This window comes from Parasteatoda tepidariorum, chromosome 11 (genome assembly GCF_982258835.1).
Source record: "Parasteatoda tepidariorum strain Cologne lab strain chromosome 11, Ptep-v5.0, whole genome shotgun sequence".
Lineage (NCBI taxonomy): Eukaryota > Metazoa > Arthropoda > Arachnida > Araneae > Theridiidae > Parasteatoda > Parasteatoda tepidariorum.
This window is the reverse complement of record NC_141765.1, coordinates 30,124,096-30,196,184: the sequence shown is the minus strand read 5'-3', so window position 1 is coordinate 30,196,184 and position 72,089 is coordinate 30,124,096. Positions and strand designations below refer to the sequence as shown.

Genomic DNA, 72,089 nt, shown 5'->3' with positions numbered 1-72,089 from the left:
TTCGAGTTCCAGTATTGACAGCACAATATTTCCTCTGTTCCTTTGAACAGATGACGAATTTCCTGTATTCTGCACTCGCCAATTTGTGACCCTGGGCTATTAAAAAACGATACTCTCATTCACACATAGATGGCATCACCATAAGGCTGATGAATTATCTTTAATGTCCAATTTCTTTTTTAAGGCTTTGAAACAATACTAGTCGTAAATGGTTAAAAAAACCGCATAATTTTGCATTCATGATTTATGAACCATACTAATTGTTAACGGTTTCAAAACCGTAAGGGTAAAAAATTATTTTTTACCGTAAGCTACACGGTTAATTGGATGGACAGACTGCTGCAGATCATTTTACCATATTTGTAGAAGGAAAATTCTACAGTGCATTTCCATTTTAAAATAATTCCTACTTATTTCTCACAACTATTTTCATTTTTTATAAATATTTCATTTTTGCTCCAATAAAAATTACATTTTGCAACTTTAACCTTGAACTAGAAAGCCGTGATTTAAAAATGATAAAAATTATTTCAGCTATGACAATTTTTATGCTATAACAAGCACGTGCTTTCAAAATTAAAATTGTTAAATAATAATACATACTTCAGCAATACGTATCTATACAATGCATACCTACTTCAACAATACATTAAAATACATACCTAAATGCATACTTCAGATTGTCTTCTCAGGTTTTCAAACTATTTGTTCAATACGAGCGGAAACATAACATGCAGTCCCATTAACCCTTAAGATATTTTTAATGGAATAATAAAATATTAAAACTAAAGATGGATTATTCTTTTCATATTTAAGGAATTGATTAAACAAACCATTTTTACTACCCTACAAAAATGGAAAATAAATGACTTGGTTAACCTATTTATTTTCCATTTTTTAACTTATATATTGTGGAAACTGAGGAAAACTTATCCATGATTTATAAATCCCTCTGGTATTTGCTCACCGGGAAATATTTTTTATGTGTTAATAAAACATTTATCCTTCTTAACTTTTCTAAGCCAAAAGATTTTTTTCTCACAGTTTCATCGGTTCACACACTGTTGGAATGTTTCGGAAAAAATGGTTAAATATCAATTCTTTTTAAGTATTATTTTACCTTATTAAAAAAACAGTCAAATAGTCATAAATAAGATGGTATTCAAACTGTTAACAGTGAGAAAAACCGTTTATTAACTGCTTTCACCAAATACGGTTATGCAACCAGAATTTTATCACACCAACTAGAAGAAACCACTTACTTTCTAGCAGTTGATTACATATAATAGCCGAGAGGACTAATGTGTAATCTCATTACTGGTAGAACGGAGTTCGAGACCCAGCGCTGACACCATAATATTTCCTCCATTCTCTTCAGCACATGAAGAATTTCCAGTGTTCTGCACTCCCCAATGTGTGACCTTGGACCATCAATGAGTGAATGCGATTATCAGACACACATCGATGGCAGCGCCATGAAGCTGCGAAGCTGCTAAACACAAAAAAGGCTAGTATTTCCCATCTCCAGTATTTCCATTATTTTGAAACTATGCTAGCTGAAAATGGTTGAAAAAAGGTTTTGCGAAATAGTTTTGTATTTATGGTTTTTAGACAAAACTAGTTGTAAATGGTTTCAGAAAATTTTCTTTACTATAAACTTAACGGTTAATTGAATGAAAAGACTACTGCCGGTTATTTTACCTTAATTTTAGAATTAAAATTCTAACAGTGCGCAACACAGGAAAATTCAAACACTGCTACGATGATGCTTTTTGTATTTTATTATAAAATTTCGCAATTACAAATCAAACCATTTACAAATAAATAATACAATTTAAAATTACAATCTCTGTCTTTAAAAATGCAGAGGAAGTTTCATAGAGATATAGAGAGAATAATTTATTTTATTTTATATTACAACCGTGTTTGAACAGTCGCCCCAATTTTGGGTTTACGACTAGTAATGTTCAACTCCGTAGCCTTGTAATTTTGAACCCAATACAGAAGACAAGGGAACTCCTCGATCGAGTATTGGGAGTAATTTGCCTTCGTGGAGGACTTTTTGATGGAGCTAACCTGCATTTGCGTTACATGGAGAGGAAGATCACGAGAACCTCCCACGGTTAGCCTGACGGCAAGGAGGCTCTAACCCTTGATCCATCGACCACTGAAAACATTTCACGTCAGCACTGTGGTCGGTGCAAACCGAATGCGGAATTCGTATCAACTGGGATTCGATCCCGGTTCGCCTTATTGGAAGGCGAACGCTCTATCCCCTGAGCCATCACGGATCTGAAAAAAAGGTATGATCGAAATTACCAAAATATGGTAAAATTTACCATTCTTCTGATTCTATTAGAACACGAAAAGGTTGAGCAATTTTTACCGAATTAAAAATAAGATATGGTATTATAAAAATTGAAGAAGTGAATGTGGTAAAATTTGGTAATTTATCATGATACCTTAGAGAAGAGCATAAAAACTATTTATGTGGTTTATTTATTCTTATTTACTCTAGTATTTTTTTACTAAATGTGTGTTAATAAGAGCTATTATTTTGAAAACCAGAATTTCCAGTAAATCGTTTTCCTACGAAGGGGAAAATTATCAAATGAATGGTTTAAATACCATATATTTTTGTCTTGTTAACCGTAATTATGTTTTTTTTTACCAGAAATGTCATTACAGTGCAGTAATTATACCGGATTTTTTTTTCTCTGAGTGGACTATAACCCTCTACTTTTTATAAAGTTTCTAGTGCCCTTATCACTAATATATTAAAAAAATAGTTGAATTCTTTATGAACTAAGGTTAATATGCAACGAACTGGTATTCATATTGTTTTGTTGAAACTTTTTATTTTTTTATTTTCATTTTAATGTATTTTTTTATAAATGGTTATTACGGAAGCTTAGATTCAATTCACAAAATCAAAGTTTTAGGCAGACAAAGAGAAAATTTGCACAGAATAAAAAATTACATAATATTAAGAACAAAAGGCAAAAAGCTAAATTGTCTTCAAATAGTTCAGTTTACCGATATAAATTAAATTTATTTAACACTTTCAGTTTAGATATGTCATTTTTATCAGAAAATAAATATTTGACATAATTATGGCATATAACATTTTTGTTTCGTTGCAGAATTTTTGATAACTCATTATTCAAATCTCTTTCACAGTGGATCAAAACACAGTGAGTTTTAGAGAAAATTAAAACAAAAGAACATGCACATTAGCGGTCAAGAATTAATATTTAAGCGAAGAAAAGATGAAAATGCTATCAAAGTCTGACTAACTACCTCAGAGGAAGGAGAAATTAGTAAAGATAAAAAAAAATTTAATTCATGGTTAACGTGAAGTTGTTTTCAATAACCTAACCCCTCTTTAACCCTTTTAACCTCTCTATGTTTCCTCCTGCAATCAAACGCATCTTATTGTTTATAATATCAACTCTCCTCTACTGTGATTTATCAAATTCTGATAGCATTTCGCTTTCCCTAACTTACATATTAATTTGCAGCCACCATTATTGTGTTTTTTGTTTCATTTTTCTGCAAATACATATTAAGGGTGATCTCTACGGAATATTCTGTATAGATTATATCGAAATATATAGTTTTCATACATCTATGAAAAATTTTAATTTCATTTTCCTAATAAAACTCATTGCAATTATGTAAATCAGTTATTTAAAAAAAAAACTTCTAAAAATAGTTCAAATTTAAAGGATAAACCATGGATTTCAAAAATGCTAATCAAGCAGTTTGACTCAAAACGGTTCTATTCCATTAAGTTTTATTTTTTATAAACGTTTCGATCCATTTTCATGATGATTTTATTTAACCTTTTAACCAACCATTCAAATATGAAAAAGATTTTTTTCCTATATTTTCAAGTACAGTTCAGAGGAAAATGTATATAAGGTAAGAATTACGAAACATTACCAAAATACATAGTTGGCCTTTTATATTAAAATTAAATTTTTCTAAACAGGATTACTTAAAGTTAAGAATCTCAAAGAAAGGGGTTAGAATGTTTACTTGATTAAGCATATGATGAAGCACCTGGCTTTGGAAAGGTGCTTTTGGATCTACGCTTCTCTGAGCTTCATTATTAATTCATCTGACAGCAGAATATTTCGGGATTAAATTATATCAAACTTTATCGCTTTAAAGAGCTGAAGGTAATCAGCTTAGAAAAGATACATATTTTTACATCGTCATGGTAAAAATTAATAAGGAAGTTTCTCATAAAACATTTTAACTTTGCCAGTTAAGGGGATTTGAATAATTTCCCTTTTTCCTCTTAGAAATTATTCATTCTTTCACTGTAGTTTGAATTAATTTAACGTGGAGACTTCTAACATTTAGAATTGTAATACTGATTTTACTTTAAAGTGCAATTCTTTTCAAGCATTTTTTTCATGCACAGGAAAGATTCATTGCAAAATAGTGAGAATCCTTTTTTTTAAATTACAAGGAGATAGTTTAAAAAGAAATAAGTTAACCAGGCATTTTGTTGTATTTTCTAAATAAAACTACACTGAGAAAGAAAGTACGGTCAAAACTACCAGAACATGGTAAAAATTACCGTGTTTTGTGGCACTATGGGAACACTAAAAACCACGATAATTTTTATCGAAGCCCTTTCATAATGATTTTGGTAAAATTAACTATTACATATACTGTTATAATATGTGATAAAATTAGGTAAATATCGAAAAATTTGCTACTTTTATCATGATACTTTAGAGCATGGCATGAAAAGCCATTTATTTGACGAAAATTGTGTCTCACTTTTGATTCTTTTACTAAATGCTTGGTAATAAGAACTGTAATTTTTAATTTTAAAAAATTTAATTTTCGTTTAACCGTTATCATGTAAATAACTTATAAACAATCACAAATGCTGCTAATATTTTCAAAGATAAAATAAGCAAAGAAATTAGTTTAACAAAATCAGGCAGGTATTTAAATTTTTAATTAAATTTTCATCCTTTTTCTTGTAAGAAAACTGATTTAAATTATCTTTCTGAAATTAAATAAGGATCTTTAAACATTGAACTTCATTAAGTCGCATTTCTTGAATGAAATTAAACTTTCTCAGTTGAAAACTCTTCATTAGATACCTCACGATAGTTACTCAGAAGTGTCTTCATTTCACTTTTAATGCGTACCTAATTATTAATGCATGAAATCTTAAATTTAATTGTGTCGATGAAAACATCAGATAGCGCAAATTTACTGAAATTCAATAGCTGTATCAAAGGCTGATTATTGCATCTGCTTTCGATTTCCCGAGATAATTAAGAGAGAACAGAAGTACAGATACGACGCGCAAATCATAGCAAGTTTGAAAGTTAGAGTCTAAAAAGGAAATTGCATTTTTTGTCTGCTTCAATAAAAAATTTAATGATGATGCATATTCAAATAAATATTATTATATTTTATTAAGTTATTTGAGCTGATGAGCTGATCTTTTTACGAACAGACATGCTTGGATAGGAGGGTATTTTTGATTTTGTTGAAATTTTTAGGATATATTCTATAGGTTAACTATGAGTTACGTGTTATCTTTTTAAATTTTTCCTATAGTACATTAGTTATACATTTATGGTATATCATTTACAGATTTAGTAGCATTTTTCCTATAGTGTATAGTAATTATCATAGTATATTAGTAGTAGTATATAGTATATTAGTAAGATTTTCCCATAGGGGTCAAGAAAAGGTCGTCTGGTATTTTAAGAAAAACACATCAATTTACAACTAATGATATTTTTGTGTCAAGAATTAACCATGGTATTAACAGTTATGTGAACTACGACCTTCACACTAGCTATTCGTGTATACACTGAAGAGCCATTACACTATGACCACCCTCCATCTATAACAATGGGCTCGCCCAGGTTTTCATGGTTTCTCACCTAGGAACAATGTTTTCATGGGGCACATTAAGTCCCATAATCCACATAGAACAATCCCTGACGTCTGTAAACTACTTGAACATAGTTGCAGACCAGGTTCACCCATTCATGGCAACAGTTTTTCCTGCGGGGGATGGTGTTTACCAACAGGATAATGCACCATGTCATAAAGATCGAATCGTCGAGAAACATTCCAGTGACTTTCAAGTCATGTTTTGGCCCCCAAATTCATCTGACCTTAATCCAATAGAGCATTTGTAGTCCTACTTGGAAAACCAAATTCGTGCTGCCACGCTACCCCCTCGCAATGTGAGGGAATTGCAGGACCAGTTGGTGAGCGCTTGGTACCGGATACCTCAGACTACCTATCAGCACCTTGTGGAATCAATGCCACGGCGGGTGCTAGCAGTTTTGAGGGCTAAAGGTTGTCCTACATGTTATTAGCAGGGTGGTCATAATGTAATGGCTCTTCGGTGTATATATATATATATATATATAAAGTTAAGAATAAGAAAGATTTTTAAATATGAAAGATTTGAAACCACCTATAAAAGTTTAGATTGATCTTCTAAATACTGCATTATTTCCATATCAAGACCTAAAATTAACTAAATATTTAATTAGTTTAGAAAAAATTAGAGGCGAGAGTATTAAATGTAGCAGTATCAAAGATTTCAAACCATTTATGATATTTAAGTTCTGAATTAGTTTTCACTTCATTTCATTTTTAGCAAAAAGTATTGAAAATTTTTTTATAATGCCTTCAAAACTATTGTCACATTATGAACATAAAATGGATAAAGAATGTAGTTAGGAAGCAAGAATGATTTTATACTTTCGTAACATTTAACTCTTTAATTCTATATTTTTTTTTTAAATTTAATCAACTTACTCTGATTGCTAAATTTGTTGTTTTTATTATAGTTTTTCGTTCTATGCTCTTTATTGAATAATCTCAAATAAATACATCTTTTTTCCATAAATATGTTATAATGTTTTCACGTTTGACATTTTATACCTAACTTGTTTTAAATTATTATTATGTTAGGTGTCGTATTTTAATCTTTTCACGATTGTACGGAAATTTTCTGTTCCTTAAAAAAAAGACATTTTTACTAGAATTAGAATAATCACCTATTATCCTTTGATATGTTCCACGTCATAAATTTAAAATCATTATCTACAAAATAAGCTCATATTCATGTTTCTGTAACTGTCTGATTTTATAGTGGAAAAAGTAAAAAATTTTTGAAGAACAAAAATCTCGATTTTCTTCAAAATTTGAAGATGAGGACAGGGGTCTAAATGTTAATTTATTAAGCTGAATCTTTCCAAATATTAGTTTTATAACAACTGGCACTTCTTTATAGGATGCCTTCAGAAACATTCTAACTTTCGGTTCTTATAACCACTCTTATAATACATACCGTTAAAAAGGGTGATTTGGCGTTACACACGTTTTGAGAAGCTCATGCATCTGCGATTGCCAGAATAAATCAAGTAGTTTGAAAAGCTTTTGCCCATCTAGGGCACTTACAGATTAAGAGTCATCTGTCATTTTTGTGATTACTGATCATTATTGATCAGCAAAAGTTGTAATCAGATTAGTTTTCTTTTGCTGCTTGCGCTGGACTTTCGCATCTCATCTGGGTACATATTAATAGTATTATAATCAAAAAAATAAGTTAATATTTAAATTTCTCGTAAATTGAACGCAACATATTTATAAATAAAAATATTTTTGTTTTTTTTATTTATTTAATATGTTATGGATCATCACTTTGGGTAGTGTCTTTGTAAAAATCTTTGTTTTTTTTTAATCAATAATGTGAGCATTTATCATGACTATGAAGACAAAACTAGTGCAAATAATGTCATAATACAAGTGAAGTGAGAAAAAAAACTATGGTCAAAACTACCAGAATATGGTAAAATTCACCGTGTGTCTGACTCTTTGGAAACATCAAAAACTTCGGTAAATTTTATTGAAGCACTTTGATAATGATTTTGGTAAAATTGACAGTAAAATACGGTTTTTATAATATGCTTTAAAATTCGGTAAATGTTGTAAAATCTTTATATTTAATCATGACACCTTAGAGCATGTAATCAGGACCAATTATTTGGCTAAATTAGCTCTTCAGTTTTGTATTTTTTACTACATGCCAAGAAATAAGAACTATAATTTTAAAAACCAGAATTTGAGATCATATCAGCTCTTGTTCAAGTTAGCGCATCCTGATACTCTGGAATCTTGTTTTATTCATTTGAATCTCAATTCCTTTGTTAATTAGTTCCATTGCATCGCTCCATAACTCGTGGAAATGCATTTTCCTTGATTTGCCTCTCTGCCACTGTGATTTTTCTTGTTCCGTTTTTCATCTTTTTTTCTCTCTCGGCTTCCGTGGTTTTTCTAGTTTTGTTTCTTACCTTAATTATTCCATTTTTCGTTAGCAACTTTACGTTTTTTACTTCTAATCATTTTTGTTTCTTTATATTTCCGTCTGGCAAGTCTTGAAATGGGCGCATAATTTTGATGCGCTTAAAACATATTGACTGTAACTTCATTTTTATATATTTTTGAAGCGAATGAAGTTTTCAATCAGGTAATACCAAATGAATGATTTAAGTATCTTCTATATTTAAACCATTCATTTCGTATTAACCATAATTATGTTTGCTTTTTACTAGAAATGTCATTAACAAATAGTGCGATAATTTTACTAGAGTTTTTCTGAGCAAGGAAGAGGTTTAGACAAATGAATCATCTGATGCCGTTGAATGATAAAACATTCGAAACGAATAATCTACGGTGTGTTGTTGCTCAGAATGTCAGCAAACTCTACCCAATATGAATGCTTGGAAATATCGATGAGAGTAGAAAGACACTAATTTCCGATAAAGCCAAAACAAAAGAGCAATATATTGATCATGGCTGGACCACCAGATGTTTTATGGTACACGAAAATTCATATAAAAAGAAAATCCCGCTTCCAAATAAAATGCTTAATAACTTGCTTGATATTGATCTTTCACACTAAATAATTGGAATATATGAAATAATAATAAGTAAATAAGCAATAATATTTCTGGTAATTAATAATAATAATTATTCAAAAAATATCCAAAAAAAAATTTCTGGCTCTTAAATTTATAAAAAAAAAAAAACATTTTTTTGTTGAGATTCAGCAATGTTTCTATAACAAATAGGATTACTATGTGTCAGAATAAGGTTTTGTCTATTTCAAGGAGACATATTAAAGAGGATCTAAGTAAATCTTAGTCAGAGCACTTAATGTGGTAATTCTGTGCAGCACATAACTACTTATCTTAAACTATCCGCAACATTTAGAATGAAGTTTCACATAAAACATATAAAAAAACGAGTTGCACTGATATGTTTTGTAGAATGTTTAGAGCTCTACTTAATATTTAAAAGAGATAACCAAACAAAACCTTAAAAAATATCCCAATGTCACCAGACTCTTCCATGTATTTATGTTTAATCGAAACAGGTTTCGAGCATGTAAGTCGATACTGTATTATCAAAAGTAATTATTAAATAAATGGTTTTTAATGTTTAAAATATTACAAAGTATAATTCAAAATGTTGGAAAAATTTAAACAAGATATTTATTATCTGGGTATTACATGCAGCTCATGAAACTAACAGGAATTTTTTGTTGGCGAATAATTTTAAAAGTAACTGTTTTCTTACTATTAATTTGGTTTCTATTTAAGCCAAAAATTTATGATAGGTTTCAAAACCACAATAAAAATGCCTTATTCATAAATATTACGATCATGTTGAAAGTTAGTTACGTACAACCAACTATTTAAATTATTAGAAATCAATAAGCATTAGAAAAGCAATAACGTTTAGCAATTAGCAATGTATTTTTAAAGTATTCTTAATCTATCGTTTGTAAAGCATTAAAATAACATTCAACGAAGAAAATTTTGAACATCAAAGGTATAAAAAGTTACTAAAAATAACAATAAAAAACTAGATTTATCCATAAGTGACAGAAAACTAAATTTACGCTTGAAAAAAGTTATTAATTCCAAATACAAAATTTTTTTGAATATATTACAAATTTCGTAAGGTAAATTTTGCAAAATTTCGATGTAAAATAAGAATGCGAAGTTCACCAACAATGTAAGATTAAGAAATACAACTTACAATTTATTACAGTTAAACAATTACTGCAACTTAAATTAGAAGGCTATTAATAATATTTAAGATAATATATGAAATAAGCTGACTTCACATTTTGAAAAATGATAGTTCCATGTTAATTTTAAAACTTAAAATAATCGTATGAAAGATATATTTCGCTATTTAAAATAATTGATATGGTCAGGTGATTTTCTAGTATGCAATAAGGAAGATTGACCGAGAGAGAGACTTAAATTAATCTCTACTGAACTGCTTTATTAAGTTTGTTGCACTAATTAATTCGCAAAAGGCTAATCCGCAACGTCGGAATTCAAGTATTGATTTTAACCTTATTTGGTGTATTCTAAAGTCATAATTATGTTCGCTTTCAATTAGAAGTCAAAGTTCGAACGAGTTTAAGCTGGAACACTAATTATGAGTTGTCATTTTATATTTCGACAAAATTCTTATGACATAAAGATAAAAATAATTGCGTATTCTTACAATTGCTTAATTCTTTCGCTGATATTGATCAACGTAAAAGTAATTTTAAAGTAACTAGAAAAAGTAAAAGCATAAAATGACTAAGGAAGTGGGAAAGCAATCCTCGAAAATATACTTTTTGCTATTATCTTTTGCGTTTATCTAGGAATTTACAGGAAACATAAAACACAAAACGATGTAGAAACATAAAACAAACAAAAAAAGAGGGAAAGCAATCCCTGAAAATGCATTTTTATGCTATTTTCGTTTGCGTTTATCTAAGAATTTACAATAACCATAAAACACAAAACAAGGTAAAAAGATAAAACGAACAAAAAGGAGAGAAAGCATTCCTCGAAAATATATTTTTTGCTATTTTTTCTTACGTTTATCTAGGAATTTACAAGAAACATAAATAAAACACAAAATGAAGTAAAAACACAAAACGAACAAAAAACGAGAGAAAGCCATCCCCGAAAATATACTCTTTGCTATTTTCTTTTGCGTTTACAGAAAATAAAATTAGTAGTTAAGGCTGCTCTTCTGAGTCATGCAAAAGAACGCATTTTAGCAAATAATAAGCTTTTATAGCAATTTTTTAAGATAAGCATGATGTATAATTGTGTATGGAAATTATTTGAGTCCCATAAAAATTCCAGAAATATGATAAAGCAATAATTCCTCTAATTTTCACCCAAATATGTTATAAGTAAAAATAACAATAAGTGCTTAAATTTTTACTCACTTCCTTGACTGAACTATTTGGATTATATTTTCCAGTTGGCTGCGACCATATTTGCTCTATCGACTAAACACGTTTTTCATTTAACAGATTTTTATTAACTCTTTTAATTACACTTTAAAATATAAGCTTCCCAGTCAAAAAATTAGAATTTCTTTTAAAAAAGTTGAAAATAATCGTAAACTTTTTCAGGTCCATCAGCTCCAGTTTAAACCACTTGTTGAGGATTTCATTTAAGTAAATCCAGTCAATAGTGGAAATGCCGACTTTGTAGTTTTACCCGTAATTAGAACATATCCCTCAAATTTTCTTTGGGGTTTAAGTCAGGTGGTTTTGCAGGCAAGTCAAGATTTAATAAGGTAAGTGAGTGTTCCTAAAACTGTCTGTATATTCTTCCTTCCCGATGAACTTTGTTATCATCTTGGAAAAAGGGTGGGTAACAACATCATACTCATCATAAAGTTGTTGACTGATAAGTAACACTTTATCATCCGAAATGTTTAAAAAAAATGACCTGCAGATTCATGTTAGTGGTCAACTCAGTGAGCGATCCTAATACATAATGAGAAAACCTATCAAAACACATACAGACTCTTAATATTAAATTGTAGTTCTTTATGATTTCTCTAAGGGTGCAAAATTTTTTGTCCGGTGAGCCTAAAACTTAGTGCAAGAATAAATATATAAATTTTTATTTATTTAGAAATTAATCAAATTACTTAGGTGAACAAACATTTTTCAGACAATCATGATTATATTCCGAATTAAGTTGACAATTTTTCATTAAAAAAAGTCATCAAAATTAGTAGTGTAAGTTTTCAAGTGAAAGATTAATTTTAAAATCAATACTTTAGGACATATTTGTTAACATTTCATAACTTTAATGTTTATTTTCATAAAAACTGGAATCATAATTTTTTTGATTTCATAATCGAAATTTTAAACTTTAATTTCATGATTTGAAACATAGCAGGAACCCATACCTCGACTAAATACCATACCATGCTTTTGCAATTAAAATTAAATGAATAAAAGGACAAAATTTAGAGTACTTGCATGCAAGATGCACATTAAAATCCATATCCACCCTTTTAATCCCCGAAAGACTAGAACTATAACTATAAAAATGATGTATATGCATCTTAAAATAACTATTTGCAAAAGGTGATAACGCTACCACGCCATCTACTGAAAAACTGCTGAGTTAGCGCTCCTATCTCAAAAACGGTGCAAAAAGAGAAAAAGTGAAATGCAAACAGGGCCGGCTTATGCATGTCGCGGCCCCTAGGCAATGCTCGTCTCGGGCCCTCTGCCCTACCGTCTTCTAACTTCCTAATTATTATATATCACAGTATATTATATATAGTGTATTATCACATTATTCAATAAAAATATTGAATCCAACGAAAAGAATATAAGTAATTAATATATGCATTTAAAAAAAATCATACAATAAGCTTAAATATTAACTCTTCTAACTTTTTTTGATACAAAATCGTTCAAGACATCCTGAAAGTTAACCTTTTCCAATACATCATTTTCAATTGCCATTAAGGCCAATGAATTTAAACGGTTTTGAGACATAGTTGAACGAAGACAGTTTTTAATTAATTTCAATTCTCGGTGGCTAGTTCTTCCCCTTTGTGGTTCTGTATGAGAAGAAATTTAAGGAAACGTTCAGCCGAAGTGAAAATTCAATTGCACGAAGTGAAAATTCAACGATTACATTAAAAATGTTTCAAAAATGTTGTCTATGACACAATACAACGTACGTATTTAGCGGATCGGGGAATTCCCCAGTCATGCGACGAACGAACCAGTACTGCCAACCTTATTTTTACATACTCTTTGGTAGCTTGGCCATAGAATATACATACCTATGGTAGGTACCAGAACAGTAAGTGTGCATTCACAACGTAGAATTTTGCGCGTTTTTCAAGCGTGTTGTGTTAAAAAAGCTGCTCTTGCTGTATAGTCATCTGATTAGTCGGCGTTAAAATTACCGCGATAAAATTGCTTGCGATTATATTACTGCGTTATTCAAAATGGTATACCATAATATTAATATCTAATTTGGAATGCGTTCAGAAATGTACTAAAATAGCGTCGATGCAATGTACAGAGCAAGACAATCGTCATTGAAATTTCGAATTAAATTTTTACTGTTTAAGAAACATTGTCAATTTTTTTCTCTGCAGCACAGGGCCCCTGAACGTGGCGGGGCCCCTTAGCAGTTGCCTACAGTGCCTAATGGATAAAACGGCCCTAAATGCAAAGAGTTTTAGAACATCATTTTTAAATACACCTTGTGGACATTTTTGTTAAGAAAAAAATGTTTAAACCACAAATCCGTTTTTGTTTGGTTTAAATCACACAATACGGTGTAGTCACAGATCCTTTAGTCACACTGACACACATCCTAGACAGCGGATTATATGCACTAAAAAACGGAAAAAATATGCATGCAAATATGCACTAAAAAAATTGAATATATGCTCTTAAAACTAGAAATATGCATTTAAAATAGAAATTAAAAGTTCAACTTATTTAAATACTACTACTTACTTTTTCCAACAAACGCAGCTAAAACATTTTTTCTTTGGTTAAAAGGAAGAAAATCAAAATATTTCTTACTTGAATCTACACATTTCTGAAGAAAGAACCTAAAACTGAATTATGATAAATGAGAGAAGAAAAATCATCGCATTTTCCGGAAAGATTTTATTAAACTGAATAATTTTTGCTGCAATGCACAACTAAATGTTTTTCCAAATTTTCAAGGGTGAATTGATGTCGTCGGTCATCAAAGATCATTTTGAAAGCAGAAAATGACCTCTCCACGTCAACCGATGTTATTGGACAAAACTTGTACAATTTCGTACTCAATGGTATTACTTTCTCTGGAAGTTCAGTTCCGTTTCCATTAAGAAAATCATTTATCTTTTTCACTGCTGCAAAACCCGAATTTTTGTTTTGAACGAAACACCATTTTTCTTTTACTTTCTTCCCAACTGAGTCTGAAAGAGCATTGATGCACTGTTGAATTTTTTCAATTTCGGATATGGCCTCAGCCAGGGGAAGACCTCGTGTTTCGAGCTTTGTTATTGCTCCACTTAAGAAAGAAAAGTGAGTGTCAATTATGGCCAAGTCCTTCTGCAAAGAGATATCCTGTAGTAATTCTTTTGTGACATAAACTGAAGAAGCACAGGAACTGTCAATTGCATCTACAACTGACTTTATTGCATAAATGTTGCTGTTGTTAATTTACGTCGTACTAGAGCTGCACAATGGGCTATTGGCGACGGTCTGGGAAACATCCCGGAGGATGATCCGAAGACATGCCATCACAATTTTGATCCTTTGCGGAGGGGATGGCACCCCCGCTTCGGTAGCCCGACGACCTGCACGCGAAGTCGAGCACTTTACGGTAGCACAGTTTAACGAGGACCAATACCGCACACCCTCGGTCTCTACGCAGACTGATCCAAGTGGTCACCCACCCGCACACTGACCGTAGCCAGTGATGCTTGACTTCGGTGATCTGCTGGGAACCGTGTCTTGACGATCAGTTCACTGCGGGACTTTATTGCATCAAAATTATTAGCGTAAAAACGTGCAGCTTCAATCCATGTACCCCACCTAGTTATCACAGGCTGTGGAGGCAAATCAGGAGGCAGGTAAGGGTGGTAAGGGCAAATCAGGATACATTTCTTTATACAATTTTATGCGCACAGGTGCCTTGAGAAAAACTTTCTTGATACTAGAAATTAAATCATTCACAGAGGAGAATACTTCTCGAACAGTCTCAGCCAGTCTGTGAACAGCATGAGCCAAACATGTAATATGAAGCATTCTGGGATAAAAAATTTCCAGTGCTGCTGCAGATTTGACCATATACGGAGCGGCATCACTGACAAAAATCAAAACATCTTCAGAACCATCTCTATCAGGCCATAATAATCTGATAGAATCATTGACAAACCTTGCTATGGTTGAATGATTGACTTTTTCAAGGGCTTTGCTTGCTAGAAGATGTGGTCGAGTAGGAATATTATCCATTTTTCCACAAATGAAATGAGCAATATAGCGACCGCACTTATCTGTCGTCTCATCGACTTCAATCCATATAGGGCCATCTCCAATATCTCGGCGAATATCCTCCAGTACTTCGTTATATGTCGGTTGAAGGTAGTTCTTTCTTAAAGGCGATTCATCGGGAATGATCTAATTGGTACAATATTTTTATAAAAACTGTCTTAAGTTTGGATTATTTAACTTTTTTAAAGAAATATTGCTGCTTACTAAGGCTTTGCATAAATCACTAGAAAAATCACTTTCCTTTTTAGCTGCTTGAACAGGAATAGTTAATAAACTTTGAACAAATCTTTTTGTATTCTGCTTTTTCTTCGCGGAGTGAGCATTAGTCTTTATATGTTGATCGATTAGGTACTTTTTTTCACAGGAAATGTGTTTTTTTCCAAATCACACAAAGTACTATTTCCCCATCGGTCGAAAAGTCCTTCCCATAGTCCGAAATCAATGTTTTCATTAAATTTGATTTAGTCGACTTAATTTTTGGCATATTATTAAATTCAGCAGTCAAAAATCACTTTCGAAGCTTCACTAACTACGTATTCAACTGATGGATGTCGAAACTATCTATCTATCGGATGGACTATCGAAATATGTTAGAATAGCAGCTCTCTCCGAAACTGTATTCACTCCACCTTTTAACTAATCAATCACAGGAAAGGGAGGTCATTTTCTACCTACCACAGAAGCCTTATTTTTCCCACACAGATTGACAATTATTTATTCCAGGAAAAGACATCTCTTCATAGAATATCTGACCATCCCTTTCTGAGGTTTCTAAGACGAATGTCTGTTTGGGTGGGCCCTTTGTACCCCCCTTCCCGACACACACCTCATTTCTACATCTTTTTCACTTGATTGCAATCACCCCCAGCAACATCAATCCAGTTGACCCTTTCAGGTGATAAAGAACGACGAAACAAAATTTAAAGCGTTCCTTAACATAAAAAGAATAGTGATATGGTTTTAGGAGGGAAAAGCCATAAAATGCTGAAAATATGCATTTAAGAACAAATATACCTTTTTATGCATTTATATGCACAAATGGCAAAAAGTGCTAAAATATGCAATTGCATATGCACGTATGCAATTGCATATTATTCGCTGTCTAAAATAAAAGTTTTATTTAGCAGTATTTGTAGAGCTCCAGATACAAATTATAATTTTATTCATAAAACTTTCACAGTTAAATATATTTAGCTTAATAATATTGATAAGGACCGGCCATAGGAGACAAATCCCCCATGACCTGCCTATTCAAAGGAAAAATTGAAAAGTAATTGAATTGTTCCCAACAGACACAGTTAGAATCATGAGAAGAGATCCATAGTTGGTGATTTATCGAAAAATAACATAGCCAAAAATAAAACCAACCCCTCACAATCAATATTAAGATTGAAAAATACCTTGGCGATCGCGAATCGCCAACAAGACTGTGAGAATTAGAATAACTATGTAACTAAAACATATTTGTGGTAAGAAATTTAAGAATAAAGAGTTATAAATAGATTTTTGTTTTCGATTAGGAGCGACTGTGAATTAACGAGTCTAGCATTGAAATAAAAAGTTAGCCGTTTCATTGATCGATAAGAAAAGAATAAAATATTTTATGTTTGCTTTTTATAAATTTAAAAAAAAATAAACTGAATGATTTCATTTTATTATAATTCAGTTAGGAGTGATCAAAAAAGATAAATTCAAGAAATTGAAAAAAATTTAAAAGCTAGGAAATAATTAATGCCGATTGTGACATCAAAAATCGATAGATAGATAGATAATTAAAGCATTGAGATAATACAGTTTCTTTCTTTTTCCAATGATCACCTGGAGAATGACCTTTCGTTGTACAGGCATCTGAAGGGCAGATTTGTTGACCACTATTTCAGGGTCACAATTTGTACAAGATGCAAGGTGGAAAATGGTGTTACTCATATTCTATTATAGTCCGTCATGAAAAAATTTCCAAACTTTTAACATAAAATACTATACTCAGAAAATCAATGTTTTCTTGTTTTATCCAGCTTGTTAAATTAATTTGCTTACTATAGTTAAATTAAACTTATTTATACCAAATTCAAACAAGATAAATGGGGAAATCATTCTATTTTTAAGTCTTTCATATAAAAAATTGTACAACCATTAAATATAAAATACTATTTATAATTTTGTCCAGATTATTTCATTTAAGAATTTACTTACTACTGTTAAATAAAACAGATCTATGCGATATTTGCACACGAAAAATTGCGATAAAGCAAAAATTTTAAGTGAAAATAAATGTTTCGGCGTTAATTGTATTAAGTCATACTTCAAAGAAATAAAATCGCAGCTAAAAGGGATAAAAAAAGGGCGATTTTATCCTTAAATTATTCCAGCCTAACCTTTATCCCTTTATCAGAGGTTTATAAAAATAGTAGAATAAATTAAAGCAGTCAAGGCATCTTTGGAAAGAATAAAATAACTTAAGTTCCAGTAAATACGCAACCATGGAATTAGCTGCTCAAAAATAATCTTTTTTCAACGATGCTCTTAATCGAATTCCTTTGATACGACGTTAATTGAAGAGAAATCGCAGTTTTCATTCTATTCTAAACTATTCTTTAAACAGAAGATTAAGTTGGTGTAAATTATTCTGCCAAAGTAAATTTTTACTCTTGTGGAATTCTTCAAAATTTATTTCTTTTCTTCTCAAGTCAAGTTCTTTTAAATAAAGAAATTAGTTTTAAATAAATATTTGTCCTACCACAGCATGTTTCTAGTTTCTTTTTCAACGTGTAGTGCTTTTAAAATCAAAAATAATATATGTATATTCACTTATTTGTGTTTGACATTGATGGACAATTTCGTGTGACAAAATTTATTCCATGCAGTTAGATTTGTATGAATGGTAAATTTGACTTTTTATACAATGAATAGAGTAATGAATAACGCTTTATTTAGCAATGAAACTGCTCTACGCTAAGCATGTGGAACACGAAAAAACTTTTATATTCACAACTGATGGTTAATGTTGTTCAAAGATTTAACTTGAATCAATTCGTACTATCTTTCTGAAAAGAATTGTCTATATTTCAAAATGAACACATTGCATAAACATTAAACAAAAAGTTTTAAACATATCAAAAGAATCTGCCGGTTTGGCGAGGTTCTTCGATTTAGGTGAAAATTATTGTACCGAGCACGTTTATTGGAGTTGTATAATACAGTTCTTAAGACTCCAAAAATTTATTAGCCGAATCTTCCAGAAAATACAGCTATTTCTAACACTCAATTACAGCTCAAATAACAGTGTAGTTCACAACAAGACACAGGCTACGAAATCTCAGACTCTTCATTGAACTCACTACAGGCTTGCTAATCAGAAAATTACTGCAGTCACAAGCATACTAATACTCTCACTTGCAGTCGTATCGGGCCAGGGTGCCTGCGGCTGGAGTGGCCCTTTACTCCTTCATCATCAGGTGAGGATCATTGAGATGGAAACCTTCTGGCCCTTGTTACCTAAAAATAAAAGTAGGAATTAATAATGGGCGCATTACCCGAGTAATTATCATCATGTGAGATGAACATTGAAAATTCGCAAATATAATAGCTAATGCATGAATAAAGATAAAAATAAGAATACATATTACATAGATATATAAATAGTTGAAAATAATTGATTCCGTTTGCGAAAGTGATGATCGAAACGATCAATCTCAAGGTGTAAATGAATATTGCTGCTCCTTTGGTACCATCTCTCATCCGTTATCCTTCTCAATAATTTGTTTTGCACTACAATGAGTTTCCCAAGCTCGCGCTTCGATATATTACACCATGCCGGGGAGCCATAGGTCATAATCTGCCTTATCGATGAGATATATAGCAGTCTCTTTATTTTCAAGCTCAATTTCTCGTTATACATAATTGCTGGCAGTTATACAGCTGCAGCATTCGCCTTGTTCTTTATATTCTTTACATGATCCAACCATGTCAATCTGTTGTTAATCTCTAGACCTAGGTAAGTGGTCTTTGTTACTCTTGGTATCATTTTATTGAATAGGATTTATTCATTATGCTCTCTTATTTGTTTTCTATTTCCTTGTATTCCCAATATTTGAGACTTTTGAGCATTTATTTCAAATTTCCAGTCTAAACACCACTCTTCGTAATCATACATATTATCTTGCAGTTTCTCAATAGTCATGTTCGGGTTGTTAGACTTTGCGATAACACCTGTATCGTCTGCATAAAATGCAGTGATGATGTTTTGTGAGTAATCGTGAGTAAACAGGATATATAATATTGGACCGAGTATGCTACCTTGCGGTACGCCTGCTCTTACTCTCCTCACAGTGGAGCTTACATTTTTCAGTTTAATCTGAAAATTTTTATGCGCCAGATAAATATAAATAAACTTTATTATTCTCGGTGGGAAGTTTAGCTTAATGAGCTTGCAAATAATTCCATTCTGTCATACTCTGTCAAGCGCTTTACTTACATCAAGCATTAGCAAAGCTGCTTGTCTGTTTTAAATGTAGACCTCTACCTACATAATCAAATATCCGTAGTAGTAGCTTTGAGGTGCCCAGTTTTGCTCTGAACCCATATTGCTCGTCCGGTAAGCAATTGCGAAATTGTTTAATTCTACTGTATACTACTCTTTCCAGTATTTTCCCAAGTGTGCAAAGTAAACTTATAGGTCGATAGTCGGTCGGAAATAGTAAGTCTTTGTTTGGTTTAGGAAATAGAACAATATTTGCAGCTTTCCATATCTCTGGAAAGTAGTTCAAAGACGCGCATACATTGAATATCTTTCCACAAAATCATTTGGAATAGTTTGATCATTTTGTTTTTCATATTATCTAAGCAAGGCTTTTTTTATTCAGTGCCACAATTACCACTTTTACTTCATCAACGCTTGTTCTTCTCTATTATCTGAGGATCATTACCATCTCTCAGGAAATTTTCAGTGCTTTCATTTACGAATCTGTCGTTATGGGGATTATGCACTTGATTTAAAGAGATCTGTTCCTTCATGCAGACAGCAAACACCCCTGCCTTTTCTTTCTCAGTGCAAACAAGGCCGCTCTCAGTTCTTAATGGCTAATTTTTCTGTGAATCCGTTCTTAACGCTCTTGTCATTCTCCAGATCGAATTATTTTTTACACATAGGCTCTCTACTTTCTCCTTCCACTACCTGTCCTTAAAACTTTTGAACTGCCTGTGAATTTGCTTGTTTAAGGTTAAGTATTCCTCTCTAAATAGAGGATCACAAGTCTTTTCATACTTCTTCCTACTCTAAGTTTCTTTGTTTGATTAGGTATATAGTTTCTGGTCGAAGCCTTAGGAAGTTTGTCTTATACTCTTTAATGGTGGTTGCTTATGTATGAGACTCTTGTATTAGTGATTGAAATCTCTTGATTTCGTTATCAATGCAGTCTTTAGTACCTAGGTTTTCTTCCACTATTGTCTTTCTTTTTAGTATGTTTACATATAGGTTCCTGATTGTACTAGTTATCATCTTAGGATTTTGTTCTATCGTAACGCCAACAGAGGTATGCACGGGATGATCTGATGAAAGATCATTTATTGCGCTAGCAGCCATAGGAATTTTCATATTGGTTATTGGAATATCATACAAAGTCCAACATATCGGGAATATAATTCCTCATGTTCGGGTAGAATGTGGATTATAAAGGTGCTGCCACTTTGAGAGAGTATTTACTCACTACCTTTTTCAAGTTTGTTTCATTTACATTTGATCCATTACAGCTCCATATCACATGCTTCGAATTGTAGTCGCCAGCTACAATTGTGATAACCACCTGAGAATAGTCCGTCTAGATGAGTTTCTGTAATGGTAAGAGTAGCTTCCGCAATTACGAATACATCTGGGTCATACTTTGTTACAAAATCGTTCATCTCATCTATCTTATTCACTATACCGTTAACTTTCCAATTGGGCAAGTTCAAGTGGGTTTGTCTTACTGTTGTATTACCTCTAATGAGTATTGGATCTCAGGGTTTTCATCAGGTCAGTTAAATCTTCACTCTCATGTGCGAGGCCAACTTTTATTTATATAGGCTTGGCAACGAAACTTCGGATTTTTCAACACGATTATAGACGATTCTCGCATAACTCGGTATATATTGGTCTTATCGAAATTTCCACAGCCATCATTTTTTCGCCAATATGGTTACCAAATTGCCAAGATTATCACCAAATCAGCAAAAAAAATTACCAAACTGAGTCTTCCATAAAAAATACTTTAGGCGTGATTTTCTCTCGTAATTACATTAGAATTCCGAGACATTCTTGCAAATTTTCTAATTTAACTGCTCATTCAGTGTCCGTCTGAGATATTTAACCAAACAATACACCTCGAAGTAGCTTTTCGAAAATTAAAAAATTGGATCACTAACGCTTCTCATATTAACGAAATTGTTGCTTCTCTAGTATTGACATTTGTGCCATTTTCTTAATTAGCATAGTACGTGCTAACTGAAGTTGGTAAAAAAGCCTCACATTCAAAAAAAAAAAAAAAAAAAAACTGTTGCAAACTCAAAAAATTGAAAATAAAGTGCCGTATAATTCTTGAAAAAGTGTTATTTCATATTGCGATACCGCTTTCGAAGCATTTGCGAATTTATTATAAAAAAAAAAAAATCATAGCTTATAAATTTTGTATTTTAAGAATAAAACATCTATAACTACTTCTTCCACATTAGGAGCATTTCATCTTAGGAGTTCTTAATTTGCATATTTCTCGCGTTTCTTTTTTTTTTTTTTTTTTTTTTTTTTTTTTTTTTTCAACATAGATATCATTTATATTGAGATTAGCAAAGGTTTACATTATTACGTTATAATTTTGATTTTTCATCGATCTCATACATATTTTTTTCATTTATAAGTGCTTGAACAGACAAGTAATTATTTTTATTATTTAAATCTACTTCCATTAAAGTTATTTTTTGCATCAAATTAAAAAGATTTTGCATCTCAAACAAATTTGAAAACAGATTTTTTTCCTTTCAATTTTTTATTATTCTTATATTTTTATATTTGTAATGGAATTATTATATTCATAGCAACAAGTAAAAAAACATTTTTCCTTATTCGTAAAGAATTTTTAATACATCATTTTTATTAAATGGAAATAACAAATCAAATAAATTAATATTCAATCCCTCATCATGTTAAACAATTTTTCTTTTGTTTGAAAAGAATTTACTGGGTGACGAAAAGTCATCCATTGGACAGTAATTAATTGCCATCACATTAGAGAAAGAATGAAGAAAGTATGCATCACTTCTTTCGGGGTTTTCTCCTATTCATGAAATAAACTTTTTTTCCGATCTATTTCTTACAAAAGAAATGATGCATACTAACGTATGCATTAGGAGTTGGGCATTCAAATACTCGAATCTTAAATAAATTCTTAAAAGGTAGACTATCTTTAATTTTTCCAAAAACCGAAAAAAATAACATTTGTATAAAAGTTTCGCCTAATGATCGTGAGCTACTTAGGTTTAAATTTAATCAAATGTTTACATGGATCTCATATCACTTTGGGTTAAAGTTTAAATCATATTGATTAGCTTCTACGTTAACGCTGTTTAAACAAAAAGTAACATTAAAAAGCACTACTTTTGAAAGAAATGTGACTTTTTGAAATTAAAATATTTAAAAAATTATTTTTTTTAAGAAATATATGTATAACCAGATATATTTTCTTTTTAACAAAAATTTTAGGGACGGGATAGCCTGGTCGGTAGGGCACTGGGCCCATGTCCGAGAGCTCGTGGGCTCGATTCTCGCCGGATGAAGACTCACCTTGTAGTAAATGGTGACTGATGCACGTTAAATCTGTCGAGTCACAAAGTCCACCATGTTCCCATGACAAATCAAAACCTCTGGGGGTACTGGATACCTCTGGTTCAGGTCAAAATTGCGATCTGTGAATGAATGAATGTATGTATGAATGTGTCCGCCCTATAAAACGGATGTGACGTATGGTGTGACAGAAGTCGAATTCTTGGCCATAGATGGCGCCACTGGAAAACAAGAACAATAGCGCCCCTCTACCTAAACAGGCATACGAAAGCAAGCAAGCACGTAACAAAAATGTTCATTTATATTTTCAGTCAATTTTCATCAAAATATATACACATTTTTTAATAAGGTTTGGTCTTCAATAATTACATATACTCTGGTTCCAAACCTCCTAGGAAAATCTCTTTTGGCACTTTCATTTTCTTTTTTTTTTCTGCGTGTGGTTTTTCTAAGCTCCTTAAGTAAAATATTTAAAAAAAAAAATAGATTCAAAAATAATAAGGGATTTCAAGTTAAATTAATATTTTTTCCCCTCATACTTTTCATATTCTCTCCATATTTGAAAAAAAAATTTCTGCTTTTTTTTTGCATCGGAATAAGTTTTCAGTTCTAAGTTTGTATTATTGTTTGTAAGTTAGAAGGCAAGAGATAATAAGAGTAACAAAAAGTAGAACGTTCTTTTTCAAAATATACCATCAAAGAGTAAACAGAAAAGTTAAAAAGTCAAACAAGAGTTTAGAAAAAGGAAAAGGCCAGTTTAAACGGGATAATAAGAAAATTAGCAATTTTTACATTTTCTTCTCAAAATACCTGGTTTATTCCCAAGAATGAACCTAGTACTTTCTCAACCTGGTCAATTCTATTGTCATCTCTCGCTCGATTTGTCATGTTTTGCACTGATATGTGTTATTAATGGTATGTTTGATTGTTGCTGAAAGGAGATCCAGTTTCGAATCTAGGATCTTTCCTGGCATTTCTTTAATATGAGGGAAATTATGATTTGGACCATCCCGTTAAACATTTTTTTCTTCCCTATTATTGCATGGTAGAAAAACCTTGTTCAGTTTCTGTCGTTAATTTTGTTATTTCTTAAGGAAATTTCTTTTTATATATATTTTTTTTATTTGTAAAAGTGATTAGCAAATCTGACGTATAGTTGCAGATATACGATTTTATTCTTTGGACTTTTACTCAACAACAATTTTTAAACGTTTACTTTTATACTTTCAACTAATTTGCATCATCAAACTTTATATTTTCGTTTTTAGCATGGGTTAACTTCATAGAGCTGAGATACAACTAGAGCAAGCCCGGCTGTTATAATTCATCTCTCTTCCACCCAAACTTCAATCTCAACAGTCGCGTACTCCCTGTCATTTGGCGATTTTGGCAAAGAAAGAAAGGAGTCGTGTGACAGTTCAGATGAGTTCTCTTTTCTGGTAGATTCGTGTTTTGAACTTTTACAGGAAACGGAGGAATAAACTTCAGAAGCGTAGAAATTACGGAACAGTAATATAATTAATCATTTGTTTGTTGACATTACTTGATAGATGAAAATAATTTTAGAATATCTATTTTTTAATAACTGTACAAATAGTTTACTTTTTTACGAAAATAAGAAAATATTGATTTTTGAATGGTTTTAAAAACTTATCTTAAGATAACCACCTAAAGTTAATTCTCAAGTTTTAAAAATGGTTTAAAATTTTTCACATAATTTACATAAACAAAACAAATGTCCATATTTATAATTGAAGTTAAAAATCAAAGTTGTTTCCTATTAAACTTCAAAGTTCTAAAATTGTCAACAAAAAAAGTACTTCCCATTTAATTAATAATACAGTACCTTTGCTAAAACTTATTTCAGTAATAATTCTCTCTATTAATTTCTTAGATATTTAAAAAAAAAGCAACAATCAATTCAAATTTTATTTTATTATTTAAACTTAGTTTATATTTATTAATTAAGTTATAAAGTGCGTATCACGTTTTAGAATTTATATTAAGAAGTTTCTTAGCGTGCAAAAAAAGCGTGCTTAAAGTTTAATCCAGCCTAGCAAACAATATTAATAAAAATACTGTTATGTAAAAAATATGTAACTTTGTTTTTGATACTTAAAATATCGTGATTTATATTTTTCATGTTGTTGTAAAATTTTCTTGAGTTAGTTTAGCTGCATTAAAATGTAAGGATATGGTATCGGAAGCATTTTTTTTTTCACATTGACGTTAGACAATACAAATCTCAAGCATGTGAGTATTTATATTATCAGCATTGTGTTTATTACGTTAATATTGAATTATTCTGTTGTAATTTGAGAGAAGAAGAATATACTATTTTCATCATGTTTAAAATAATTAAATATGATAGCAAAATAATATAATTAGCATAATAATATAGTAGTATACTAATGATAATAGTGAGAAATTTATTTGATTGACAATATTTAAAATTTAGCTGAGGAACATATACATTACGTATTTACCCATATTTTATAAACAAATCGCGTTTTATTTTCGCTCTATAAATTATATTTAAAATTATAAAAAACAAATTGTTCAATAATTCATTTATAAATTTATTTTGTCTCGTTAAAATGAATATTTTTTTTTATAATTTTAAAGCGAATTAATTCATGAAATTTAATATAATGTATAGTTTTTTTAGATAAAAAATTAAACTATCTTTTAATTTCTGTCAAAGTATAATTTTTATAAGCAGAAAAATATTTTTTTATTATTTAGAAAATTATTTCATAAATTATTTAGGTGATTATTTTATATATTTATGAAACAATTGAGTTATCTTTTAATAAATTCTGTCAATGGATAAAATTTATATTTAGAGAAATATTTTTTATCATTTAGAAAATTATTTCATTATTTAGGACCAATTATTTGAATTTACAAATTTAATTTGGAATTTTTTTTATTTATAATCGTTCATTTATTATTTAGAAAAAAATATTAATTAACTAAAACTAAATTTACATAACCGCATAATTATGAATAAACAAATCGCTCTATTGTTTATTTAAAAATTTATGCTTTCTTTCGTAAAAAAAAAAAAAAAAAAAAAAAAAAATGTAACTAGATTTACTCGCAAACTTGGTAGTAGCCAAATTTCGATTTGTAGCAAATTTACTCGCAAAGTTTTTTGGATAAAAATAAATTTTTTTAAAATTAATTTCGTCTATACCTACAATTTATAAGCCGAAAAGTTTTTTCTTATTATCTCCTTACGTCCGAAGTGTCACGAAAAGACATTTACAAGTAAATTATGGCAAGTATCGTTTGGTGACTGTCTGGGGTATCTTGGGAAGGGAAAGTAGTTGAAGGAGATGGGGGTCAGTTAAATTTATTATTTAGGAAAAATTAAACGTCTATAAAAAATATATTTACATGATTCTGTTTGTTTAAATGTACAATTTTATGGCTTCAGTTAGTCGAAGTTGTGGCAATTTATAATTACAATATATATTTTATTTTAATCTTTGTAAAATAAAATGGGAAGGATCTTTCTAAAATAAAAGTAAATATCTATCAATTTTTTATTATTTTAATACAGTCAAACCCCGTTATAGTGAGCATGGTTTATAGTGAACTCCCGGATATAGTGAACGAAATGTTCGCTCCCGTGCCTTACTATACACATATAATATTATTTTTTATGGATATAGTGAACCGAAAGAACTAGGAAATTGGATATTATGAACTTTTTTCTGTCTTCGACTGATTTTCCTTCTTCATTTTTTCGGCATTTTTGAAATTTCTACATAAAATGCATTTGCCAATTTTTGAAACTATCTATTGTTTGGAATGAAGCCATAAGTATTTTTTCTTATTTGCTTCTTCTTACTCAGTTTCTCATCCCTAAATAAATTCCATCCCTAAATTTTTTGTTCTCAAGACGACGAGTAATGAATAATGAAAGTTAACACATTTTTTGTAACTGCATATTGTTTTTTAATTAATTTTGTATTTCTTTTTATTGGTCAATTATTTAAATAATGTAATAAAAAGGTATGTTTCTTAATTATTTTTCTTTCTTAGTTTCAAAGTTTATCTTAAAACAAATTGTCAATAATAGACGAGCCTGAATAATAGACGAGCTATCTCTAACTTCCTCAAAATTACACTTTGCCAATAGTCCATTGTCCAGCTCTATTACGACGTAAATGAACTACTACAACTCAGTTAGCTAATCAATAATGCATGCTAAGTGTTTGACGTCATTTTTTTACAGATATTAGTGGTTTAAGAAATATCTAGTGATGCAAGCTAAATAAAAATAATAATAAATAAATAAACATTGTGGACTCGTCCACAAGGGCCATTCTCATTCGATGCGATTTTTTCGCATCCAGAAAAATCGTATGCAAGTGAGAACCTCACTTCAAGGAGTTTCCCCAGGATAAATATTTTTCACCAATCTGGTTCGTATCCGCTTGCAATTTTTGCGTAAATATTGCCTTTAGTGAGAATGACTCTTTAAAGTGCCAAAATTACCAACTAAGCCGAAAATTAATGGTTGTCGCCCTTTCCTTATGTATATATATATTTTTACAAGCTTCAAGCAACAGTTTTTTCATTTAGAATAGCTACGCTATGTTGCGTAGAGCAACAATACAAAATACCCGCGAAATTATGTTATTGATTATCTTATTTTGTCCGAAATTTATTTATTTTTTAGAAATTCTTAAATTTCTACTATATTACATTCCATATATTTAAGTGTGTTAATGCTTTTGTGAATTTTTTAAGTAGTCACCTTGAATCTTAATAAATTAGATCTTAACTCTTACATTCATTATTTAAATTGTTCCATTGTTTCCTTTAATAGTAATAAAAGCATGTAGTAAAATTTGTTTTAAACTTTACCTTAAGCTATCTTAAAATGTGGAAAGTGTGTGGAAACGAAATTTATTTCAAATTATATTAACACAACAAAATCAACAATTTTCAGTTTGTTCTTATTTTTACGACATTCATTCTCAACGCAGTTGCTTCGTACAATTATAACCACTTAGAGAAAATATGTTTTAATAATTGTTTATTCAGAGAAAATATGTTTTTGTTTCTATTTTCATAACTTAAAATATTGTCTGCAAAAACTAATTAGCACATTTGAAGTCACCCACTCGGACCATTAAGAATGAGTACTAGTATATGACAATCCGATGATTGGATCAGAAGTTATTCAGGTTTTTTTTCTCCCGATCTGTACATTATTATTCTAAAAAACGCTTATAATTATGTTAACACCATATTTAATATCTGATTATTTTGCAGGTAAAACCATCATGATCAACAAGACATTCCTAACAATAGCGAAGTATAATATAGGTAGAAAAACTGCCTTCCACCACAGACCGTGTTTGGTAAGCTTTCACAAAATTAACAAAAATAGACCTAAATAAATGAATTATGTTATATTGAATTTAATTTCCGATTTTTTAATTTCAAATTTTATGTTTTAATTTTTTTTCTTTTGCAATTCTCTCTTTGTTTCTCTCAACCAGAATTTTCATAGGTTATAAATGATTTTTATACAAGAGAATTAATTAATAAATTATTTTTCTTTTTTATTTGCTAATTTATTTGGTTAATTTAATTTAGTATAAATTATCCTTTCACGTATGTACTGCCACAAAATAAGGAAAGGACTTTTCTTCTTTCGAGAAGGTAAAAGTAAATGTTACTTGTGGCCCATGATTTATAAAAACTGCTGAGGGGAGTTTTTGAACAAAGCGGACTGACTCAACACAATCAACCCATTTGAGAATTAAAATAAGCACTTTAAAAAGTCACTGATAAGTAGGCAAATAGATAAATCATACTGAATGTAAACAATTTTATTGATTTTTTAATTTTTTATTTATGATTTTTTATTTTTCTATTTTGTTTATTGACCTTTAATATGCTCCCCTGAAAAATTATGTTTTACTGAAGAATATCAGGGTGGCCACAGACCTGGAATTATCAGGGAATTTTTATATACTGGAAAAGTCAGCGAAATTTGGATTAAAACCTAGGAAAATGAGGAAATTTTAAAAAAAACAGGAGTTTTTTTCTTAATTTAAAATAATTGACCATCAGTTTAATCCACTTGATTTAGGTGGAAATTTATCTTCAAACTGTTGAAATATCATCTACTTAGCTATACTTTGCTTGCATTAAAATTCTCTTCATTATTACCCTGCTAAAAGATCCCTCCACATCTGTTCAAGATGATATATTTAAAAAAAATGAAATTTTAATTAAATACTTTATTGACTCTTTTCTTTTAACCACCCACACTTTATGGGGGGGGGGGGGAATTACACTGACTTGGAAATTTTAAGATTTTTACCGGAAAACCTGCAAAAATCAGGGAAATTTGAAACCCGATTTCAGTGGCCACCCTGAATATATATACAATGTTATCCAATTTAACATAATTATTTTCTTGATTTAGACAGTAACACTGTTAAATGATTTTTAATGAAATTCGGCTTGGAAAAAGTTAATGATTGATGTTTATGAGCTCTTGGAAATTATGTTTTATTTCTTGGTACAAGTAATGCATGTTAAATAAGTAAAAAGCTAAATAAATTTTGTATGATTTTCATGCACCGACATATATTCTAAATGGTTTTACATTTTTTTTAATCAACATTAAATGAAACATCAACTAATTAATTTTATATGTGTTTATTTGTTTGTCATATTTTAAAGTTTTAATTGTTTTCTGTTTGAAATTGAAATTAATGGGGGGGAGGAGTGAATCATCATATTTGGAGTGTTTGGCATGCTATAAGATCAACAATGATATGAGTCAGGCACTGCCAAGCGTGCTTCGGAAACGGAGATTAATTTCCGACTGATGCCCTATAGTAATGTGTTAAATAATATTGCTTCCCCACTTTATATAAGTTTATAATATTGCCTGAATAAAGGCTGATAGTAACCACTTCTGACATTTTACAATCCTGTTATATTTTATTTGCATAATTTTGGTGCTGAGAAATTGCCAGCTAATTTCCTACACTAAAACGACTTTAATTTTGATCCTGAAGCGAACAAAAATTTAATTGCATGGCAATTATTGGGGGTTGGCGTGTTTATATATATGTGTGTGTGTATTCATACATAGTGTATATATATATATGTGTATATATATATATATGTGTATATATATATATATGTGTGTGTATATATATATGTGTATATATATATATATATATGTGTATTCATACATATACAGTAGAGAGCGGATTATCCGGAACGATCTGGACCAGCGCTATTACGGATTACTGATTTTTCCAGTTTTCTAAATCGCTACAGAACGCTGTTTTTTTATTGTCAAACTCAACTAAAAATAAAAATTATGTTTAGAAATAATTTTAAAAAGAAGAAAAAACGATAACGTAATACACATAAGTTTAATGAGATAAAAAGGAAAAAAAATAATGAAATAAAAATATATACAGGCTTAATATAAAATGAACAACAAAGGTTAATTGGAAAAAAAATAAAGAAAAAGGGGGGTGGGCTCCATCTTATTCGTTGCTTTCTTCTACTTCATCGTTGTCTGCGTCAGGGCTCAAAACCATCCACTCCATCCAAAAAAATAATAATCCTTCCAAAATTTCTGGAGAAAAGAAAACACAATTTTTTTACTTCATTATTCTCAAATGAGAAGAGAAGAATCGCAAACATTTCTTTCCTCTCCTTTGCACGAGAAAGACATCATTGAAATATAATTCTGGATGAAGAAAAAAAAACAATCTGGAAAATTTCTGGAGAAAAGAAAAATTTTTTTTCACTTCATTATTCTCAAATGAGAAGAGAAAAATTGCGAGCATCTCTTTTCCCTCCTCCTATGCGCTAGAAAGACTTCGTTTGAATATAATTCTGGATGGAAAAAAAATATTACAAAAATATCTGCAGAAGAGAAATTTAAACTTTTTTACTTCACAAATGAAAAATCTTTCTTCAAAAAGCTCTCTTAATGTTCTGCGAAAATATAGCCCGTGATTCTGGCACGTGATTACTGTCTAGAGGAGTTTAACTTGGGTTTCAACATTTTGCGGAAACACTAATCCAAATCAGAAGGAAAAACATGTGTATCACAATCTTATTCCTCATTAATATTAGCTATTTTATTTCTCCTCAACTCCAGTTAAACATAAATTCGCAAGCTGACATAATAAAAAGAATTTATGTTCTGCCTCCTCCTCACACCCCATTCGCAATGAATGAACTAAAAAACAGGTGTAGTTGCAATGCTTGACCTTGAGTCATTATTCCCCTTTGCTGTCGCTATGTTCAAAGGGGGAATAGCAGAAACGACAAATAATTTTTTAAAAAATAAGAAAGCTTAGGAAATAACAGGAAAAAAAGAAACTGTACAGAGATAATAGGAAAAATAGGAGTTCTGCAGTCCCTGTAGGGAGTACTTTAAAAGATTTCTAAGAGTCAAAGAAGACAAATAAAATTATTTGTTTTAACTCTCCTGGACTAAGCAATCAACAGACATGATGACTCCTACTGTGAGAAGCTGGTAGTAATGACTCTCCCTACTTAAGGGCCATATTATATGAAAACAGGTGTTCAATGAGTCACCCTTTCTCTCTGAGCTATGATTGAAAAGAAACAACTTTGTAGGGGGTGAGGAAAGGAATGATTGATGATATTTAGTAGAAGACTCTTACTTCTCTTGGCAGTGTAGGGAACTAATGATTATTTCTAAAATGATGGTAAAGTAAACATCTTTTAAAAAGAAAGAAAAATCGTAAAATCTCATGAGGAAAAAAAATTATTATTATTTTTTTTTAAATGGCGGGAAAATTTATTGAATTTCTTTCCGGTTCTGATTTCTGGATAAGAGGCTCTGTACTGTATATAGTTTTACATATTTTGAAAAAGTTTTTTTGGCTATTTCATTTACATTTTAGATATAGAAAGTTTATTACGGCGATACCGCTTGCCATTTGAGCAAATATTAATGAATATATATCCTATTGCAGATAAGCTACTTGAACATTATAATATGGCACTGCATTTTTATCAAAGAATGTGACTTGAGAAGTTTGAGATTTTGTAAAACTTCAAATCTGTTTGTCCAAGTTTGTAAATTGTCATTTCAGTATTCCTATGTTTTCATTCGTTTTTAGTGCTCGAAAGTTAGAGATTATTCTTTCACACTTTAAAATTTAAAAAATTTCCCTAACTGTTAAATCTCTATCCATTAATGACTCAAGTATTTATTTTTGAAAAAAAGATGAGCTTAAACCTTTTTAAAATATTACAAAATTTCAAAAAATCCATCTTATAACAAAAAAAGAAAAGAAAATGAAGAGGCCTTTTAGTTTTATTTGCTTGATAATTTTAATAATTTTATTTTAAATAAGTTTTTAAATATAATATAAGTAATTTTAGTGATATGTTTACATTTTAAATACTAATACTAAGTAAGCTTTAGACTGGTTAAAATTTATCTGCTTATAATATTGAATCAAAACAAGAACAAAAAGAAAAAACTAATAACAAGAATTCCTTTAAAATAAATTTAAGCTTAATTTTTTTTAAAAATGCATTACATACTGCCCTTTAAAGTATATTAGTTGAATGTTCATCTTAACATTACATTTTTCTTTGCTGCGCAGAACCATAAAACTTAAAAACTTGAAATTACAAAATGAGCATTCTTAAGTTTAAATATTTCTTTTTCAGTTGATTATTTTTCAAATCAATGTAATTATTCATTTTGTTATGATTAACATTTTAGCAAAATGTTCTTTCATAAGGTTATAATAGTTATTTATTTTATAAATAAAATTATCAGTTTTGGAAGGAGAGAAGTATCGAATTTTAAGGAAAAAAGATGAATGAGAGATGCCCCAAAGGAGTTTGCAAACAGAGTGAGCAGGAGACAGAGTCTCCTAGTAAAAATATATAAATATAAATTCATTTTGTTTCATTTTAGGGCCGTTTACTAGAAATAATGACTATACCTGAAGCAGAAAGGATTGAACATTTAATGCAGAAAAGAAAGATGAAGAGGACATCCAAACAAACAATGAATTTAGAAAGGATGAATTGATGCATCAATAAAACGTAAGCTTCTCAATTATAATCACCAAAATTTAAAATTAAGTTTTGTTTCAGAGATGCCAACTTGCTCCTGACAGCGGATAAGTATTTCTTAGTATTAGTCTTCTAATGCATAATTCTTGGTTTAATACATTCGATTTATAGGGATATTACTCACCACTATTTCTAAATAGTTTAAAGGCATATGTGATGCACCTCTTTATTACAGTTTAACACTGCTTTGAACCTTTTAAGTAATTTTCAAAATTAACCGAAAATATGCACATTTTAGTTCTCTGCCGTTTTTTTTTTTTTTTTTCTAATTTTTTCAAATCTGTAGCATATCTTTGGAAATTTTATGATTTATTTGTAACAGATTTTGTTCACATTCCCGATTTTGTTTAACATGATATAAAATGTTTTACATTAATTTCTTTATATTCTAATTCGTTAAATTGTATTATATCTTCTTCTTTTGGGGGTTAATGCCTGCCGCCTTCACGTGGTGTCCCCTGGATAGCCCTCACTAGGTAACTAAATAGCAGGCAAACTCTATGATGGACCAGGGTAATGCTTGTGATATGACATCATCCTTTGCGTTAGTTAGCAAGGGATGCTTTCAGGAATTAGGCAGTGGTTCTAGTTCGAAAAGTTCGCTACAATCTCCAGTAGCACATGGTAAGCCGTCGGGTTATCCCTGTATTAATATCGCTCCTTAGCCGCTTCTTGCTAGTAATGCTGGTGAGGAGGTGTCCAAAAGCACAGGACCTGCTTCTGTTGGTGTCTCTGGTTTTGGCCTCAGGCACAGTATGCCTGACGCCGCTGGACTATCCAAGAGCCAGCAAAGGAAACTGGAGAAAAAGTTGAAAGCTGCTGAGATGAGTGGCAGAGCTAAGAGACCTAGTCTTTCGGATGCAACGCCCTCTCCCAGTATGCCAACCCAAATTGGAAAGAAGCCCAAAGAGGATGTTGCTCCTGGGAGGAGAACCTAATCCAGGGAAGTGGTCCCTCTAAGTAGGGATAGCCAAACTGGAGAGGGGGACCCAACTGGGAGCGTCCAATCTGCAGTTTCTTTTGCCCATGCAACCAGATCAACCCAGATTGCTACTGTTAGGAAGGACTTTCCTTCGGACAAGCTTTCTCTGGGAGATTCTGATAATATTCTCAGGAGGATCTTAGAGCTGACTGACGCCATTCCCCTTAGCAAAAGGATGCTCAGCAACAACCTACTGTGAGGGGCTTTGATTCTCCAGTGTAGTGATTACACGGTGGATTACACTGGAGCCACTTTAATGAGAAATCCTTGGGTGACATCACGCTTAGAGTTCTAAATGCTGATGAGTTGCCCAATCCTGTGAAGGTGGCCTTTGAGACCATGGAAAAGTTCTCCAATCAGGGCACCTTCTTAAGAGGTCTTCAGCAACTTAACCCAGGGTGGAAGTCAATTAGGTGAAATGTTCTGCTGAATGCTGTGAGACCGGCACCTCTAGATAGATCTTTGTGGTTGAGCCTGAAGATGTTGAGGACATAGTAAGAGCTGTCTATATTGCTTTCACTGGTGTGGATCATGGAGTCTTTAAAATCATCCACAATCTGAATAAGAAGGGGGCAGCAGAGGCTCGAATAACATCGGATGTCCTCTTTTCACACCTGAAGATTAGGTAGTTACCATTCTGTTTTTTTTAAATCTTGAACCAATCGAGGCAACAGTAACAATCAAGGTTGGTCAAATTAATCTCCATCATAGCCTTGTTGCCTCTTGGCTAAAGGGCTGAATGATGGATAATTAGATATTGCTCTTATACAAAGGCCTTGGACTGAAAGGGTAGAATTATGGGTCTCAACGTCAAGGGTTTTAATACTTTTTATGATACCTGTCTTGACCCTCCCAGGGCCTGCATATTGGCTAATTATAATCTAAATGCCCTTAACCTTGTCAACTTTCTCCATAGGGATTTAGTTACTGTTAAGTTAAAATTCTATGGCAAAGAAACAGTTTCTGACTTAGTCATTGTTGCCCACAAGCCCTTTAAGATCCATTTTCCAGCAAGAGATGAATGCCTTAATTCTTTTCGGTTGCTTAAAGTCATATGTCTTATATGGTACACTGATGGTTCAAGGCTTGGTCTTAAATCAGGGGCAGGAATTTATTACTCCAATGACTGTACCAAACTTCACTTTCCCCTAGTTATGCCAGTGTCTTTGAGGCTGAGGTCTATGCCATCATCTTGTGTTGCAAGACGTGCTTAGACAGGGTATATCAAAATATGCCTATTCTCATCTGTTCCGACAGTCGGGCTGGTCTCCTATCACTATCAAGGTGCAAATTCACCTCTTTACTAGTGTGGGAGTGCTTCTCTGTCCTCTGTGACCTCTCTTCATGATAAAGTATATCTACATTGGGTACCTGAACACATGGGTATTCTTGGAAATGAGCTGCCTGATGAAGCAGCATGGGCTGGATCTAATGCGCTTTTCTGGAGCCATGAACCAGCCTTGGGAATCTCTCCTACATCATTCAGGGCATCTATAATCTAGCTCTATGGCAAAATTCCCCAAAAAGAATTACGCAACTTGGATAGTTGGAGACAAGCTAAAGAGCTGAATGGTGACTGTCCTAATGTGCGTCAAAAAGAGCTCCTTAAGCTAAACAGGAACAGATTGAGGAAGATCATTTGTCTTCTCACTGGACACTGCACCCTCAGGAGACACCTATACATAGTGGGTATTGAATCTAATTCTCTTTGTCGAGGTAGTCATCTTGAGGAAGAGACTTTACGACATATACTTTGTGATTATGAGGTCTGTTCTGCTCTAAGATTTGAGCATTCCGGGCAACATTGCATTACAGCTGTAAGGCTTTCTTGTTAATCATGATTTAGGGTTTGGGTACACAGACGTGCCAACTCTCCTGCATTTTTCGGGAGTCTCCCGAATTTTGAGTTATTCTCCCGCCCTCCGGAATTGATTCGAAAAACTCCCGAATTTTACTGCAATCGACGGCCAAGCTCAAAATTACCTAATTTTTCCACGAGTGCTGAAGTTTTGTTTTTTTTCAGCGTGAATTCCATCCCCTCTTATCGAACTACCATCTGCCTGACGCGTAGCTGCACATGTTTTATTTCCCCCCTCTTTAACACTATTTCACCCGCCCCCTTACACTAAGATTCGTAGGAATCTTCTTCCTCTCCTTTCGTGTGGAGTTGAATGCGATGACGTCACATGACGATATCTAGTGACATCTGTACAGGAGTGGGGAAACTCGTACTCTCGATAGTTGGAATTGATATCGTATCTTGCTGTTTTTATAGTTTTTAATGCATATTTTTCAACGGTTAGCAACGTGATATCCATCATTCGTTTAGTCTTCGCATATTTAAAAAAAAAATTTTACCAGGATGTCTAAGTCGAAATGGAAGTATGCAACCAATTTCAACAAATCACGTACCAATGACTTAAGCAAGACTTAATTGCGAAGAGCTAAATCTGCAACTCTTAATTTTTGGCATAACAACCTCTATGAATATTAAATACCAATTCTCTAGTATATAAGACATGTTAACTTGATTCTATCTTGAGGTACTTTTTGATAGATGAAGGTTGTCATAGTCTAAGATTAAACTCGTTCAAATTCTTAAATTTCTGTTTAAAATGTGTTTTTATTTCAAAGCTGGTGGTTATCATATTTCAATTTTTTTTTAATTTGTTGATAAAATAACCCTATTAAGTTTCATTAATTCTCTATATTTTTTGAAGAGAAAAAGCATTTAACAATTTGAGTAATTTTATTTGCCCTAGATCATTTTTTTGAACTTAGTTAAATTTTTTATGCATGCAGTGGAGAACCATTTATTCGGTATCCAGACATTCCGGGAAAAAAAAAATTTCTGTTCTCCCGCCATTTTGAACTAAAACGATATGAAAAAAAAAAGCGGAAATTGGACTCATCCTTGAAGTTGAGTAGAGGAAAATGTGAGGAAGTTCCCCCGTTTACACAGAGAAACATCATTTCTTCCACGACATTGAAGGTTTTAGATCTTTATTTTCTCCTTTAGGCCGTTAATCAAACTCAAAGGAGTGGCATGCTGATTTCGTTTTCTGTTTGATTTACAAGGGGGTGGGGAAAATGCATTGCACATTCATATCAGTGAATAGAAGATGAAAGAAAAAAATATATTTATCTATTTGACATTGATTAATAAAAATAAAATATTTTTCTTTTGAATAAATTCTGATTCTTTGGAAGTGCAGTATCATTCGCAAGTTTTTCTTGATGTGGAATCACACCTGCTTTAATTAAAAATCGTGTTTTTATAAAAATAAAAGGAGAATTGTTTATTAATTTAAACATACAATTATTTTATGAAGCAGATTGCAGTTTCGTTTTTCTGATTCCACTACGTTTGATTTTTTTTTTCCTTTTCATTATAAATTTTGCACTCAATAAAATATTTTTATTCCTAAATTTTATCATTAGGTTTTTTTTTTTTAATTCCGTTGATCTTGCCTTGTTCTAGGTTTTAATATTTATGCTACTGCCTTTTTTTAACTATCGCTTTGGTTCGATAATTTTCAAGTGTTGTTTTTATTTAGATTAATAAGTTTTCCTTTTATTTATTGTCCCCCCCTCGTATAATTAGGTATGAAATATATTGCGTTATTTATTAATCATTGATTTTGTTTATCAGTTAATTTAGGAATTGTAATTATTTTTAATAAATAAATATGAGAATTTTAAATTTTTTAAACTTGTTTTTCTTGTCTAAACTTGCAAATTTTTTTATTCTTTTAAATGTTATTTTTCTATAATTTATTTCCTTTTTTGATTTAGGTGTGCTTTTTTTTTTCTCTTACTTTAAAATGTGTTTACACTTTTTCCTTGCAATTCGGGTTCGATAAAACATCGATTAACGACACTTTTTAATCGATCCAGAAAACCAGGAAATTAAGACATCCGGGATAGCGATGGTCCCGAGCATCCCGGATAATTGGTTCTCTATTGTACAGACATTAGTATTATTATGCATTAGTAATGAATTGGTTTTTTAAAATAAAATAGTTCTTCAATTTGTTTATTTTTTAAAAGTTTTTTGTGCATTTTTATTACAGTGTCAAGGGTTTTTGAATAATGTTTTATAAAGGAAATGGTATTTATTTTTTAAATAAAGAGTATCTACCTAATATAGTTTTGTGTTGCTATGTTTGTGAAATGTGAAGGAAAAATTAGCTAATAGATTGAATATGTGTTTAATTATTTTATTTCCATTTAATATTTTTCCACAATTTGTGCTCTATTGATGTGTAAAATTTCTTGCATTCTTATATTTAATAAATTTTTTACTCACAATTCCTTAGAAGTGTCAAATGTTGCATACTGTGCACCTTTTTTTACTGTAATCTCCTGTAATCTTCCTGTAATCTCCTGAATTCTTGTCAGGGAAACTCCTGAATGTTAATTTTGCTAGGTTGGCATGTCTGGGTACAATAGACCTGGTGGATGTGCCCTGCTCTTTAGAGCTGCCCAACCTCTAAGTCTATCTTCGTTTTCAGCTCTATAGCTCTTTGTGAAGTCAGGCTTTCCAAGCCATGGAGATCAACATTGCTCTCTCCCATGTTTACATTGTACTATATAATTTAGCAATTTTACTACTTAGCATGAAAATTTTTTTCATATATAATAAAAAATTTTAAATTCCCCCAAATTTTGTAATTTTATATATGTATTTTGTCATAAGTAATCCCTAGAATAAAATTTATTTCAACATTAAAAATTTAATTTGTCTAGCTGTAAGTGTTAGAATTAAAAGAATTTTAGTTCGCTCTGGCAGTCGAGTAGGTTTTATTATTTTTGATCCCAATAGAATTTTTTTACATTTGAATAAAATTTTTTGTTTTTCCCTCTCTCTCAAATATATATATAAATGTGAACCCTAGTTTTTGAAAAGCTTTGTGAAATCATATATTAAGGGTGGTTAATACCTTGTATAAGATAAGTCAATTATTTTTAGCAATCTTATCTTTCAAAATTTAAGATTGTTTAAAATGTAGATAATTTTTAATTTAAAAAAAGGAATCACAAATTTTAGTCAACTTCTGCTTTAGAAATGTATGACTTTGTACAATTACGGAGACAGTAGTAATTTGAACTAACATTTAAAACATTTAATATTATGATTTATTTGATGTTAAAAATGAAAAATCATATAATTTATAAAGCTTCAATGGTAAACAGGAAAATTAGAAATCATTACGCCTGGAAAGTATTTGAAATTAACTAACAAATATCATCGGTATTATTAAATTGCTTAATACTTATTTTATTTTAACTTTTTAAACTAGACATAGATAATATGTACAAAAATAGTTTCAAATAAATATCTTAAAAAACTTTCGAAACTTTGGCAATTTATAAAGTATCTTCCTCATAAGTGGCGAAAAATTTCATGACTTCGCTCATTTTGTTTTTGTTTACAAATGTCTATTTAGACAGTTGAAACATAGTTTCCTGTGCAAATATAAAGTAAGGTGTGGGAAGACCAGGCATTAAGTTGCGATGAAGTACCTTTATTCTGTAGAAATTAATTCTATTTTTAGCAAGTATATATTCTTAAATATACTTTACTAGTCAAGAAAAAGGATCTAACATATTGGTCTGGTGGTGCTGATTAATTCACGGCATCTATGTAGATAAATTTGCTTTTCTAGGTCAACTCTCTAATGTTCTTTTTTTTTACAGTTACAAAAATTATTTTTAGTCCAGCTTATTTTACGTTTACTAAAGAAGCACACTCTAACAGACAATAAGGATTTAGCCTGATATATAGCATTTTTCTGTTTTATTTTGATAACCTCTGCCCGTGTGGTAAAACAGGAAACTACCATGTTCGGTAAGCCCCCTCCCCATCTTGATGTGTCTCTCAGCTGGGCCCATAAAAGCTGCAGTGCAGTGGAAGAAGACAAAAACTGCATTCCGAGCTGAACAAAGGTTTTACGGGCCCCAGGACAAAATTCATTGCAGGCATTTTGCTCAAAGCACAAAAAGCTTTATTTTTCATATTTTGTGGAATTTTTCAAGACCTTTTATATAAAATCTTAGCTTTTATGTAGATATGAAAAAAATTCTCTGTAATTATATCAACAAAAAAGAAACTAATAAGCATTATTATTTTTTTAAAGAAATTTATTTGGGTTAAGCCCTTAACAGTCATAGGCCTCATGGCAGTTTTTTCCCTCTCTCACCTCGTCAAGTTTAAATTGCATGCATAATTTTCTTAAATTGTCTTTTAAAGTAGAAAAGTCTGCTACTTCTTCACTGAAATTTTAGTATTCCTAAATTTTCTATATAGTTAACATGTGTACCCAATTTTACCCACTACTTGGATGAGCCTGGATGATTTCACTTATTATTTTAGGAAAAATTCATTTATTAAAATGTACATCAATTACTTTTTAGGAATGGTATATTGTATACATATAAACAATGAATATTTTGATTAAATCTAACAGTTTCTAGGTAGAACAATTTATCTTCTTCTGGCCTTCAAATCTTAGCTACCCAATATTATCCCACTTTCTCCTACATATTAATAATTCTTGTGGATATATTTAATATAGTAAACATAATAATCTGTGCTGTACCACATGGTACCTTAACATTAGATCTCTAACTAACTAATACACTACTACATGTGGTGGTAAAAAATTTAATTACTACATATTTGGACGACGAGCTGTTATTACTTTACAAGCTGTTTACTGAAAACTCAAGACATTATTAATAAAATTATACACATGTGCATACAAGAATACTAAAGCTTAACTCGCAAAGGCCAGTGCAAAGCGAATATAGAATTCTCTAGAATAAAAATTATTCTTAAATAAAGTGACATGGTTGAGAACAATAACTTAATTAAGACAATTTAAAAGGAGACTAAAATATGTAAAAATGTATTACAGCATTTATTGAGCTGCTCAAATTACGTATATCGCTAGGAACAAATCCTTTAAAAAAATTAAATAGAGCTAAATTTAAATGCATTGTGGAAGACAGCTGAAACTAACTTCTGTAAAAAGAAGTAGGAAATAAAATTGTAAATGGATCGAAAACGATCCTTGTTTTTTCGCAAATTCTAAAATACTACACCATCCATTCTAACATTCAGTATGTCCGGAACGATCAGCATGGGAGCAAACGCCCCCTTACTATGAGGAACTCTCTCTCCAATTGTAAAAAACAACCACCTTCTTCAAACTTGTTTTTTTTTGTGTTGCCACACTAAGAATGAAAGGGAAATTTCTGCTAAAGCAGTTTATCAACTGCTGATCCTTGACCTCTTGCTGATGTGGGCATTCGGAACAATACTTAAGCAGTGTCTATCTTCTGAATGGGTGGGTACTCTTCTGTCTACATGCAGCCTTAATCTACATACATAGCTAAAAGTTCAGTTCTTATGTGAAAAAATAGAGGCTTTTAAAATATGTTGCAATGAGTTGTAACACAGCCGACCGGCCTGCTTAGGGGGCAGGGAACTGTCTTTGCATCAGAAAGGTACTGGGTTCGAATCCCAGGCAAGGCATGGATGTTCTTTCCTTTTCTGTACTATCTGTCCGTACTGTGGGAGCGATGTTGGCCCACCTAATATGTTGCCCCTGTAAGAGAGGTCAACATGTCGCCCTGTAGATGCCTGAATTGACAAATGTTAACACAGGCGGGCATTAGAAAAAAGAAAAAAAAAGTTGTAACACATATATACTAGCCCTTTTGTCGTTAGGCAGACAGTGGTTTTCCTCTCCATATAATGTGCATGCAGGTTAGTTTCAGTGAAAGTCTCCCTAGAATGCAAATTTGTCCCATTCTTGGTCCAGGAGTGTCTTCAGAATTGGGTTCAAATTTACAAGAATGCAGAGTTAATCATTAATATTCGTAAATCCAATAAATGAGTCTGCTGTTCAACAGTGGTTATAAAGTGATATTCAGCTTCTTCTAACACATGGTCTTTTTTGGGCTCTATTGACAAGGCTGTAAAAATCAGCAGGTTAAAATCATTTTGAGCCATGTATGCACAAATACATATGTAATTTAACTAATATATGATATAATATAATGAAATGTTATGATATAATATTTTGATATAATTGTTATAAATTAAATGCATTAGCTTAAGAGCTTCTTAATAAATTCTACAACTTTTAATTAATCCAAAGTGTGCGTTCAGCAAAAAATAAATACATTCTTTTTTCATATCAAAATAACTTACAAGAATTTGGACAGAGACATTTTTGCACAAAATTATAAAATTCATTTCTCCAAGGATAATTCAATGCAAACAATAACCTTTATTAAATATATATTATTTTGATTGTTTTATTTAATAATAGTAAAAAAAAATTTAATTGTAAAGTGTACAATTTTTTACTTCATTTTGAAAAATGAAATTTTAAATGGCAAAATATAAAATTTCTTACAATAATTCCTGAGATATCGAAGTTTGAAAATACAACATTTTTAGAATTTAGGCTAATATTTTTTAACAACAGGATTTTACATTAGTATCCAAAAATAAAATTTGCTAAACAAATTTAAATGTTAATAAATTAACATTGTAAAATTAAATTAGAAGAATCTACTTTACATCATTATAAGTTCAAACATTCAAGGGTGGATTGAAGTATCATCTTTTATAAAAAGTATAAATTTTGGAAAGAATTGAAGTATTTTTGTGAAAAATTAAAATAATTTTGCTAAAAATTGAAATATTTTTATGGAAAGCATTACATTTTGACAGCTACACTGAGCAGTAATTTTATGGAATATCAAAAAACACTTTTTTTTAAAAATCTTTTTGCATTGTCTTATTAAAAAGTAGTACTTATTTTTTATTCTGTAGATCTGATAAGCTTGTACTATGAAAATAAATAACTCTTGCTGTCAGCACTAAATCTGATTCCCTCATGCAGATAAATTTCAAAAAATGTAAATATTAAAAGTCTGATGATTCCTTTATAAAAAAATAGTCTTTTAGGGCTTTTTTAAATAAATTCAATTTGTCATTTGATGAAAGGAAAGGGTTCGATTTGTAAACTAGAAAGCATTTTGTTACTGAAACATTTTAAATAATTAAATGGCTAATTTACATTCTATAACATATTTCTCCTCTTCTATTTAGCTGCTAAATAGGAAATGACCTCATAAAACTTTGCTAATATTATCAATTATTTCAAGTCTATTCGGGCAATCTTTTGAGCATTGCTCGAAGAGACTTGTTTTATCTTAGCTCAGAAAAGTTAAACACAAACTTGTTCAAATATAAACCCGAAAACTTAAAAAAATGTTTTGTATTGCAGTGTAATGGCCTTCTGTGTAAAGGAGCATCAAATTTACTATCTATGCTTCTAAACATTCAAAAGTGTCTTCGGAAAAACAAAAATACTGGAATCCTAAATTAAATGAAGAAAAAAAGGAAAGAGTAAGTGTTTTATTAATTTAATGGAAAGTAAAAACTTTAGTATACAATTACACATAGTTCAACATTAAGTACAGCAGTTATTTTTTATGGTGTTCTCTTCAAATTTTTAAATTTTATGCAGATGAGTTTCAATTTTACTAATTCTGGAGGTATTGCAATATGAAATGGTAATCTCTTTCCCTGCAAACAGCATATTTATACTAACTATATTTATTTTGCTGTATTTGAAAACTTTTGATGCAATATCTAGATCATAAAATTGATTTAAAAAATTTTGATAATGTAAAATTGTAGCTAATAGATAAAATTTTTGATAGAATTTGTGAAGTATAAAAAATAAAAACAGTAAAATGGATAAATTGTAATAAATAAATTAATTTTGAAATATATAAGAAATAAAAAACTATTATTTGTTATTACTATATTTGATAATTTTAATACCCTTGTGTGTGAAATTGATTTCAAGGTGTAGCCAAAACTATAGAATGAAATATAGAGCTTCAAAATGCATTTATTTAAAAACTTATTTTAACTTGGTTTTTTACTTTCTTTCAGAACTATTTGCTTAGTTAACTTTTAACTCATTTTCTATTCTCTACAATGGTATATAAAATTTTTTATTGTTCCAAGTTTTTATTTTGTTATACTAATTATAAAGCAGATTTTTCTTATGTACAATGATAGCTATAGCAGTACTTTAACTCCCTAAAAGAGCTTCTATTTTCCTTCAATAACCATTCCAGTTGGAATTAATTACCTTTATTTTGTTAAAACATCATGCACAAAGTAATCTCAAGCAAGAGTTACTTTGTGCTCGTCAAATTTTAGTTGTATTCAGGTACAATGAATAAATAAATAATAGTATCTCCCTGTAGGGGACTCTAATCAAGCCAAGCTTTTTGTCCCTTAAATAGAAATGCCACTTATTCAGAAATGACATAAAAATTATAAAAAGCTATTTAATTATAAGTTCAGGATACATTAAGATTAAATAAATGACATATAAATATGTAATAAAAAACTAAACTCAGTTGCTTGACAGCCCATAGAGGGCTAAGGCCTACTGTGCCCGTTTGAGTTTTCTTGACCTTAGGCTCTTGGGTGCAGGAGCAGATGTTCTGGTAAGGTAGTCAGCTAATCACGGAACCCCCAGTGTTTAGTTCCCAAGCATGCCTGGTACTTATTTATTGACCCACTGAAAGGATGAGTCAACCTTGCCCGGCCCGAGGATCAAACCCAGTAAATATGTAATAGCAGGGCTCGAAAAACCACCCTTCCGCTCGTCCTCGACGGTCAAAAATTCTCCGCGGACGGCCATTTTCCCGTTAATGTTGGGGATACATTTTCAATTTTTGTTATCTTACAAGAGTCTAGCGCCTCACTTCTAAAATGACCCTCTAATCTAGAAATACTGTAACATACTGTGCATGATGGAATTGATGTTTTCTCTGTCTTCCGTACTGCAGCGGTTGAAAGGGACTTTTCAGCAATGAACTTACAAAAAAAAACATTACGCACTGGTCTTAAACAAGAAGCGTTAAGCGCAATTATGAGCATCTACCTAAATAGAAAACCCCTTTCAGATTTTTGTGCAGAAACTTCTGTAAATCATTAGCTTGATTGTGGAACTGGCAAACGTCATATTTGATTCATTTAAAAATCGCTGTACCCTCAGATAAATTGACATTCCAGATAACTTGACATTTGTCATTTAAATTATTTCATAAAAGAAAGAAATTATTTCATTAAAAGAAATAAATTAATTTACAAAAGAAATACTAGGTTCCTATTGGCAACCTAGTATTACTTTTATTACTGTATAATGCAATCCTAGTATTTGTAATCATAGTAACTACTAATTAATTGCACAATTTATATAAATGTTTGTAATAAATAAGAGATAATTATATTTTTATTTATTTAGAAGCGGCGGGTTAGTTTCAAAGGAGGACGGGTACATTGTTGGTCAAGCCGTCCTCGGGGACGGGTAAAATTTTTGAGTTTTTTCGAGCCCTGTGTAATAGTCATGGTTATTTATTTGAATTAAGAAAATTGGAAGTTCTTAATTTAGAAAAATAATTTTGTTTAAATGCTTGATATGAATAATAAAGTTTTATACTTTCAGAAACTGAAAATCAAAATGATCTGTTCCGCAAGTTAATTTAAAAATTCGTGAATTGAAAGGCTTTTTTTATGATGTGGATATTAGTCACCTATCATCTTAAGTCCTTCACTCTCACCAACAGTTATGAAATTTTTTTTTTACTAGAAATGTATTTAACAGCATCTGTAGTTTTTTTTTTATGTTACCTCCCTGATTACTGAACTATTATTGTTTAAGCTCACACCATGAATCACTGTTGAAATGAAAGATTGTTTGTCTTCTAATTTAGAAGTTCCTAATTTAGAAAAATAATTTTGTTTAAATGCTTGATATGAATAATAACGTTTTATACTTTCAGAAACTTAATTAAAATAATCTCTTGCATGAGTAAATTAAATAGATGAGTTAGCTATACAAATAATACACATAAAATATCAACTTTCAAATAAAAAGAAATCTTGGTTTATAGAGAATTTTGATAAGATATGAAAATATTGGTATTCATTAAATACTAATGTGATCATAGACATGATATTAGTATTTTAATTAATACCTGTTAATAACTGAAATTGGCATCCTATGGTTTTATGTGTCTGTTCCGCAAGTTAATTTAAAAATTCGTGAATTGAAAGGCTTTTTTTATGATGTGGATATTAGTCACCTATCATCTTAAGTCCTTCACTCTCACCAACAGTTATGAATTTTTTTTTTTTTACTAGAAATGTATTTAACAGCATCTGTAGTTTTTTTTTATGTTACCTCCCTGATTACTGAACTATTATTGTTTAAGCTCACACCATGAATCACTGTTGAAATGAAAGATTGTTTGTCTTCTAATTTAGAAGTTCCTAATTTAGAAAAATAATTTTGTTTAAATGCTTGATATGAATAATAACGTTTTATACTTTCAGAAACTTAATTAAAATAATCTCTTGCATGAGTAAATTAAATAGATGAGTTAGCTATACAAATAATACACATAAAATATCAACTTTCAAATAAAAAGAAATCTTGGTTTATAGAGAATTTTGATAAGATATGAAAATATTGGTATTCATTAAATACTAATGTGATCATAGACATGATATTAGTATTTTAATTAATACCTGTTAATAACTAAAATTGGCATCCTATGGTTTTATGTGTTGTTAGCTGTTTAAGTATGTTTATAATTTTTATAGAAATTAAAAAAATTTAACTCAGCTTAGTGATTGATGAATTATTTTTTCCTTAACTCTTACAAAAGTCATTAAGTTCTATGCTTAAGGTAGTTAATATCAAATCTTTGGATTCCATAACCTCTTTCACTATATGCTTATTTGTTTCCATTTTCGAAGGTTGTTCAAAACTTGCTAAATTTAATCCTACACATAGTTTTTTATTTAATGAATTTTATTCGATTGAACATATATAAATGATTAACATAAATTATTTACAGATGCATGTCAGTAAAGCATTTACTATGTTATATTGCTAGGCATGTAAGTTTCAGAAAAAAAATATAAATTTTTTGTTAAATTCAACTTCATTTTGTTTGAATGCTGAAAATATATGTTATTATATTTTACCTTATGTGTAACAGCAAAATAATGTACAGTATGATAACTTCACTTTTATGCACTTGGGATTGGTATTAAATTATATTGCTTTATTAAGGTATGCAAGATTTAGTAAGGAAAAAAATCACAATTTTTTTATTTTATTACAATTTTACTGTATGGAATTTTAACAAAAAAATTATGTTTTTGTACAGTAATAATGTTTTTTAATATGTTTATTAGTTACCAGTTTTACTTGCATTGTATTCAGAGAATAATTGTTACTTGACTTGATTACTTGATGCGTGTGAATTATTGTAATCTGTTAGATTCGTAGATACATTTGTACCTATATTTATTCAAAATGATGTATGTTAAACTATTTGAGAATTGATTTATTGTGCATGTGTACCCATTTTTCGGCAATTTCCTTTTAATCTTCTACGTTTGGTGTAATTTCATTGGCACTAATTTTGTACTATGCCATAGCAGAATCAAGAATTGCAAAATTAAATTTTACCTGTAAAATTAAACTAACTTGTTCATTATTTGCACCTATAAGATAAAATTTTAGCTGTAAAACCAAACATTATTTGACATCAATTACAGTTCATGAAGATTAACTACTGCAGATCTATATCAAACCATGGGCCACAGACAGTAGTTTTTTAATGCATCTGTGTTCATTTTTTGGTAAATTTTACGCAGCAGACACTTTTTTCCATATTCTAAAAATAAAAAAATACTGTAGATCTATATCGAATCATTACCCCCTGGCAACTCTGTTGTTACTATTCTGCATAAAATTAAAAAAACGTGAAATTCCCCAAAATATAAAAATTCACCTGGAAGCTAAAAAGCATTTAATTTTCTTCTTAAATCCACATCTTTCAAAATGTCCCAATTGAAGACATCATGATCATAACAGCAAAATTGCAACAAAAAAACCCCTACAAAACTTAACGTAATAACATTAAGTTTATTGCTTTTTATTAGCTTAACAACTTCACCTTCCTGGCACATCATTAATTAAAAAAGGAAAGCTCTATTGGGTTTTCCTGTTTCACCGTAAACATTCTTTAAGCCATATTTCATACCTGCCAACTCTTCCGGATTTTCCGGAAGTTTTACGGATTTTCCTCCTTTTTCCATTTTTCCGGGTAAGAGCATAATCTTCCGGATTTGTCCCGAGTTTTTGGAAAAATAATAAAAACTCGCCAAATTTAGAGCTTTCGAGCCTTTTGCGGAGCGATGCTCTAAAATGTGCGCCGAAATTGTGTTGCAGGTTACCGTAGTAAGAAGAAACAACCTGTTCTTCGAAGAATTCGCCAACTCCGCTAAGGGTGTTACTGTGACGTCAGTTTATGAAGAAGCGCTCGCCTCTTCAGAGGAGTCCGTTGAATATAGGGGAGGGAAGGGGAAGGAAGACGGAGAGCTCTGCGCATTGGCGCCGGTTACAGGAACCGTCAGTTGTGTCGCTGTTTACTTTCGTTAGTAGCAAGGGGTATTGTTATGCTTGCCTGGTGTTTTCTTTTTTACGAAAATGAGCAAACATTATCTACAATCATTTAAGGAATCATACTGTAGTGATCTTCCTGGAATTTTGCGATCTCGAGATCGGGATAAATACGCATTTTGTAGCGTTTGCAGCTGCAACTTTATGATTTGTCACGGCAGAAAAATTATATTAATGATCACTTAAAATCCAAAAAGCATATTAAAAACGCTAAATGTGCATCTGGAAATTCCACAATAAGTAATTTTTTCGAAAAAGCAAGTGCTGATGATGATGCAATTAGAGCAGAGTTTCTGTTCACCAACTTTCTCATTGAGCATAATATACCACTGACAGCTGCCGATCATGCCGGAGCATTGTATAAAAAAATGTTTCCGAAGTCAGAATGTTTCCGAAGTAGCAAAAAAATATTCATGCGGGCGAACAAAAACTACTGCTATTGTAAGTGAGCTGTCTAAAAGTTTCAAAGAAGAAGTTGTTTGCAGTCTTCAGAAGTCTGTCTTTTCTCTAGCAATAGATGGAAGCAATGGCAATATGGATTCTAAGCTTTATCCCATTGTTGTGACTTACAACGTTGGTGAATCATCAGAAATTCAATCCAGGATTTTGTCCTTAGTGGAACTAAGTCTTGATTCGACTGGGAAAAACATATCCAACCTTATTTTGGATGAACTGGAGCATTTGAAGATACCTCTGACAAACTGCATAACATTTGGGTCAGATAATGCTGCAGTAATGTTAGGAAAAAAGAATGGTGTGATTTCTTTTCTCAAAGAAAAGCACGAAAATTTAGTTATAATGGGATGATTGTGCCATTTAATAAATTTGGCTACAGAAAAAGCAGCTGCAACATTGCCCATTGATGTTGACCAAACTTTAGTGGATATATTTTACTATCTAGAAAAAAGTTGTAAGAGGCAGGAGAAATTGAAGTTATTTCAAAATCTTCACAGTGAAGAAGTGAGGAAGATATTGAAGCACGTCTGCTCTCGATGGTTGTCCTTGGGGAGATTCTGTCCAGAGTAATCGATCAATGGGATGCATTATTGGCATATTTTCATGATAAAGTGAAATCAAAGACTTTAACATCTTCATCTTTGACTTTATTTAAAATCCCAAAAATGAGTGAAAAGGTGCTAAAGATAGAAAGCCAAAAAAGGCATTCAGAAAAAGAGGAAGGCACTTCTAATAAGAAGCTCAAAACAAATGAAGGAACCTCTAAAAATCTGAAAATGAACGAGTTTACTCCCAAAACTTCTGTCAGCAGAGAAGAAATTTTTTTTCATTTTTTATCTTCAGATTTAAACAAAGCTTATTGCTTATTTTTGTTAAGTGTAATAACGGATTTTGAAAAGCTCAGTACTATATTACAGTCATCTTCCCCATTGATGCATGTTTTGAATAATATGTTAACAAATTTCTCAAAGAAATTCAAATTTTTCAAAAAAGAAATATTTCTGAAATTCATTGAACCTGCTGTTATTAAAGGGCACGCCCTATTAGAAATCCAATATCATATTGAAGCTAATCAATTGTTGGATTCAAAACGATAGAACTAGTTAAAAAGTTGAATGAAAAAGAAAAAAAAAATTTTATTTGTCAGTAAGGAATTATTATGCTACCTCGTGTGATTATATCATAAAAAATTTCCCATTAATAACGATATCTTGATGAATGCTCAAGTTGCAGACTTAAAAAATATCGAAATCTCATCATTTGAAAAAGTAGCATATTTTGTTAAAAAGTTTCCTGGTCTTTTGATGATTAAAGAAGGAAAAACCAAAGAAGATGCATGGGACTGCCTCTAAAAACAGTTCACTGCATTGCAGATTGAAGATTCCTCCAACTTTAAAGGCAGCACCATAGATATGCAATTAAATGGCCTGAGTACTGTTACTGACTACAGCGGACAACTTAAATTTGATCGAATATCGAGAGTGTTGTTGGGAATCACTTGCGTACCCCATAGCAATGTGGAGTGCGAAAGAATATTTAGTGTTGTGAAGAAAAATAAAACACAGTTTCGGTCATCTATGTCTACAAAAACTCTCAGAAATATTCTTACAATGAAGTGTTACAAACAAACAAATTGTTTTGATAATAAGTTTAGTGCTGATGTTTTGAAAAAGGCTAAACGTGCCACTTCATCAATAGTGAAAATTTAGATTTTAAAAAAAAATTTTTTTTTTCAAATAATCTTGCTTAAATGTCTTACATCTGCTTTTCATGCTTACCCTTCATTTTTAGAGCTTGATATTAATTTTTTTTAAAAATTTCATGCATTGCTACATAATTTTATTGTAATACTTTTAACTTAATTAACCTTTTCTGAAATTATTAAAGCAATTAGATAATAAAATAATATAAAATAAAAGGAAAACTTATTAATCTAAATAAAAACAGCACTTGAAAATTATCTAACCGAAACAATAGTTAAAAAAGGCACTAACATAAATATTAGAACCCGGAACAAGACAAGATCAACGAAATTAAAATAAAAAATAAATAAAAAAAACTAATGACAAAATTTATGAATAAAAAGAATTAATTTATTGAGTACGAAATTTATCGGGAAAAGAAGAAAAAGATCAAACGTAGTGGAATCAGAAAAACAAAACTGCAATCTGCTTCATAAAATAATTGCTTGTTTAAATTAATAAACAATTCCCCTTTTATTTTTTTTATAAAAACTCGATTTTTAACGAAACCAGATGTGATTCCTCATCAAGAAAAACTTGCAAATGATACCACACTTCCAAAGAATCAGAATTTTTTCAAAAGAAAAATATTTTATTTTTAGTAATCGATGTCAAATAGATAAATATCTTTTTCTCTTTCATCTTCTGTTCATTGATATGCATGTGCAACGCATTTTCCCCACCCCCTCGTAAATCAAAGGGAAAACAAAATCAACATGCCACTCCTTCGAGTTTGATTGACAACCTAAAGGAGAAAATAAAATATTTGTCCCTTCCCTGCCTCCTCTGGATCTAAAGATCTTCAAAGTCACGGAAGTAATGACGTTTCTCTGGGTAAACGGGAAGGGGAATTGACCCCTTCCTCACATTTTCCTCTAATCAACTTCAAGGATGAGTCCAATTGGTGCTTTTTTTCATAATCGTTCCGGTTTAAAATGGCGGGAAAACTGAACAAAATTTCCCCAGTTTTCTGATTTCCCGGTTAACTGGATACCGGATAAATGGTTCTATACTGTAATAATAACACAATTAAAAAAACCGCAAAAATTCAAACTTAAAATACACTTTTGACTCAAAATTACTTTACAAAACCTAGTTAGTATGGAAGTCCAAAGTGTAAACATAGAAAGTATTGTTTTCTCTTCTGCTGTGTCACATCCTGGAGGAAGATTTATCACAGCTTAGAGGAAGAGGGTTTTTCAGTTAAATCTGTTCTTTGTAGAGTTATTAGTTTTTTAAGTTAATTTTTGTGTTTAGAGTTTATTTTATTTTCAATAAATTTAGCCCTTAAAATAGTTGTACAGTATGTCTTTGAATTGAATGCTCTTTCTTTGCAGTTTAAAAGATGTCTGCAGCTTAATAAGTTAGTTTTCTTTTTCAAGACTGGTTAGGGGCCAAGGACATTTTAGATGGGGGCAGTGAGCTATGTGTATTGATAATTTGAAGAACTGGAAGAGAAAATGTTACTGCTGCCTGAAGGCTTTAACTTATTAAGTCATCAAAATTGGGATAGGTGGAAGATAGACATTAAAATTTTTGTATCGAATAAAGACTGTTGAAAATTTATGGAAGGAAAAAACGAGTTAGTTTTAGCTACCAATATTTATAGGGTGTCCGCACACCTGGAAAGTCATGAAAAATCATGGAAGTCGTGAATTTTGGTATTGAACCGAATATGTCATGATTTTAACTATTTTTTTAAAAAAAATCGTGGAAAGTCATGGATTTAGGTCGCCAAAAAATTTTATTTTTGAAATGGAATTACCCCCTCCAATTTTTTGGTGTACTTCTGTGATTTCAGAATTATTATAATTATTTTTTTTTTTTATCAATTTAAAATTCTAGCTGAAGCAAGCCAGTCATTGTCAAATTTTTTTAAATTCAGAAATAAGAACAGAAAAATCAGGAGTATTTCTTTTCTTTCGGATGAACAAAAAAAGTATCTTTAGAAAGTATTCTGCAGAAAAGTAACTAATTATTTGCTTTGTATTTTTTTCAGCTATTTTATTGCTTCAGCTCTTTCTTTACACTATTTTTTTAAATTTAAAATCTATAAACATGAAGATGCAGAGTGTAATAGTTTTGTTTATACCTATCATTTCAATTAATGTCATTATAATGCTTTTATAAATTTATTGTTGTGTTTTTGTTCAAGAAAATAGTAACTTCGTGAAGTCATGAAAAATTCTTAAAATTAGTCATGGAAAGTCATGAATTTGAAAATCTAAAATGTAGCAAATACCTTGTATTTAAAAACGAGAATTTATATTAAGAAGAGATAAATTATTTTTCTAATTGTATTATGTAATTAAGCCAGAGACCACCTATTCACAAATGTTTAGATGGGAAGAAAGCGTGAGACAGAGATTCGTTCAACAATTTGAGCAAAAGCAAGAGCTTGGCTTATTCAAATACTCGATGAGTTTTTTAGTATAAAATATCAGGCAAATGATAATATAGATATTTTTATTGCTATACTTCAAACAGAAGTGAAAAAGCTTAGTAAAGTGAATCAATTGTTTCAAGGCTTCCAATCAATAAGGCATCTACCACCTGAATTTTCAGGTATAGTTCAGTTAATTTATTATTGGAAAGATAAAGATTTAATTATTGATAAAATTGCTAAAGAACTGATAAGTGAAGAAAGCAGACTTACACAAGTGAATGCTGATTTTAGTTCAGAGGTTAGTGCTTTTAATATTTCTTCTACAATTAACGATGTTGTAGAAAAATATGGAGACTGAAAAAAATCTTAAGTAATGGCAGAAAATGACAGAAAAGTCCTTGATCCATGTCGTCACTGTCACTATATCACTGGTATGAAGTTATTTAGTTGCAAATTGCAGAAATTTAAAGTCAAAGTGGAATTAACAGGAAAAAAAATTCAATGATCAGTCTATCATTGAAATTCTGTGTGTTAATTGACTTATATATTGCACTCTGTGGAGGTTGGTGAAACTATGATTAGGAACAATGATAGAATTTGGTTTTTGAATTCAGTTGCAACTGCACATTTCTGTAAAAACAAAATTTTAATATCAAGTTATGAAGAAACTAATAATGTAAACATCGATTTCTTTGTTGGGGATTCTTCTTCTTAGGTACTAGGAAAAAAGGCTGTTGTTAAATTTTCAGTAAAACTGGATGAAATAAGAAATGTAACTTTAACAAATGTCTACAACCCAATCATTTGCAAAAACCTAATATCTAATGTAGAAAAAACCTGATACCTAACTTATAGGATTACCTTATATAAAATTGTGAGACTTGCCCCATTGCCACATCCAATAGGACATCATCTTAAATCAGTTCCAAGTGGTACTTCTCAGCCACTAGAAGTAGTATATATGGGTACCCATGGTCCAATGTTGAAATCTTTAAAAGAAGGAAATAGGTATTTTTTGGTAATTATAGATGTTTACAGTCGTGTAGTAGTTTTATACCTTATGAGGAATGAAAATGAAGCATCCAGGAAATTCAAGAATCATCATGCAAGGATGGGAAAATTTAAAATGCATTAAGAGGGACAATGATGGTGAGTTCTACAATAATCAATTTGAACAATGTTTAGAAGAGCCAGAAGTTTGTGCTTAGCAAACCAATTATAGACCAAAAGGAAACTATGTCTGTGAAAGATTTAATAAAACTGCTCTGGATGCCATTAAATCTATGTTAAAAGATAGTAACACGAAAGAAGTATGGTGGTATGTTTTGTTCATACATGGTACAGAATTTCAAGAAAAGAAAAAAAAACTCTGTATGAAATGCTATATGGGAAAGAACCGCCAGTTATAAATTTTAAAATATTTGGATATAAGACTTATGTTGGAGCATTTAAACAAAAAAGAAATAAATTTCAAATGCTTGCCAAAGAAGGTATAATGCTATGTTTTACTTTTTCACTCGAGAGTTATCGTATCTATTTTTCTGAAGATAGTAAATTTATAGAAACGAAAAATGTTAAATTCTATGAAAATGACTGTGCAACCAATGTCTTTCTGAACCCAAGTAGAAAACCATCAAGAAGAGCAAAATAGGATGAAAGAGAAGATTCAGATGGTGAAGATATTATTCATAGGCCAGAATTCGACTCAATTTGTAGTCATGAAAGCATCAAGAAGGTATAAGATTTAAAATTGTTAGGAAAAGCAACTAAGCAATCAGAGGAATCTAGAAATGATATTTATTCTTTCATAGAAGGGTCTAAAAACTGATTTAGGTCATCATATGACATTGAGAAATATGGTGACAGTCATGGAATAAAGTTTGAAAAATATATTTCTTATTTTAGTGGTAGGAATGAATACCTGGGTATTCGTTCTTACTTCTTAATTTCAATCAGGAATTAAATTGGCATAGTACAAGTGGTCCTCGTTAAACTGTTCTACCGTAAAGTGCTCGACTTCGCGTGCAGGTCGTCGGTTTACCGAAGCGGTGGTGCCATCCCCTCTGCAGAGGATCAAAATTGTAATGGCATGTCTTCGGATCATCCTCAGGGATGTTTCCCAGACAGTCGCCAATAGCCCATTGTGCAGCTCTAGTGCGACGTAAATGGACAAATCAAATCAAAATCAAGCATAGTACAAGAAGGTGAAGAAGCAAATTAAATTGAGTACTGTATTCCAAAAAGCAACTAAGAAGAAGCTGAGGCAAGAAACTATGAAGAAAAGAAAAATACTGTGGAAGAAGAAATTGAAATGATGAAGAAAAGAGAAATGTGATCATTAGTAGAGAAGTTATAAAGTGCTAGGTAGTAGATGGGTATACTATCTAAAAACAAATCAAATAAAATTGTGAGGCATAAAGCAAGACTTGTCACGCAGGGATTTAAGCAACAACATGGTGTTGGCTATTATAAAGTGTAGAGTCCTGTGGTAAATTTTTCTCTCATAAGACCATTTTTTGCTATTTTTGTAGGCTTAATGAACTGGGTTCATTGTCAAGTTGACGTGAAAATTGCATATTTGTGTGTAGACTTGACAGAAGAAATTTATATGGCTCTACCTGGAGGTTTTGTAGAAGATTCATCAGATGTGTGTGAATTAAAAAGGCAATATGGATTATATCAAATAGGATGTGAGTGGTGCACTGAAGTAACTAGTGTATTTCACGAAATAAAGCTTATAAAATTGTATTTATGCAAAGGACTGTTCACAGAAGATGATATCCTGATATTTGGAAGAAGTTAAGAAAACATGCATCTGTGGAAACATCCTATTGTGTAGAAAGCCTTTAATCAGAAGTTTTTCGATTTTTTGCCATGGAGACTGATTATATCTCTATCCAAGTCAGCCAAAAAGTTAATGTGGTTAAAATATGTGCCAACTGATAAAAAAACTCAAATTGGACTTATCACACTGTGAATTGTTTTATGATAACAGTGCTGCTATTGATTTTCCTAATCAGAAGTTCAGAACTCTCAAAGCTAATACATTGAGGTATGTTACCATTTTGTGAGACAATATGTTAATGACAAATTCTTTGAATTGTCTCTTGAATTGTTGAACTCTTTGAAATGTTACAGCTTTGAAACAGTACAAAAGATTTTTTCTTGAAACCAATGATTAAAGAAAATATAAGATAATTTTGTAAAAAATTTATTTAAGGACTGATTTACTCAAGATCAAATTAAGTTTTTTTTTTAATTCTTAAAAAATACTAAGTTATAATTATGTGTATGACATATATATATATATATATATATATATATATATATATATATATATATATATATATATATATATATATATATATAGGTACAGTAAGGGAAAGGCGGCAAATGTTGGAAAATAATTCATAGTGTAAACAAATAGATCGACAGTGTTTTCTCTTCTCTGTCACTTTATGGAGGAAGTGGGTTTTTGTTGTTTTTTAGTTAGTTATGTTCATCGTATAGTGGTCTACAGTTTGTTAAATGTAGTTTTTGTCTTTATGCATAGAACTTTATCTTTATAGTTTTAAAAGATGTCTGCAACTTGATAAATTAGTTTTCTTTTTACTAGAATTAGGCCTACCAAAACATTCACATGGTATCTGTGCACCTGGAAATTCATGGTAAGTCATGAATTTCAGTATTGAACAAAATTTGTAATTAAATGTAATGATTTTTACTATTTTTAAGAAAAATTCATGGAAAATCATGGATTCAGGTCTCCGAAAAATCTAATTTTTAAAATGGAATCCCCCTCCCCCCAATTTAATCCTGTTCCAAATATCTGAATTCCTAACAAAATCATCACTCAGTCATATTTTATTAGAATATAAAATGATTTTATCATGTTTTTTAAAAATTATGGTTTTCTTTCAAAAAATGAAAGAAAAAACATAATTTCTATATCGAATTATCTTTTAAACTTCTGACATTTAAAAATTTATTTATTTTTTTTTTTTAATTTTATCAATTTAAAATTCTAGTTGAACCAAACCAGCCATTGGCTAATTGTTTAAATTCCGAAATGAGAACAGAAAAATCAGGAGTATTTCTTTCCTTTCTGATGAACAAGAAAAATATCTTTAGAATATAATTCGGCAGAAAAAAAAAAGGAAAAAATTATTTGCTTTTGTATTTTTTCAGCTATTTTATTGTTTCAACTCTTTCTTTACTCTGTTTTTTAAATTTAAAATCTATAAATATGAAGATGCAGAGTATAACAGTTTTGGGTATACCTATCATTTTAATTAACATTATTATAATGCTTTTTTTAATTTATTGTTGCGTTTTTGTGGGAGACAATAGTAACTTCGTTAAGTCATGAAAAATTCTTGGAATTAGTCATGGAAAATCATGAAAAGTTATGAATTTGAAAATCTAAAATGTCGCAGATACCCTGCATTCATTCCATATAAAAAGAAAAAAACTTCAAACTAAATTCTATTCTAAAACCAAAATTTAATAATTAATTTTTCATAGAAAATTTTACATAGAAATACAAAGCAGCAATTAAAAATTCAACCCATCAATACTCTTCTCCCTTCTGAGCAAATGAAAATCAGTTTGATATATTATCATATCCTCAAATATCTACTTCCAATGCAATCTCATCTTTCTGATCTGCACAATTGCATAAGGGTCATATTGTTGAAAATATTTTGTCTAATCAGTCTGATTTTTTCTCATTATGCTTTTTCCCAACCTCCCAGTTTTACAAGTTTTGAGTTTCAGTGCAGATGGTTTAAAATGATGATTGTTTCTAACTCCAAGTCTTATCAACTCCAAATTTTTGTCATTGTAGTGAATCAAATATTTTAAACTCAAAATTGAAAACTATTTAAATATAAAATTAAATTTTTTATTAGAAAAAGAAAGATTTTTTAATTTAAATTTAGCTTTTGTTACAAGATCAGAAATCCAAACTTTTGAAAACCTCCAAGTTTAAAGAATTCAAAACTTCAAGTACTGATTATAATGAAACAAATGTTTGAAACCCAGAACTTGAAACTCAATCTAAATCTGAAATTAATTATAAAAATAATTGAATTTCACTAATGTATATAACTAGTGCTGACTAATGAAAATCTAGATGATACAATGAAATGAACAATGGCATGATGCAATGCATTTAAATTTCAGGTTTTAGAAATTTGAATAGTCTCTAGTACTTGGAGTTTTCAAAGTTGAATCTCTGCTCTTGTAACTGAAACTTAATACAAATTCTAGAATCTTGAACTAGAAGGGAAAAGAGAAAAAATATCAAATATTGAATTTCAGATTTAAATATGGGTTTCAGATATTTGTTTAGTAGTTTGATGTTTGATTGGGTAGTAGATGTAGTTTTTAGTACTTGGTTGTTTTCAAAGTTTGAAGTACCTGAAATTGATATTTCAAAATTTGAATCTATGATCTTGTAATAAACTAAATTCAAATTGTTGAATCTTGAACTGAAATTGAAACGCAAAAATACAGAAACTGAAACTTAGTGTTTTACTTCTTGTTAGTTGACACAGTGTTTCACTTCTTGTTAGTCGACACTAATGTTCTCACTTCTCATTGGTTCTATCTCATTCAACAAGCCTATATAAACACACTGCAAACACCATTTAAAGGCTATAATGTGTATCTAGTGTAAACTTATTATTGGCAATTTTGATGAAGCATTGTATATAATATATGTCAATATTTGCATTGAATATAAAGTTGAACTGATAACATCATATTGGCAAATAAATCTTTGAATAAGCGTTGAATGTTAAACATTACTCAACTCTAATAGATCGACATCCTTACTTTTCTTGTTTATATCTTGCGAGCAGTGAGCGTTTTAAATTAGCTTTGTTAAATAAAAGAATTCTAAATTTTTCAATTTTGAATTTTATCTTTAAAAAATGGAAAACACTAATGGGTAAATATGTTTTTTCAATTATTTTTATTGCTTGTTTTTAAGATCGATACATTTTGTCATAAAAGAAATTCCAAACTGAAAATATCATTACTCCTTCTTCAGAAATAGCTTTCGAATATTGTTAAATATATATTAATGATAATAATTGTATAGTTTAAACACATATTTTAAATAAATTATTCCCGATGTTTTGCGATCAAAAGTAAATTGCTTAAACTCAGAATTCAAAGTTGAATTAAGGGAATGCAATTGCAACCCTATTTTAAAATTGCAAAAGTCTATAAAATATTTCTTATATTAGAATATTATTTTCCTTTTTTGTGGGAATGTATCTTCATTTAGTTATAAACAAAATAAGTTTTGTTCATTAATGATTTTTCTGTACATCTTAACTGAATACTTTAATATTTTAGTTGGAATTCATGAAGCACTGATATTCTCTGCTTTTGTTTATAGATGTATTGCATATTTAATGATCTTAATTATTTGTATAAAATTTAATGATCTTAATATCAATGTATGGATTGAATTCTTTCTCAGATGTTAGCACTATAAAGATATATCTGTATTGTGATCTGTTATGCCAATCACAAACATTGAAGTGCCAAATGAAATGTAAACTTGTCAAATTTTTAAAAAAATATATATGAAGAGGTTTGCTTGGAAGAATGTGTTAGCTACGAGTTATACCCTTCAAGTTCGTCACCTTGTGTGATTTTTTTTTCTTTCTTTCTATTGTCTCGCTGGCGCTTGTCCAGAAGCTGTCGAGAATGCAGCAATTTTTGTCGTGATATGAAAATTTTCCAAAGTATCTCGTGATAAGCACGTATATATTTCGGATTTCGAATTTTATACTTTTGTGTGTGTTGGTTTATTTCAAATAAATGCGTAATGAAACTAAAGTGGTGTATTATAAATTAGTATTTTTCTTTGATATTCTGAAATTAGTATTCGCAGTAGTAGTTGTAGTTGCATTAAAATAATTTTTTCTCTCAGATAATGGAATCAATAATACAAAATATTGCCACAATAAGAAAGATTTCTCTTTTAATTTTCAAGTGAATTATCCAATTATTTTCAAAAATTAGATAACAAATAATTTAGCACAACCGCAAAAATTAAGCTATTTTTTTTTTAATCAGAGGTATAAAGTAAGTAGAATATATGATGGTAACAAAGAGTAAACAAGTCTTTTCTATTTGACCATATTCAAATACTGAAATCAGCTCTTTTCCTAGATATTTTCAGCTTTTTTAATTTTCATAGCAGCAATAAAACCTAATTCGCCAATGTATAGGAAAGGATTCTGGTGTACACAGACTATCGATGATACATATCGATAATATCTTAATCATTTTCAAAAAGTTTTAAAAAACATGATAATGCTTGTAATATACATAATGATAGCTATTAAATACGATATTATTCTGAGTGACTAAAAATTTTATTTGGGTAAACAAAATATAGTTTGTAATAACCAAATGAAATAGTTATATTGATTCTATATAGACAAAATAAAAGTGTATGCAGATTTTTAAATTTAATATTTGAACCAAATTTACTTTCTATTTACTATGTATGTATGTTTGAAAATTGTTCAAGAGTAATATTAATTAACAAATTTTTTTTTGTTGACAAATCTGTGATCAATAACTACTTTTTATATCCGTATAACTTTGAGAAAAATCATTTTCAAATTTCCATTTTAAATTCATTTCATTTTGAAAAATCTTATATAAGTTTTAGTAATTGAAACAGTACATTTAAAAAAAAAAATTGAAAATAAGAAAATTAATAAATGCTTTTCATTTTTAAATTAATTATATTAAAATTTGGCTGATTTTTATTAGGCATTTACTGTAATTCAATAGCAAACTTATGAATTTTCGTTTAAAGTTTCATAGCATTGACGAAATTTATAATTTTTATAGAAACCTATAAGGCTGCTGATGCAGTTTTGAAAGAATATCTGGTAAGATGCAATATAGAAGTGTTTTCTGAAGAAGAATTGCGTCCCGCAATCATCCCTGCCTCCAGTCCCCAAGCCTCCTACATCCTCTCCTCTACTCCACCAGCTCCAAAAATAGTTAACGTCAGGCTGATATGCCATCTTTCTCTGCTGAGAGGACTAATGAAAGTCCTCTCACAATGAAAGAGGCGAGTGTAGTTTGCTTTCAATAAGTGTTCAGTGCACAAGTTGTGCTAAAAAATGAAGGTATTTTAAATTTTACTGACTTACATTTTACTTTGACTTAAATTTTAGGTTTTTTTTTTAATAGAACACCATCCACCAAAAAATAATATTCCTGTTTTATGATTTATTGTCAACAAAAAAATGTCCTACATCATTTATACTTTAAAATCTTTGTATAATCTAAAATTTCTAAAGAAGGTAAATCAGTAGCTGATAATGTTCAGTCGAATCTTTATTTAAAATTCTATTTCATTTTATCAGGTTCTTATAGTGCAATGATCTCAAATATGCGTAAGCTTATGGAGGAGGTAGCAATGTTGCGCCAAGATACTGACTGTTTTTCCCAAGCGCTGCATGTTCAACGTCCAGACAATGAAAAGACAGAGGACTTCCAGCTTATGGAGGCTGCATGTTCAACGTCCAGACTCTGAAAAGGCAGAGGACTTCCAGCTTATGGAGGCTGCATGTTCAACGTCCAGACACTGAAAAGACAGAGGACTTCCAGCTTATGGAGGCTGCATGTTCAACGTCCAGACTCTGAAAAGGCAGAGGACTTCCAGCTTATGGAGGCTGCATGTTCAACGTCCAGACACTGAAAAGACAGAGGACTTCCAACTTATTGAGGCTGGAGAAATGCAATTGCTGGAGGTTGAGCTCGAGTCTAATGAGAAGTTATCCAAAATGGTGAGATTTCTGTTTTCTCAAAGAATTGTGTTTTGCATTAATATTCTTTGCTTAGAGTTCAGGTGATTCAGCTCTTTTAATTTTTAAAAATGAATAAGGGTAAATTTGTTTCACATAAATAAAGGTTTATTAAAAGCTGAGTAAAGATTGAGTTTGAAATACTAGTCTTATTTGGAATATTGTGTGTGATTCTTGGGGTATCAACAACTTGTTTACTGCAAACATGTATGTCAAATAATTTTTTAAAGGTTAGCTAAACCCTGTTGTTCTTTATCCAGAAAGATATAAACTAAATATAATTATTAATAACAAATTAAATTAACAAGTAATTTGTCTTTGCTTTTTATTTGTGAATTATCTGTGTAAGGTATTAAAATAAAAAGATAAATGCCATTCATTGCATCACTCTTTTATGCTGAAATAATGTGAATAAAAAAACTTCTGAATTATTTGTCAAGACAAAAAAAAATTCACATAAGTTCTAGTCATATTAAACTAAAAACCCTTTTTTTTTTAAATAATTCAAAATCGTGTATTGTATATAATACCTTGGATTGTATTTAATATCTCTGATATGTTTTAAGAATTGTGAAACTTAAATTTGTTGCATCATTGTTGTAAAAAAAAAGATACATAACTTTCATCAAAATTTAGTTCATTTTTTAGATGTGAACCCATGATATTGATAGTTTTGCACATCAGATCTTATATAGTATGTCCGTAAAGGCATGCCCTTTCGGTCGATTACCAGTCAAAAGATCACCATCACTTTACAAACACACTGCATTTCTTTAACATGTTGTATATTTTTTAATTACGGAACTGTTTTTTTGTTTTTTTTATCATTAGTTCTGATTTGTGCAAAACTCTTACAATCGAGACTACTGCATGTAAAGTTGCCTGTGATTACTTAAATTATGTACAGTATAAGGGGTCTGGTTTATTTAGGTTTAGTTTAACTTATTTAGGTTTAGTTCTGAACTTATTATCTTGAAAACTAGATTTTTATAGAATCCCTTTCAGTTTGAGCTATACAGAGTATACTGTATTTTACTTTCCTTTTCTTAACTTGCTAAGCAGTAATATATAATTTGGTTAGTCGTCCCGCCCAAGGATATGGGCACTCGACTGTTACAATGCAATAAAATACAATGTGACAACTGCAATAAAATACAATAAATACAGCTACAAAAAATAAATAAATAAAAAATAACTATGACATTAGAGTATAGATGATTTCGTTACAAGAAAGACAGCTGAAGTCCAAGGCATGAAAAGAAGAACTCTTCGAAAGAGGACGGTTTGATGGTTAAAAGCAATTAGAAAATGTATAATTGATAGCCAAATTACAACAAAATCAATTTAAAAATTAATCAAATATAAAAATAGGTATACAAAGCAACAATTAATATCAAAATATCCAGGGCAATTCAGGATCCAATAAATAAAAAAAGCAAAAGCACCAAAAATAAAAGCATCAGTACCCAAAATCATTAAAAAGGTTAAAAATAGGAATAGAATAGTCTAAGCAACAGAGAGGTGTAAGTCCAATATTTAATCTGATGAGTTAAAATACTTATGGGATGGTAAACAAGGGGTCCATGAGGTCGTTTGGGGATATTATGTTTCGACACAGTAGTTAATGATATTTCTCATGGTTTGCTTTTGTCTCTCTGTTCTGCACCATGACATCAAGTCTCCCTGGTTTTTAAAAGCGGTGCCACGGAGTGTTGTAAATTTATTGCATTCCGTTAGTAAATGTTTGATGGTTTGGCATTTGCCGCAATATTTGCAGCTTGATGTCTTTTTAAATAGTCTAGCTTGATGTACACCACCAAACACTCTGTGCCCTGTGTAAAACTGATTGAGATAGAAATCACTTATAAGTCTTTTAGTACTTACTTGTGGGAAAAGCTGTAAGTATGTCGACCATTATTCGACGTATCCCACTTCTGTTACCAAAGTTTTTTGCTGTTGCTCTGAGAAGTTTTCTTAATTCGGCTCTAGTAATGTGGTAGTTCATATCCACCCGATCGAACTCCGTGCCCATTTTAGCTAAAGTATCTGCCTCCTTGTTGCCCTCATTCCCCATGTGTGCCCTAATTCAATTTAACATGTGTCCTTTACCTATATTATGCTAGATCTCTTCAACTTGTTTATTTGAGGGCACGGGGTTTTCGAGTGAGTTCAACGAGGAGCGAGAATCCGTTTAAATTGTTGCCAAATAGATGTTGTTTTCATTTAGCCAATTGATAGCTAGTTTAATGGCCTGCAGCTCGGCTGGGTAAATACTTGACTCGTTGTTAAGTCTAGTACAATTTTTATAGACAGTCGAACCATTTAACTTGACAACATATCCACACCCCACTCTTTTTTTTTTTTTTTTTTTTTGTTACCCGTGTTATTATTGAGTATTTCTCTCTTACTGCCATCGGTGTATATTTCATAACCCAGACCCGTCGGTGGGCTGAATCCCCATTCTATTGCCCTGAATTCAACTGGATTTGTGTATGGTATTGTATTCGGGTCGTACAATTTTATGGTTGGGCTATCAAAGTCTGGATCCAGGGTGGTACTGCTACTATTGTATTAGGCCATTTAAGTGTCCTTACAAAGTTATCCTTTCTTATCTTAATATCTATTGGTAAGGTGCGGGCGAGAATTTGTAGTGCCTCTGTGCTTACAGTACAGCAGCATTTTGTGATATTTATTAAGCATAGTCGTTGTATGGATGACAGACGATTATTTATTTTTACTGTTGGTTTATACCAGACTACTGAGTCATGCATTATAATTTTCTCCACTGCCTGTAAGTAGATTGTTTGCAATATTGTTGGTTTTAGGCCCCGTGTTGCTCTTGAGCAATGACTAAGTTTATGGTAGATTGTATTTACTTTCTTCTTAACGTCTTCAAGGTGTGGGATCCAGCTTAACCTGGGGTCTAGGGTTATGCCTAAGTATTTCAAATTGCACTCGTTCTTTATGTAAGCTGTTGTAGTGTTACGCATTTGATAAATAAATTTTAATAAATTTTTTGTTTTTTGGAAAAGTAATTGTTTTTGTTTTGTCAGGTTCGAATTCAAAATTTGTGGTTTTCGGCCAATGTCGTCAGTAATTCGACCATTTCGGTGCCTAGTTTGTTGATTTTGTATAGTATTGAGTTCTTCATAAGAAGAAAAACATGATCAGCGAACGCCAGCAGTTTAAAATGTGGTTCAATAGGAATGCTAAAAATAGTGTTGATTAAAATTAGCCAAAGTATCGGACCCAGTGAGGAGCCCTGCAGTACCCCCATGTTTGTCGGCATATCAAGAGCAGTATCATTAAAGTTAAAGATGATGAATCGTTGTTTAAAAAGCTAAAATCTAGTTTTAAGATCTGGTCACCCGGGTCAAGTTTATTAAGTATTAAGCTCAGTTTTGAGTATATAACAATTTGCGTTATTGAAGGCGTTTTTAATGCCCCTGGCGTTTTTCCGTATGTTTACCCTCAAGTTTAGCTATGTTGATATAATTGACCACTTCTTTCAGGGCATCTTCTGTTCCTCGTCCCTTTCTGAATCCAAATTGTTGATTGTCCAGTAGTTTGTTGCTTTCCAAATAAAATACTAGTCTTTGCGTGATCAGTTTGTCCAGTATTTTGCCCCAGACCGGTAGTAATGATATTGGTCGGTGGTTTTGGGGATGGGCAGGATCTCTATTTTTCTTTTGTATGAGGCAGATTTTAACTTTCTTCCATGATGTTGGGAAGTGGCCTAAGGTTAAGCATTTATTTATAAGAGTAGTAAACCATTTTTTATCAGCATAGAATAAGTCATGGATGACCTCTGCTGTTATTCCATCACATCCTGGGGCTTTCCCTCTCTTCTGTGTCTTGATGTCGCTCTCTATCTCGGCCTCTATAAATTCTTCGGTAGTGCTGTTTTTCTGCTTTACTTCTATATCTTGAATAGGCGTGAATGGAAAGTGATAACTTAATATGTTTATTATCGATTTCTTAAAGTTTGTCGAGACATCGCCATTTTGCAGCTTAGTAAGAACACCTGGTGTCTTTCTGTCATCTATGTTTCTGGCAATTTTGTATGGTTTGCCGAATGTAAAATTATCTGTGAGTTTGATTATGTAATTTTCGATAGCCTCTCTTTTTTCAATTTGGATTAGTCGTTTGTATGTTGCAGATGTTTGTTTATATTTGATATTTGAGTGGTTTCTAATTTCCTCTTCCTGCGGACCTTGATAGTGTCTTCTTGCTGCCCTTACTTTTTTCCTCATTATATTAAGCTGTGTAGTCCACCAAAAGTTCTTCACACCTGTTCTCGGTTTATGTTTCCTTTCACTATTACTGCAGACTGTTTGTATATCAATGGTGCTTTGTTCTATGAATTTGTCAAGTTCATCCTCACTGGTGATATTAATTGGATTAGTGTTTTTGGTAATGTCAGTCAGCCCAATTCTTAATTTAAACCAGTCCAACCGACAGTACCTGAAGATTTGAATGGGTTGCTTAGCGTAGTTATAGTCTGTGTGGGTATATTTTATTCTATATTTTATTCTAGAATAAATAAGTTTTGAAGCTTTCAATCCTATGTAAATGATAAATATCAGTAAAAAGATTTTTTTTTAGCTTTCACATGGTTATTTTCAATTCTCGATTAAATTTTAGTGTGACAAATTATGGCAGCATATAGTACTACGCTGTTCGAATTATCTCGAGTTTGCAGAGTTTGACCTGTTTAGCACGCCCGAATTAACTCAAACGCTGAAGTTAGGGGTTAACAATTTGAAAAAAATATCCCATATATCATCTTATATTACCAAATTCGACATATAAATTCTATTTTTTCCTACACAGTGATGAAATTATGAAAACATTACAGATTTTACAAATTCACTGGCTGATTCCTGTGCATTTTTTCATGCATCAGTGGAAAAGAGGTTTCTCTGTTACTAAAACAATCAGCATAAGCAACATGAAAAAAGAATGTTAAGAATTATTGTACTCTCAAGAAAAAATTAAAACGTCATCATTCGTGAAATGATTACATTTCATAAGGATGCAAATAAAGATAAAAAAAATTAAAATGCAATGCCCAAAATGAATCTCAACGAAAAGAATATGCAAGCAAAGCCTGATAGACATTCTAACCTAGAAAGAACTTCCCCCTTTACAATCGATGAAAACAGTATCTCATACAAGAAACAAAGTTCACAAAATGTAATAAAATCTGTTCCATACCTGATAGAAGCAGGACACAAAGTTTTTTTTTTTAATTGCTTCAAAAAACTTGGCCAAAAAGATAACTTTAAAGAGAGATTCAATTTTATTGTTCTCTAGTTAGTAATTTTCATCGATGAAATAAAGAAATTAAATATATTATTTTGTAGACATCTAATTTAATTTAGCAATATTCATTAATGATGTAACTCTTATGTTGACAAATAATCAACTTTAAATGTTTATTGTTTTATTACGACTATAAGCCGTTTTCAAATGACAAGAAAATATTACAGAGTTCGCAAGTAAAAATTAAAATATAATTTTGCTATTAAGTTTGATATTAAATTGCAAATGAAGAAATGAAAAATAACTAAATAAAAAAATTTAAAGCAATAGACATTTTTAATTCTAAAATCCAAAACATTTAAATGTTTGAGGTAAAATTTTTGTTACTTTTTTATTATTGATTTCTTAAAAATAAACTTTTAGTTCGTTTTTAAAACATTCCATGCAATTTTACTTTGAATAGATTATACATCTTATTATTAAATACTCATTCTGAAATATTCATTTTAATTAATAGTGGCCCTATTTCAATACAAGTCATAAGTTTACGAACACTTTTGGAAGCCACCATATATATAAAAATTTATTGATATAAAATTACCTTGAATAGTTTTATTTTGATTAATGAAAATGTATTAAATAATACTTGAGCAAGGCTTTTGTGCCCATTCTGTATTTGCCATTTAGTACACTTTGAGAAAAAACCGCTTTAAGTAAGATATTAAGAGAAAAAAATTTATTCTATAAAAACATATATATATAATAGTGTGTTTATTAGCTTTAAAATGAGGAAATTCGAAGTCAATATTCTGTTTCAACACATAGCCCGATATCTTACCTTAATATTGACAATATTAAGGTAAGGTAGTTCGTCAACACATAGTTCGTTTATCTAAGCATATTATTTTATATATATGTCTTAATTTTTTAAAAATTTATGTTGTACTAAAACATTAAAAAATAAATTTCGCCAAATTGTTAGAATAACATTTTAAATAATATACTTTATAATATTGGCACTTTTCTGGTACGTATCATACACTTCATAAGAAAAAATCATGCTGACCTGGAAATTTTAAGATTTTTACCTGGAAAAATCCGAAACCTGATTTGAGTGACCACCCTGATTATTCAGAACAATGATTGTATGGGATTGATTCAAGGCCTGTGAAGGCATATTACCTGCCATTAATTTAAAAAAAATTGAATTCACTTCAAGAAGTTTGTTAGTAAATCTCTATTAGTATATTTATATATCTCATAATTTAATAACTCATTTGTTTAGAGTATTAAAGTGAAGTAATTCTTCTTTCTTTCAGCATAAACTTTTATTATAACTGTCTTGTTAAAAATAGAATTATGATTTTGCTCATACTGAACTAATCAAATGTTTATTATAGTGGCAGTCTGGCAGAACCCAGCAACGAAAATTGCAAAACAAGCTGATGTTGAACTTTTTGTGAAGAGCTGGCTGAGGACTGCTGCTGATAGAAATGGAGGAAGGAATAAAAGAAAAAATGTTGTAAAATAGATATTTTTGTTACTGCTGTAATTTTGTGTAATTATAGTAGTTGTGTATATGATTAGTTGTGTTGATGAATAAAATTATGTACCTTAACAAGTATTTTGACTACTTTTTTCAAATGAAAATTTACATTTCAGCTGAATATATTGTGTTTTATATATGTTGTAAAATTAGATCAATTAGTCATGTAGATTAAAATTTTTAAATTTCATTTTTGTACGCATGTATACTGAGAACAATTTGCAGAGTTTAGATTTGTTTTGTATGTCAGTTACTTTATGTCTTATTTATAGGTTGTAAAATTAGATCAATTAGTCGTGTAGATTAAAACTTTTAAATTTCATTTTTGTACGTATGTATACTGAGAACAATTTGCAGAGTTTAGATTTGTTTTGTATGTCAGTTACTTTATGTCTTATTTATAGGTTATCAATTTTATATTTGCATTTGATAAACTTGTGTAGTTTGTTGTATAGCATTCCTGGTAGAATTTGAAATACTTTTTTTTATGTATATTAGAATAATCTTAAGATAGCATTTTTAATGAGGAATATATTAATCATAAATTAATGCTGAGGTAACAAAGTATTAATATTGAGCAATCACATATTTTGACTACTTAAAAAATTTGAATATGTAGGGCAGCGAGGCTAATTAGGTAAGGCTGCTTCAATTCAGCATTTCTTACGATTTCTATCTTAATAAAATGACTGAGAGCATGTGCTTGAAATAAATTGTAAAAACAAGTACTCATAACTCTAGATTCAGTTCATAAATTTTTTTATTATTAAGGTCCTAGGATAAAAATGGAATCTAAAAAAATTTCTGATCCCCCCTCATCTAAATATAGACTGGTCAATGACCTCTGTATCCAGATTACGGAATGGTGGGTGAAATCGGATTGCTGGCCTTCAAGCATAGGTTAAGCTTTGAACAGGTACTGGTCACCGTCAAAAAGTGGTGGGCTTGTGATGACTACTTTCCAGTTGCTGGCTCCTATACAGCTGGCCGTCCACTGGCCTGCACTGTTGTGTCAGCAGAAGGCCAGCCATTCACTTTAGTACAGTTAGAAGTGACTGCATCAGTGTACCTGCCTAGCACTTTAGCTGCTGGCTACAAGAACTTTTCCACTGTTTTGCCTGCTGATTTGTTTTTGCTGGGATTTGATAAAGTTTTAAATCTACCTATGAAGACCTTCATTAATTTCCCTATTCTTATTTATTTTCATGTACAATATTGAGTCATCCCTGATGATTTTTATTGGATAATATGCCCACTTATTAACTTTTTTTTTATTTCTTGATTTCAAAGACCACAAGTATCTTGATTACATGATGAATGGGTAAAGGGCCAGAATGGCCAAACTACTATGACTGAATTTGGGGCAGTTTTACTTTTTTAGCTAAGTTTTACTGCACTTCCTTACTGTTTACTAAGTTTTACTTTACTACTTAACTGACTTTATTACTTACTATTTAAAATGTGCTCTCTGAAAGGATGCCCATTTAAAAATGTCTTACAAGTTCATTCCTGATGTGACTATAGACAACTATACAAATTTTGAATGTGATCCAGAAACAATCTCATTCTCAACATGTATCTCTATGACAAAGTTTATTGATTATTTATGTACTTTGAAAGCAAACACTGTGAAAGAACCTATGAAATTTAAGATCATGAACTGTAAGTTGCGTAAGTAACAAAATCTTTTTATTGCTTCATTGGTAAATTACTAAACTATTTTGACTATGAAAGCAGTTAGTAACAGAAAAAACATATTAAGCAAGGTAGCTTCAGGTAAGCATTGATTAAGTTTTCATTCTTAATTGAAGGTTAAAGAATGTGAGTTTTTACTATGTAAGAAAGGAAGCAATTTGTGTTCAGAGGGGTTTTTGTTAAAAACAAAAAAAATCCTATGATGTCGTATGCCATTAAGACAACAACAACATCTTAGATTTTTTGTTGTTGTCTTATGCCATTAAGGCAAGGGGTGCACTTCTTGTTTTCCAGTTACGCCATCTACGGCCAAGAATTAAACTTCTGTCGCACACATACATCACAGCCCATTTATAGGGGGACCCATTAATTCATCCACAGATCTTAATTTTGATTTGAACCAAAAAATTATCAATCTCGGATTCAGTACCTGGAAGTATGATTTGTTATAGGAACATGGAGGACTTTGTGACCTGACAGGTTTAACGTGCATCAGTCACCATTTACTACATGTCTTCGGCCGGCAAGGGTCGAACTCACGACCTCTTGGATATGGACAAAATCTTAAGATAAAAATTCAATATAAAAATAAAAAAAACTTTATCTACTACATTAGAGGTGATAACCTTTTTTAAAAAGACAGCCCTCAGATTTTTGCTGGTATTTTGGCCTCTGTACCTCTCTGTATTTTGACTATCAATTTGCTTAACGTGCTTGTATTTCCGGCTGTCAGCTGTAGGTCATGCGTTGATTTCATGCCGATTACCATCAAAAGGTCGTACGTAAATGCTTTGACGCCGTTGGCGACTTCGCAATTACTTGTTTTCTGGCGGCATGCACTGCCGATTTGGGGACATTCCCTTTTGTTGATAAAGATGAATGTACACGCGTGTCTACCCAGCTCTTTAGCTACTTGCTGCAATAAAGTTACCAGTGCAGGATCGGCGAATTGTTTTAGCTGGAGTGATTCCCATTCTTTTTATTGCTCAAGTTTAAACAAAAATTTGTCCCGCAGTGGACTGATCGTTAAGACACGGTTCCCAGCAGATCACCGAAGTCAAGCATCACTGGCTGCAGTCAGTGTGCGGGTGGGTGACCACTTGGATCAGTCTGCGTAGGGACCGAGGGTGTGCGGTATTGGTCCTCGTTAAGCTGTGCTACCGTAAAGTGCTCGACTTCGCGCGCAGGTCGTCGGGCTACCGAAGCGGGGTTGCCATCCCCTCCGCAGAG

At 30.8% G+C, this 72,089-nt stretch overlaps 1 long non-coding RNA gene across 4 annotated transcripts; it reads left to right on the top strand.

Annotated features, from left to right (window-relative positions):
• Positions 1 to 28,336: 28,336 nt before the first annotated feature.
• On the top strand, positions 28,337 to 69,242 carry LOC107457481 (uncharacterized). 4 transcript variants are annotated; one of them, XR_015430188.1, is made up of 4 exons: positions 28,339 to 28,600; positions 33,190 to 33,320; positions 43,641 to 43,762; positions 61,389 to 61,525. It is a non-coding gene; the product is annotated as an uncharacterized LOC107457481 (long non-coding RNA). The 4 variants fall into 4 exon arrangements; XR_015430187.1 differs by lacking the exons at positions 28,339 to 28,600; positions 33,190 to 33,320; positions 43,641 to 43,762 and adding exons at positions 57,016 to 57,172; positions 61,913 to 62,335; positions 69,019 to 69,242 and having other exon boundaries at positions 61,389 to 61,672; XR_015430190.1 differs by lacking the exon at positions 43,641 to 43,762 and having other exon boundaries at positions 28,337 to 28,600; positions 61,389 to 61,672.
• Positions 69,243 to 72,089: the final 2,847 nt, after the last annotated feature.